This window comes from Ruditapes philippinarum, unplaced genomic scaffold, assembly GCF_026571515.1.
Source record: "Ruditapes philippinarum isolate M1 unplaced genomic scaffold, ASM2657151v2 ctg4145_1_1_1_1, whole genome shotgun sequence".
NCBI classification, from domain to species: domain Eukaryota; kingdom Metazoa; phylum Mollusca; class Bivalvia; order Venerida; family Veneridae; genus Ruditapes; species Ruditapes philippinarum.
The window spans coordinates 1-71,391 of record NW_026866344.1 but is presented as its reverse complement, the minus strand read 5'-3'; the positions used below and the strand labels follow the sequence as shown (position 1 = coordinate 71,391).

The 71,391-nt window shown below is 30.5% G+C and overlaps 3 protein-coding genes across 5 annotated transcripts; 1 reads left to right on the top strand and 2 right to left on the bottom strand.

Annotated features, from left to right (window-relative positions):
- Window positions 1-1,657: 1,657 nt before the first annotated feature.
- On the bottom strand, window positions 1,658-15,897 carry LOC132732217 (myophilin-like). Of its 2 annotated transcripts, none has more exons than XM_060718607.1 (5): window positions 15,785-15,897; window positions 11,128-11,355; window positions 3,333-3,448; window positions 2,880-3,084; window positions 1,658-2,562 (listed from the first exon to the last, which is right to left on the bottom strand). In XM_060718607.1, the coding sequence occupies exons 2-5, from the start codon at window positions 11,146-11,148 to the stop codon at window positions 2,374-2,376; spliced, it is 531 nt and encodes a 176-aa protein (XP_060574590.1). In that variant the 5' UTR covers window positions 11,149-11,355; window positions 15,785-15,897; the 3' UTR covers window positions 1,658-2,373. The 2 variants fall into 2 exon arrangements, with proteins under 2 accessions (XP_060574590.1, XP_060574592.1); XM_060718609.1 differs by lacking the exon at window positions 15,785-15,897 and adding an exon at window positions 11,952-11,978.
- Window positions 15,898-21,278: 5,381 nt separating this feature from the next.
- LOC132732219 (uncharacterized) lies at window positions 21,279-49,902 on the bottom strand. Of its 2 annotated transcripts, none has more exons than XM_060718611.1 (8): window positions 49,305-49,902; window positions 30,384-30,413; window positions 29,237-29,418; window positions 28,367-28,544; window positions 27,841-27,876; window positions 26,613-26,741; window positions 24,666-24,866; window positions 21,279-23,314 (listed from the first exon to the last, which is right to left on the bottom strand). In XM_060718611.1, exons 1-8 carry the CDS (start codon window positions 49,369-49,371, stop codon window positions 23,304-23,306), a joined length of 834 nt encoding a protein of 277 aa, XP_060574594.1. In that variant the 5' UTR covers window positions 49,372-49,902; the 3' UTR covers window positions 21,279-23,303. The 2 variants fall into 2 exon arrangements, with proteins under 2 accessions (XP_060574594.1, XP_060574595.1); XM_060718612.1 differs by lacking the exon at window positions 49,305-49,902 and adding an exon at window positions 30,554-30,664.
- Window positions 49,903-54,557: 4,655 nt separating this feature from the next.
- Window positions 54,558-65,360, top strand: LOC132732218 (uncharacterized). Its single transcript, XM_060718610.1, has 4 exons — window positions 54,558-54,696; window positions 60,159-60,913; window positions 61,211-61,355; window positions 62,375-65,360. Exons 1-4 carry the CDS (start codon window positions 54,575-54,577, stop codon window positions 62,535-62,537), a joined length of 1,185 nt encoding a protein of 394 aa, XP_060574593.1. The 5' UTR covers window positions 54,558-54,574; the 3' UTR covers window positions 62,538-65,360.
- Window positions 65,361-71,391: the final 6,031 nt, after the last annotated feature.

The window sequence follows — 71,391 nt, the reverse complement described above, 5'->3', positions numbered from 1 at the left end:
TGCTTAGCCAGCTGAGTATAACAGCAGAGTATTTTTTACACTATATTTAGGAATGCCCCGCTAGATTGCCTAGCCAGCTGAGCATACCAGCAGATCATTTTGTACACTATATTTACGAATGCCCCGCTTGATTGCTTAGCCAGCTGAGCATACCAGGAGAGCACTTTTTGCACTATATTTTGGAATGCTCCGCTAGATTGCTTAGCCAGCTGAGCATACCAGCAGAGCATTTTTTTATGCTATATTTTGGAATGCCCCGCTAGATTGCCTAGCCAGCTGAGCATACCAGCAGAGCATTTTTACACTATATTTAGGAATGGCCTGCTAGATTGCTTAGCCAGCTGAGCATACCAGCAAAGCATTTCTACACTTTATTTTGGAATGCTTACCTAGCTGAGCATAACAGCAGATCATTGATTTCCCTATATAAATCGTAATGCCTTTTTGCTTAGCTCACTGTTAACTGCTAACTTCTCACATACGTCAATGCAACACAATCATAATTATGTACATAACTAGATATTCTGGAAGGTTGAAATCTGAAAGCTGATAGTTAAGTTAAATGTTTGTATCAAATAAGTAGTAAAATGTTAACATCTGATTGTTGTAACTTTGCAAACACTGTTTCTTTTAGCAGAAATTCAATTTGTTTTAAAATTGGAATAATTGAATCACGTAAGAACATAGTTCGTGTCTAGCCACTTAATGAAAAAAAAAATATTATTATTAATTATGAGAATTTTTGTATCACATGTGCAGATCCATATTATATGTGTAATTTATTGTATATTGCTGTATTTATATTCATGAAAGATTCTGTATTTATTTGACAAAGTTTTTGTTCCCGCGTTAACGTCACGTTCTGTTTAGCGTATAGTTAAACGGACGTTGCGTCATTTGTCATTTGTTATTTTATAAACGTCAATTTTTTCTGAAGAAGACTAAACGTCGAAAGCTTAAGAAAAGCGTTTGTTTTTATTGAACTGATTATATAGCCACTTAATGCACATACATCTCTTTTGTCTGTAACTTCTTTTTCAGCAACATTCCAAGTCAAAACTTCATACCTATTTTGAAGGTCTAAATACTTGTGTTGAATATTTGCCAAATTTTAATGCATACTTGTAACAGCTCCAGATTTTCAAATTTTTGCTGAGTCATTCGAATAAAAAACGCCATATTTTTTACCTTTCGAGAAGCAAATGAAATTTTACGTACAATTATGCGTTTAATACTGTGAATGTTTCAAGTTTTCATTTATTTTCTATTTAACTGATCAATGCAAAAGTGTATCAGTTTTCATCTGAATTATTAAGTATTGGTCAAATATTTTTACTTTGAATTTGTACATCGAATTTTAATTTGGAACAATAGTGACCATAACTAACTTTTTTAAGAAGCACCAAAAGAAATATTACACTATTTTTTATTCAAATTGGGACATGAATTAAATTCATGCCTTAAATATACTAAATATACTTCTTTAATTTTAGCATTGGATACATTAAACATGAAGATTCTTTAATTCATACTGTAAATTCATAATTTTAAAATGTATCTGTTTTCCTTTAGATGGTTAAAACATAATTTAAGATAATTCTCCACAAGCACTGATTGGTCAGTTGGTACAATCTTATACAAAACAAATCAAAAAAAGTATATTTTTTCACTTTATTGAATATAAATATGCATTATATGATTATGTATATAAGTAATATAAAATAAAACAAAAACAAAACAACTACATACATGTATATAATGTCAATGATTCGATAAACAGAAAACATCAATCACGTCCAATATGAACCTTATTATTGTCCATACTACAAAACTATAGTCGTATTTTAAAAGATATGTTTGCTTATAAGAGTGTTATTTCAAAAGACATAATTGTTAACGAAAACACTATAATAAATCGTCTTCTATGCAATCAATTTGGATGGTACGGCGTCTAAAATAGAATTAATTATAAAATATTCTTATAAAAAGTGTTAGGTTTTTACTAAATTGGTGTAAAAAATCTAATTATTTACCACATATTCACCCATGTTAGTCATGTATATCTTCTTTCAAATTAAACAATTCATATCAATGAGATAGGCAGTGATATAGTTGATACATAAAAAAGCAGCAATTTTATTAGGCCATTTTCCATTGAACACACTGTTTCTCTGTTGATAACAGATAACATAATGAGATTTTGAAATTTATCATTGTTTACTTATTTTGAATAACAAAAGAACTAAATAAAATCATAGAGATAAATGACATTTACAAACTTCTCTAAACAGCAATACAAATAATAATTGCAACTAACTGTTTAAGAAATAATGGTTGTTTATTTTAGAAATTTATATCCGAAAGCTCTTGCAACTAGTCGTTGATCCCTCTTTGTTTGCCCATGTTCATACCGGCCTGACTAGCACCTTGGTTTGAGCCATACTGCATCGTATTTACCATAAATTTAGCTTCTGCAAGTTGTTCTGGAGTGAAATCAAAGACTTGTGCATCTGACATCTTTGGGCCTAAGACTGGGCCGTCGTAATCGTCTTTCGTCTGGGTCTGAAAATACAATAATGTATATTATTTACCTTTGATTTCAAATACTTTGCAGTTTAAAGTTTCTAAGCAAAAGAAATTATTTGAAATAAAAACACGTTTGCAAAGTTAAATTTTCCTCATTTTCATTTTTTTCCAAAGGGAAATCTAAACATTTTGCTAAAAAACCTGATGTGTTACATCTTACACTGAAATGTGCTTAAATAAGGAACAAACTTTAGCATAGAATTCTCCAAGAATTGGATAGGTGCAGATTTGTTTGACCCCGGCCAATTAGCGATGATAATGTTTAAGCTATAAATGAAACATATATCACTTACAATTCGTCCAAGTGCATGAATACAAAGTGTTACAGCAGGAATGTTCTTTTTCTCCCATAAATCTACAGTTTGGAAACATTCTCTCACGGGAACACCGTAGTTCAGGATAGCTTTGTTAAACCGCTCAATGTTTTGCATCAAGGCAAATCCTCCACCTTTCTTGTCAATCTTCTTTATACATCCTGGATCAAGTTTATTCATCAAGCTGAAGAATAGCATATATAAATATAAATGAAATGAATATTCAGGACAAACTACTAGAGCCTAAATTTGAGTTGCCAGTAAAAAGAATGTTAAGCGTTCCATATATTGCACCAAAAATTGTTTGCTGCAAGAAAGCAAGATTATATTGTAATACACATTGCACTGTCGGTTTAGGAATATGCACTTTAATTCATCGCATTGGTACTAAGCACTGATTACACTAGTATTTATTGAAAATAGCAAACCTACTTGCAGAGGGTGATACCATCTTTAATTTGATCAGGGTACTCCTTAGATCTGTCTAATTTCTCTCCAGTAATCTTTTCAATCCATTCCATTGCTTGCTCTTCCATCTCAGGGTCACGCTAAAACAACATCAACAATTTGTAAATGTATGCAAACGTGTGCCGAATTTCTTTAATTTTCAAGAGTTAGCTGTTGAGTTTAATGCAAAAACATCATGGGTAAAAATGTTTGGTTTAAAAAATATCAAGTTTTAACAAGTGTTTAGATTAATAAATATATTCGAAATCTAATATTCCTTTGCACCATACCATAACATAACTACAACGTTGGTTTGAATGTCGGGGGCGAGAGTTTTATTTTCAAAAACTGCAGGTGCAAAGAGAAATTTGAGCTTGATTAAAATGAAATTTCATGGAGAAATTTTGAATATGATATAAACATTAAACATAATTTTTGATTTGTTTCTTCCACATAAAGTATAGATTTTGATAAGAACATTTCTTTTCATCTGAAAAACATGCAGGTTGGCTATACTTATTGGCAATAACCAACAGTTTCATTGTTCATATGCGTTGAATTAACATAGAACCATTTCTTATAGTGCAAAGGGCCTTATTATGTCGTCATTTCTATAAGAAACGCAATTAATAATTAATATAAGCATTGAAAATAGAATAAATATCTGCAATGAAAATATCTGATACAATTTCTCTATCAAATTAGACTGTACATATTAAAATATATCCTGTTGAACAAACTGAACAGACTGTAACTTAAACAAATGAATAATGAAAGAACTGTTACAGCATAAACAGTCGTAAGATCTTTGATAAGATAAGCCTGAAATTGAATTGGGAAACTATATCTTTTTATACATATTGTCGAGTTTTTTATGTATGTTTTATATGTATTTGTGCTTCGTTGTAGAAAAGATTTGGACGATTAACAAAACTGTTGTTCCAGCCTCTCTATCGGTGTGGTGCTGCCAAGTTTTTCTCATAAAATTCACGAAATTCATCTATTTTTAGAACTCTTAAATTCAAGACTGCATTTAATTATAAAGTGCTTTTTATATTACAAAATTAAAATGCTGATTATACAATGCATCCTCTTCGGCAGTAGCGCTAGTTGTTAGCTAATCTGTGTTCATTATTTTTTTAGCAGAACGAAGTTTGAACACTTGGAACTTATTGAATATAAGACAAATGAAGGTTTGCTAGTTCTTCCCCTCTTTTTTTTTTTGAAGAACAATACATCATTATTCTCTGCCACATGTTTTTATTTATAGATTTAATAAATGAAACAATTATTCGATTGAAATAGTTCATTATGTTATTTTTGTATTCTTTTTTGCTAAAACAGTAAATTCAGATTAAATATATTCTTTTATTATTAGAGAATGTTTGCAACAAATTTTACAAATGATTATCATTTATATGACTGAATGTTGGTATAACGAGTTACTTCAAATAATATTTTTAAATTTCAATCTTCACTATAAGCCAAAATGATATTTAAATGATTGTAATATGTACGTTTTACGTTAAATCATTACGAACCTATGAAGTACATTTAGAAATTTAATACTTTTTACGGCTTTTCTTGCAACTCGATACTGTGAATTGGATTATCAAAATAATATATCAGATGGTTTGTGAAACAGCTGCAATTGGAACAGAATACCGAATATAATGGTCGATTTATTTACCTAAAATTAATTGAAAATTCCACAATCAATTGCCAATTTGGAACAGATATACTCTTCCAAAATATGTAATGAGGGTTTCCAAAGCAATGACTAACAGATTCTTGTCAGAATGAGAGAGGCTACCTGCTAATCAGACCATAAAGTTAATGTTTCTTTGATCAAGTTGCATTAAATAATCTAGTACAAATAAAATTACAATTTAAAAATCATGAGAGAAATTCCTAGAAAGAATATAAATACAAAAAAACATGTAATAATTAAAAGACTCTCTGTCTTTACAGTTCATTGAAGACTCTAAGTCTATGCTAACTGCAAAATGTTTAGTCTAGACATTTATAATGTTTGCTTATGTCTCTGGTAATGTTTTCTAAAATATGATCCTGGAGCAAACTTAATGCGAGATAGAATGAATGGATAGTATATTTGTAACTATCATATTATGCCTGATATATAATCGAGAGAAAACACCTGTATGTACATCAACAGAACTTCTGCCAGATTACACACCTACTCTTTATATCCCATTAATTAGCAAAGGAAATCTTTATTTCTATCAGTTATCAATCATCGTTGCCAAATCTCATTACCTTTATTTGTTAAGGTTTATTTAATAATATGTAAAATGTATAATGCAAATTATGAGAAAATAATTCCTTTAACCACTATTTACTTAAATTAGTTTATATTTGAAAACATGTACCCGATCTATTATGTTTGATATAAATAGATTTTGGACAATGTATTTTCTAAAAAGTAACTTAGGAGCTATTTTGTGTAAAAGGATCAATACATAATTTATACTTGCACTAAACTAGCTAGATCGCAATCATATACTTGTTTTTGCCCTACATTATGACACATATGAAACACTGTATCATTTTGCAGGGTTTTGTACTCTATCCTAATAAATAATTCTGATAAAAACCGAAAGTTTATCATTCTGACTGACGAAAACAATATTAGCTAGCCCACATTAACTGATAAACGCAGAATATTTATTGCTACATACATATAACTATTTATCCCTCTAAATAAACATATACTTTTTTCTATGAATAATCATTATTATAAACTTTATCCTTGATATCGATATACATTTATTTTATTAATTACATAAATAAGATTTACTCACTTAGGTTGGATTGTATTGTAAATAATATTTCTTGACGAATTGTCTTTATTTCAATGAGGGGCATCGGGATAAAAAATGCACGAAAATTTTATTCATTTAGATAAATAGCAAAACACATGAAGCAATTATAGCCATTATGCCCAGCGATTATGTTTTGTTACATAAACAACACACCCAAAATTCCAGAAACAGTTTGTAAATGGCACTGCTGCCAAGCTCTCTTTGAAAACATATATGTTATATATCTTTGAATCACTAGCGTCGGTAATTACTTTATAATAATTAGAAAGTTATAATGCTTAGCCTTTCCAGCTTCTCCTTAGACAGGTTTTCCACATATGTAACGTTAAAGAATTTCTTCCTGTGAACTTGATATAAAGAAAACACAAGATTAGAACAAATTTTGTACCATTCTTTCCAGCTATTCATGAGCAACAGAAATTAATTTTGAAAAATAAAAATTGTTAAAATATACAGAATTTTAGAGTCATACCCACTTTTCCTCACTGTATTAGGTGATAATTTACGCCAAATGTTGTCACAATGCATTATTGATATTAACTGGAACAGTATTACTGTTACATTAGATAATTGATCCTTAATTGAACAATTGGAAAATAGAGAAAAAATCAATCCCTAAAGAAAGCTCATTAGATAATTGATCCTTAATTGAACAATTGGAAAATAGAGAAAAAATCAATCCCTAAAGAAAGCTCAAAACGGCAAAATTGAACATGTTACAGGCTCAGTTTGATTGGCAAATTTCCGTCCACGCCCCCTAGCACCGGCTTAAGCAGAATTCAACATTTAAACATGAACTCTGTTTTAGAATACAAAACAATTAACCAGCTGTATCACTAGCACTTTATTAGACTATTTCATAATCCAATATTTGCATACTGGTATCTAGAATCATTTTGATATATATGATATCAGCGTCTCAATTATTCATCATGGTCAATCACAATATTTGCTAACTATTTTAAATATATACTTAGGGGTAGGGGGTGTGAATGGTACCTTGCAGTATTTTCAATGTTTCTCTATGGTTAATATTACTAGCTATTTGAGTCTGAAATTCTCTTATGAACTTTAACAATATATGCATTGTATGTTTTTTTGTTTTATGTTTATTTTTCCATGGCAATTATTCTTTGGAACTCTCACGAAATTACATCAATTACCAGACTTGTAGAATAAACACAGGTCTGCACTTAAAATTTCTAAAATATTCACACGCCTTTTCCTTCAGGAATGTACAATGCCTCATCGTGAAAACTCAATGCATTTCGGTTAACATTTTTATAATTTGATACCAGTTCTGGTAAATTACCATGTTGCTATTATACTTATTGATTATATGTTAAAATCATATCTAAGTTTGGATATTTGTCATGTCATAAGTAGTTAAATCTATCATGCTAACTTATTAAAAGTGATATTAGGACGAATGTTTTAAAAGAAGAAACGAATTAAATTGTGTCCACTAATCAAAGTACTTTCAATATACCATTTCTTCGGTGGTTAGTATATGAAAGTAATCATGCAATTTTACTATTTTTACTGCAATGACTTTATCAGAAAGAAAACAATCATGCAATTTAATGTGTTCCTTACTGCAATGACAAATTTATCAGCTTTAGTTGATATAAAATTCAAAGGCAGATCATGAATATTTCTTGTAAAGTTATCCTTTTTAAAATATCATTCTTTAAATTCCTATCACTTGTCCTAAAAGAATCTTCATGCTTCCTCAATCTTTGTGAACATGCAGAAAATAATTTTCTCCGACTAAATTTAAATTTGAGTATCAGAGGGTGTACCGTTCAGTTGTTGCAATTGCCAAGGTCTTATTCCGTTATATCTTTGAAGCACATCTAAAATGATGGTTTCAAGTTTGCACTTAAGAGATACTGTTTTTTTTGTGATTTATTTTGTGTATGTATCTTACATCAATTGTAATGTTTCAAACTAAGAAATATTACAAGCTGTACATTTTATAGTTTGTTCCAAAAGAAATTCTGACAAAATTGTCATTTAGCACAATAATCTTTATTTTCATATAAGGTTTTTGTCAAATCGCGTTTATATCAAACATATTATTATAGCATATTAATTGGCGCTTTGACAACTTCTTGTCAGCATAACCAGGACATTAATACCTTTGCGTACTCATATAATTTTGTGTTATGATCTGTGAGTTGTCATCATATTATTCCATTACCTGTATCATCATAAAGATTAGTGATAATCTACTTTACAATCAGTTAAATTAATACAATGTTATCTAAGTTATTTATTTATCAAGTATCATACCATAACTATAATCTTATAATAATTAGAGTTGGCTCAGTCAATCGTAAGCTGTTTTCTCTATCTTCTACTAGTTTACCAACAAGCAGAAGAAAGAAATTTTATAATACTGCACGTTTGTAACGTCGCTTTTCATTGGATAATCGTGACGTTTATATAGTTTTATATACACGGCTTCTGTCGATTCATTAAGAAATTTTACTTTTTTCTCTAAAAAATGATGCGTGCTGTATTATAAATTCGTAATAAAGATTGTTGACAGGATATTTGACCGTATATAAACGGCTGTTTGCAATATAACCCTCGCCTTGCGGCTCGGGTTATATTTACAAACAGCCGTTTATATAGGGCCATATAACCTGTCAACGATCTTTATAACTAATAATATAAACTGCGATTTTCCATACCGTACAGAAAGACATTTTAATGTCTACGTGCAAAATTAGTCTTGCTTAGTAATGGTAGTATAAAGAAGCAAACGAATTGTGAAAGGGGTATTTTTCTAAACGCTTGTTTATACAAAAACCTGACATACAAATTTGTAAGCCGTTATTAGTCTATGATTGCTCTAATATTTGGTTTTTATATTAATATGATGAAGAATGTTATCTAAATGATCATGCTTGTTTGATCTATATGTTTCATAGGGTGCCTCTAGATAGCCGCTCATGTTAGCTGATGTTAACATAAATTCCCAACGCGTCTACACCTGACAAACCTTGTGCCAGCGTATGTTATGGAGATACTATCGCGTATTGCTTCTACCAATAGTGCAAAATCAAAAATATACTTCTTTCCGTTTCCCACTCAAGATCTCTGAACATGACAAATACACATCTTACTTGCCATAATTGAAGTGTTCAATGTAATTGGTTAAAATTAAATTCTTAAACCAAAATTTGAATAAGAATTTCAGGAAAAAAATCAATAAACCAATAGATCCAAGAGGATGTACATTTTTTTATTTAATAGATACTTTTGACCTATTTCTTTTATATGTTTACATATATATTTGATTTGCTCATGTTTTTGTATATTATACAAACTAAGTATTATTGTAAATAAAATTGAATTGAATTCTATATGCAAGGTAATTGTAATAAACAAACAGTTTGGCCACGAACTATTTTCAACTCCCAATTTCATTATTATGTTTCAAATCAAATTTACAGGTTTTTGTCTGGATATTTCTATATGATATTTTTTTCAGCATAAGAAATCAATGTTAATTATTCGGGAAGTTAATACTATCATATTTCCATGCACTAACCAGATTATCTATAGATAATTTATAGCAATCTGAGTACATTAACTTAATTAGTGGAATATATAGAAATGATAACTGTACTATAATCACAATATTTTAGATAATACTATCAAAGAGGTCATGTTTGCTCCACTGCCAACGAGATATTAGCAGCAACCAAGAATTTATTGCATTAATAGTATTTGATTATAATCTAATCTAATCATTTGAGTCAGTCTCACTGGGACTCCCCTGCATACGGTAAAAAATTGTTAATTTCATTAACACACCCCTCTCCAAAATTGCATACAAATGTTAAACCTTAATAAAATTTTAAGTTAAGTTTTAGTTTTGAAAGTTTTTCGTTTAGAGAGCACACTGCTTTTCTTGTATTTAAATTAGGATTTTTTTATTGAATCCTTTAATGTATTACACTGTTTGCGTACCTTCAGGGGTATTCGTGGGTTGACTAACGCGTTAAACCTAGAATTTTCTTTTTATTAAATAAAGCTTCTCACATTAAAATATGTATTTGGTTTCCAAAATGTTCAATAGAAGTACAGAAAACACATTAACTTCTCTGATAGATACGCTGGCTTATGTATCAGCGGGGTGTTTCTTTTCAGTTTTTATCGCATCAGCAGGGTAATTCGTGTTCATAGTCTGTTCTACTAGAGATATTCCATCTGTTCAAGTAATTTCAACTTTTCGCTGGAGAGAATATTCGATGCCAAGATAATGTTTTGGAGGGAAATAGATTCAGGAAACATATTTCATGGTTATCCCAGGTTATGAGTATTTAAAATAAATGAGAATAAAGGTCAACAAAGCAAAGCAACGTTCACAGACAGTAGCCTCCAACACAATCCAGTAGGGCACCAAGAAGGCACCGAACTAAACATTGGGAGAAGACAATATGGCGGTGAAAGGAGGGGGAAAGAAAGTGCATATTTACATTGAATACTTCAGGTGCAATTATCACAGAGGTCAGATCTCAAATTATATGAATGGTGAGTTAGTGGCAATACATACATGCGTTCTGTATCAATCTAACTTTTTCACTGTATTAAAACATTGACATATAGTCACACTATTTAACAAACAAATAATGAAAAAAAAATGAAATGGTTATTATATGATAACTGTACATTAAAACATTTATTATTTATTTAAATTAAATGAATAGATGATAAATTTCATAAACAGCCTTACAATAGTTCAATTTAGAGCAGCAACTAACTAAGCAGTACCACTTCAATGCAGACATTTCATGTGAATGTTATATTGTCTGTTGATAAAAAATAAAGTTACTTTGCATAAATAATAATAACACGTATGGTAAACGTCAAAATGAAATTAATTTTGTGACATATAAAAATAAATGCTCATAAATCGTTACCTTTGCAGCAGTAGGTGGCATCCTGATATGTTTTGATATTATAACACAAAATAAAGCACTCTAGTACAAACACTATCGTCTGCAAATTCTCAACTGAAATGCGCGAGCGCTTTGAACGCGGATTAATTTTCCCTTCCTGATAGTTCGGGGGTGTACAGGTATGTTGTTTTATAAATATCTGGAGGAGAATTTATGGCATTAGTGCGTCATAAGTAGGTAACAACTGTCCTGAAATAAATACAACTTCTCATTTATTTTGAAACGTCAGAAGTTCAGATGTATTCAAGAGCTCTAATATATAACATTAAACATTAGTCATGGCTGTGAAAGGTCAAGAGGAAATAAACATTTTTTTCTATATTTGTGTTTCTGTCTGTTATAATCTACAAACTATTAATGAATATTTTTTGTGTTTTGTGAAACTCTTGTCAGGTTACGTGTAGATGTTTTTCGTTAAAATAGTCAAGAATGCGCAGATCAGATTTCAACACTTTTCTTTATTCACAATCATGGAATAATATCAATGTTATACAACAATGCGATTCTCTGAAATTAACAAATAAAACAAACTAAAAACTTATTGCGACGCATTCAAAATAAAATACAATAAATTGTCTAAGATAATAATGTTAATACAAATCATAAATATACGATATTACCTTTACAATTATATACTTAATTCTATGCAAATAATAATGTTTTTTTATATTCCGCAAATAATTCCGTTTATGATTTAATTCACGGCGAATATTGCAAAGTTCATCACCATATAAAAAAAGATTGAATTTACTATTGAAATTCATACATAATAAATAACTACTTACCGATTATGATCTACTTTCAAAAGTAACGGTTAATGACGTCACCGTTAAACAATTTAATGACGTCTTTTTACGGGAAACAAAATCAGACGTTACGTTTGGCGGAAAAAGTGAAGCTATCTTAAACTGAAAGAGTCAAACAATATCTTTAATAGTAAATACTATCGGAAAAATCAAACCATGAAAATTCTGTGGTTATAAATAAAATAAATTTACAATTAAAGAAATATAATTCTTACAGAACGTATTGCATTTGTATATGTTCTTCTATGAAAATGTCTGTGTCCATTGATTATATTACAAAAGAATTGAATAAATAAAAACAGTAAACGATAGCATAAGTGTCAAAAAAAACTTTCTTTAATTTTTCTTCTCTCGACATGGATATGTTTCTTTCATAATTGATGTTACACGAATTCGTTGTTTTTCAAAATTAACATTTAACTTTATTTTACATGGTGGCATATTTCTGCCACCAGATAACCATATAACTAACTAGTTAATTAAGAGGTTAACTAGTTACGTAACTAGTTAACCTCTTAATTAACTAGTTAGGTATCAGGTTAACTAGTTACGTAACTAGTTAACCTCTTAATTAACTAGTTAGTTATATGGTTAACTAGTTACGTAACTAGTTAACCTCTTAATTAACTAGTTAGGTATCAGGTTATCTGGTGGCAGAAATATGCCACCATACACTAGATCTATAAATATTTTTATTGCTACATTTGGTAAAATGGTATTTTCATTTTTGTTACAAAATGACATAATTTATGAGCCACGTCATGACAAAACCAACATAATGGGTTTGCGACCAGCATGGATCCAGACCAGCCTGCGCATCCGCGCAGTCTAATCAGGTTCCATGCTGTTCGCTATCAGTTTCTCTACTTGTTACAGGGTCTGTAAGCGAACAGCATGGATCCTGATCAGACTGCGCGGATGCGCAGGCTGGTCTGGATCCATGCTGGTCGCAAACGCACTATGTTGGTTTTGTCGTGACACGGCTCATATAACTATTTCTGAAATGAAAATTCACTTAAACTATACTAGTTAGTATACTGGTATAACATTTTGTTGCCATGTGTTACATTTGGCGTCTGTGCAATATTTATTTCTTTTAACGTTTTAAGATATTTGCTAGAAGCAAAGGTTCTGACATTCATCTGGGAAATTTACCACAAGCAGGCAATAAAGGTGTTACAATAATTTATTATTGCTATTTTATTGCTCATACACCGACCTTTTCTACGTTCTGAAATTAATCAAAATACCTGATATAATTATCAGTCTAGAACGCCAATTTTTCTGTAGAAGAAGGAAAACAATTTATTCATATTCATAAACATAGTATAAAGATATTACCCTAAGTTTCATGGAAGACTTGTAATTTTGTTACGTAGGAAAAAATGTAAGCACGCATTTTTAACAATCTTTTTTTCTTTCTTTTCTTTTTTTTGATAGGATAACACAAAAAGGCAATGTAAATGTTAAAAATGTATTGTAGCGCTTTCAAAACCATTGTTTTTTTTGTTTTTTTTTTTTCTTTTTCTTGTTTCTTTTGTTATCCAATAAATTTTGAAACCTTGTTATCAATTATCAAATATGTACGATGATTGATATATTATTGTCGTCTATTGCTTTTAAGCTGATGAAAACTTGCGACTGTGTTTCTGGTATTGCTTTCCTTTATCATAACAATCTAGAATGTTATCAAAGCTAGCATTTATGTTTAGTCTATGTAACAATGGGTGCTTTTAGAAGGCAAGAACTGTCAGTATTGAGAAAAACAAAGACTTAACCCGTTACTTGTCTATGTACATACATATCAGAACATTTTACATTGCTCTTAATGTTTAGTCATATAAAACTCTAAATGAAGTGCGTGTGTACTTTGTACATTTTGAAAATGAGACTAGCTTTTTGTCAGATTTACTTCCGATTTTGTTAACAAAGGAATTAGTAATCCAAGAACTTGGCACTTTCATCTTGAAAATTGATTTAATTATATTCTTACTTTAAATTGTTTTTAATGATTATGACATTTTACATAATATGTAATTTAAATTAAAGAAAATTCTGACCTAATAATTTTATTAAAGGGTCCCTGCAAATTTCAATTCTGATATTTATTTTTTGATCAGACTTACACCAAATTTTTACCCGTCATCTCAAATAGGCACAGTGGATTCACTTTAAGGTACACACTTATGATGATATGATGCTAAAGTTATCAAGCCAATCTGTACAGATGAACAGTTTCTTTTGCATGCTATCAATATGATATATGTTTATTTATTTTGATATAGATCTGGTAGGTCTTATTAGATTAATACAAACGAATAACGTTTTTATAAGCTATATCAAGTTATATCATATGGTACCTGCAGGTAGATAAAGTTACTGAATCTAATTAATACTAAAATCTATCAGTCATCTGCCAAACTGTATATATTGACTATCAAATTATTGCTTGTAACTATATTAACTTTATTTGTATAGCATTAAACGATATTCTGGTAATTGACCTACATTATTGGCATAAAAACTTGTATGGAATTTCACGGGCATTTTGGGGTTCAATCAATATAAAAAATATCCTCATTTCTATTTCATAAATTTTCAAAATAAAGTGATATGTTTTGCTTCGTCTTCTTTGGCATTTCAGTAATATAGCTTGGCTACCTACCATTCAAGTACAGTCCAATTATGAAACAACGGGAGATGTGGGGCGACGGGTTGCAAACAAGATTTCAACCAACGGAAAAGCTGTGCACGTAGTCTACTTTACAGCTTCTTTTGTAAATTTTACAAGAAACTCTTTCATCAGTAATTCATGTATTATGTTTACTGTTTATGTAATCGTAGACCAAACTTTGCAAGATGTAGTAATTTCTTCGTCCAAAATCCAATCTGAATAAGAATATTTAGGCTTGAGAATAAAAATTAATTTGTATATTTCTTTATATATCTGGAAGATTTCTGATCACCTGATTAACGCCTTTTTACATTACGAGTGTGTATTTAAACTTGCCTGTGTAAGTAGGTAACAACTGTCCTGAAATAAATACAACTTCTCATTTATTTTGAAACGTCAGAAGTTCAGATGATTCAAGAGCTCTAATATATTAAATAAAGCCTTAGTGGTAAAGAGGAAATAAACATTTTTTTATATTTGTGTTTCTGTCTGTTATAAACTACAAACAATTAATGAAAATTTTTGTGTTTTGTGAAACTCTTGTCAGGGTACGTGTAGATGCTTTCCGTTAAAATAGTCAATAATATGCAGATTAGATTTCAACACTTTTCTTTATTCAAAATCATGGAATAATAATAATGTTATACAACAATGCGATTCTCTGAAATTAACAAATAAAACAAACTAAATACTTATTGCGACGCATTTAAAATAAAATACAATAAATTGTCTAAAATAATAATGTTAAAACAAATCATAAATAAACGATATTACCTTTACAATTATAGACTTTAATCTATGCAAATAATAATGTTATTTGAGCCGCGTCACGACAAAACCAACATCCGCGCAGTCTGATCAGGATCCATGCTGTTCGCTTACAAACCCTATAACAAGTAGAGAAACTGATAGCGAACAGCATGGATCCTAATCAGACTGTGCGGATGCGAAGTCTGGTCTGGATTCATGCTGGTCGCAAACGCACTATGTTGGTTTTGTCATGACGCGGCTCATTTTTATATTCCCGCAAATAATTCCGTTTATGATTTAATTCACGGCGAATATTGCAAAGTTCATCATCATTTAAAAAAGATTGAATTTACTACTGAAATTCATACATAATAAATAACTAGCTTACCGATTTTGATCTACTTTCAATTGGAAAACACCAATAAACAATATATAAACAATTTTAAGCACTTCCGCCGAAGGCATAACAACATATCAAAGATAATAACATATCAAAGTTACGGTTAATGACGTCACCGTAAAACAATTCAATGACGTCTTTTTACGTGAAACAAAATAAGACGTTACTTTTCGCGGAAAAAGTGAAGTTATCCTAAACTGAAAGAGACAAACAATGACTTTAATAGTAAATACTATCGAACAAATCAAACTATAAAAATTCTGTGATTATAAATAAAATAAATTTACAATTTAAGAACTATAATTCTCACAGTACGAATTGCATTTGTGTATGTTCTTCTATTAAAATGTCTGTGTCCATTGATTATATTACAAAAGAATTGAATAAATAAAAACAGTAAATGATCGCATAAGTGTAAAAAAAACTTTCTTTAATTTTTTTGTCTCGACATGGATATGTTTCTTTCAATATTTCGTTTCATAATTGATGTTACACGAATTCGTTGTTTTTCAAAATTAACATTTAACTTTATTTTACATGGTGGCATATTTCTGCCACCAGATAACCATATAACTAACTAGTTAATTAAGAGGTTAACTAGTTACGTAACTAGTTAACCTCTTAATTAACTAGTTAGGTATCAGGTTAACTAGTTACGTAACTAGTTAACCTCTTAATTAACTAGTTAGTTATATGGTTAACTAGTTACGTAACTAGTTAACCTCTTAATTAACTAGTTAGGTATCAGGTTATCTGGTGGCAGAAAAATGCCACCATACACTAGATCTATAAATATTTTTATTGCTACATTTGGTAAAATGGTATTTTCATTTTTGTTACAAAATGACATAATTTATGAGCCACGTCATGACAAAACCAACATAATGGGTTTGCGACCAGCATGGATCCAGACCAGCCTGCGCATCCGCGCAGTCTAATCAGGTTCCATGCTGTTCGCTATCAGTTTCTCTACTTGTTACAGGGTCTGTAAGCGAACAGCATGGATCCTGATCAGACTGCGCGGATGCGCAGGCTGGTCTGGATCCATGCTGGTCGCAAACGCACTATGTTGGTTTTGTCGTGACACGGCTCATATAACTATTTCTGAAATGAAAATTCACTTAAACTATACTAGTTAGTATACTGGTATAACATTTTGTTGCCATGTGTTACATTTGGCGTCTGTGCAATATTTATTTCTTTTAACGTTTTAAGATATTTGCTAGAAGCAAAGGTTCTGACATTCATCTGGGAAATTTACCACAAGCAGGCAATAAAGGTGTTACAATAATTTATTATTGCTATTTTATTGCTCATACACCGACCTTTTCTACGTTCTGAAATTAATCAAAATACCTGATATAATTATCAGTCTAGAACGCCAATTTTTCTGTAGAAGAAGGAAAACAATTTATTCATATTCATAAACATAGTATAAAGATATTACCCTAAGTTTCATGGAAGACTTGTAATTTTGTTACGTAGGAAAAAATGTAAGCACGCATTTTTAACAATCTTTTTTTCTTTTCTTTTCTTTTTTTTGATAGGATAACACAAAAAGGCAATGTAAATGTTAAAAATGTATTGTAGCGCTTTCAAAACCATTGTTTTTTTGTTTTTTTTTTCTTTTTCTTGTTTCTTTTGTTATCCAATAAATTTTGAAACCTTGTTATCAATTATCAAATATGTACGATGATTGATATATTATTGTCGTCTATTGCTTTTAAGCTGATGAAAACTTGCGACTGTGTTTCTGGTATTGCTTTCCTTTATCATAACAATCTAGAATGTTATCAAAGCTAGCATTTATGTTTAGTCTATGTAACAATGGGTGCTTTTAGAAGGCAAGAACTGTCAGTATTGAGAAAAACAAAGACTTAACCCGTTACTTGTCTATGTACATACATATCAGAACATTTTACATTGCTCTTAATGTTTAGTCATATAAGACTCTAAATGAAGTGCGTGTGTACTTTGTACATTTTGAAAAAGAGACTAGCTTTTTGTCAGATTTACTTCCGATTTTGTTAACAAAGGAATTAGTAATCCAAGAACTTGGCACCTTCATCTTGAAAATTGATTTAATTATATTCTTACTTTAAATTGTTTTTAATGATTATGACATTTTACATAATATGTAATTTAAATTAAAGAAAATTCTTACCTAATAATTTTATTAAAGGGTCCCTGCAAATTTCAATTCTGATATTTATTTTTTGATCAGACTTACACCAAATTTTTACCCGTCATCTCAAATGGGCACAGTGGATTCACTTTAAGGTACACACTTATGATGATATGATGCTAAAGTTATCAAGCCAATCTGTACAGATGAACAGTTTCTTTTGCATGCTATCAATATGATATATGTTTATTTATTTTGATATAGATCTGGTAGGTCTTATTAGATTAATACAAACGAATAACGTTTTTATAAGCTATATCAAGTTATATCATATGGTACCTGCAGGTAAATAAAGTTACTGAATCTAATTAATACTAAAATCTATCAGTCATCTGCCAAACTGTATATATTGACTATCAAATTATTGCTTGTAACTATATTAACTTTATTTGTATAGCATTAAACGATATTCTGGTAATTGACCTACATTATTGGCATAAAAACTTGTATGGAATTTCACGGGCATTTTGGGGTTCAATCAATATAAAAAATATCCTCATTTCTATTTCATAAATTTTCAAAATAAAGTGATATGTTTTGCTTCGTCTTCTTTGGCATTTCAGTAATATAGCTTGGCTACCTACCATTCAAGTACAGTCCAATTATGAAACAACGGGAGATGTGGGGCAAAGGGTTGCAAACAAGATTTCAACCAACGGAAAAGCTGTGCACGTAGTCTACTTCACGGCTTCTTTTGTAAATTTTACAAGAAATCCTTTCATCAAGACATTAATACATGTATTATGTTTACTGTTTATGTAATCGTAGACCAAACTTTGCAAGATGTAGTAATTTCTTCGTCCAAAATCCAATCTGAATAAGAATATCTTGGCTTGAGAATAAAAATTAATTTGTATATTTCTTTATATATCTGGAAGATTTCTGATCACCTGATGTTCGTCTTTTTACATTACGATTGTGTATTTAAACTTACCTAGGTTAAGAACTAGATTCTTGATAAACATGGCATGATTACTGTATATATTATGTACACAATATTTCATTCTCAAAATCATTGAATATTTTTCCACGTGTGTAATGTTTTCTACATTGCTATATTCTTATAACATATCTTAAGAGGATATGCAAGTTTGTGCTCCGACACTTAAGTGATTCTGATTTAATCATACGCTACTGGTTCTTTAATCTACACCTGATGGGGAAATGCATTTATGGTATAAGATTATAAATCCGAAATCAAACTGATATTTCATTTTAGTTTGTTTTGCAACAGTGTGTAAACAAACACATATCTTGATATTTTTTGGAAATACAGATGTAGCATTCTTCAAAATTAATAATATTTCTACGGCACTCACAGCTACGAACTGTCCATGAATTATGTCAGGTTATTGAGGTCTCTTTCAGATTAGATAAAAACTTACTGGCGTCCATAATAACGACTCCCTCCTAGTTTGTGTTAACTCTTAAGCTTAAGAATTTTGATATTTTAAGCTACATAACTGCAGGGGAAGATGATTCAGAAAGAAGTTTATCATAAAGTTTCAGGAGATGGAAATTTTCTCACGAACAATCAAACGCCATATAGAACCTATAAGCTCTACCATTGTAGAACGAAATTGATATTGTTTCTTTTAATAACATCAGGCGATTATCTTATTATCCCATACAAACTTTGTCTTGCCGTGTTCTTTATTTCTTAGATTCTGGCACGGTGCTTACAAAGAAAAAAAAAACATGAAACAGAAAGGAATATTTTACAAAACGCGCATTAAACAAGCTAACTGCAGTTTTCAATAAATTTTACTAAGTCTAGAATATTATTTATTTTCTCGTTAAAGTTTCACTATTATATTCTTACGGTGGTATAGAGGGGACATCAGAAATATTGTATCTATCACGAGCGCACGCGATAGCTACTACGTGCGCACGGGATAGTTACTACTGCGCACGCCATAGCCCATTACGTTGGTCAATCATTACGTGCGCACGTAATAGCGCACGTGGTAGATAAAATATTTCTGATGTTCCCTTTATGCCACCGTATATTCTAGTATAGTGCGGTATAATATAAGAACTAGCACACAGAACTTCGGATCCCATAGCATTATAGTGACCTTCCATGCACTTAACCCCAAACATTAAACAGACTCGGTCCGTTAAATGTTACATATAAAACTGATTGTAAAGGACAGTTAACTCATTAATTTTGTAAGAAAACTCATACCAACAGAAAAAAGAGCAGTCATTCACTCACCAACGGAAGAATGAAAACGGAAATGACGTCTGTGAGAAATAAAAAAGATATCAAACGGCACTTAGTAACATTATATGATGCAGTAAAGCAACAACGCAAGATCTAGTACCTGTTGTTACGTGCCAAGATGAATACCAAGATATTAGAATGCCACATTTATTGAAAAACACATTAGTCTTATGATCGTCGTGCAGAGGCTTTCTAGAAATCATTATATGTGTGATTTTAACTGTTGTGACATTCCGAATTTCTGCATTGTTTGTAAATAAGGGACTCATTAGACCAATTTTCATTCCGTTTATAAAGAATTCAAAGCTCTGGATTAAGATTGCATTCTTATATGGATGTTTAAATCAATGGGAATTGTACTCCTGTATGATGAAAAGATTAATAACCAGCTTTTCAGTACTACGTTTTTGTAAGATATGAAAATTATTGTCGGACAGTTTTAAATATTTAAAGATCGGGATGAGAGTCTAATATGAATTTTTAATTGGTGTGCAACTCCATATATCTCCCGTATTGTAGTTCAGTCCAATGTTAAGTTACCTAATTTTTCTCTATCAAAATTATACTATGGAAATACAAAATATGATCTGATAAGAAACATCATTTAATTAAAGACGCCTTAATTTTTGTCTGACGTCTTTCCACAGTTTGCCATTATCGGCTTTTGTCCTTGGCAATACATCAACTAGGTCAAGCGCACATACCTATCCAATATAGGATACATATATTGGATAGCTTTTCGTCCAACATGGAATTATATTGGACGGTCACGTGATACAATTCAAAAGTAGCAATTGGATGTAAATAATGAGTATAAAATTAGCTGCGTTTATGGTATGACTATGTTTAAGATACTGACTTTATCTGTGACATTCAGATTTTTATTCAGGATCGATCATTTATTGTTGATATTTGGAAAGGGTTTAAAAGTACTCCTTAAACAAGATTTGAGGTGATATTTATGGAGTCTTTAAGTTGCAAACAATCTTTTTAAAAATTGCATCAACATCAATGTCAGTCTCTGGGCATTGGTAAAGTAAAGAAACAGAAAGGAAAAATAAATCAAACACTTTATAGAAACAAAACTGATTTAATACATGTGCATGTAGAGATTGATTAGCACCAGTATTTACACGACTTTATAGCCAATCAAAATTCTCACATGCAATTTAAACAAGTTTTCGGCATAAAAATGCAATAACAATATATAAACATAAAGTAATACATATAACATTACATGAGAAAAATATTATGACCCTGACTTTAAAGGCCAATTATGCCCCAGAAATGCTTTTATTTTCAGTTTTCAAAATCTTTTCTATTTTTCATGTCCTGTCATAGTTTTCAAAAAGGTTACTAATTTGCCAAATACATAAACAATATTTTGCATCTGTTGCATTTCTGGCAATTAGTAAAAATACATTTTTTTGGTATTTTAAAATGGAAGTCAAAATACTAATTTGTTTTCATTTTGCTTCTTTTACATGTATGACAGAGAATTTAACATCCAGTGCTACTTTCTTCAGGAGAAAGGCATCTAAAATGTTCTAAAACCATTATTAAAAGTGTTAAAAATTCATGTTTTGCATTGTCAATAAAGGATAAAAAAAATCATTTCTGAGGCATAATGAGCCTTTAAAATAAATAATGGTTATCTCAAGGTACTAGTATATTGTCAATTAAGTTTGATATTTCTTGAATTTGACAAAGATTTGTCAAATGACTATAATTGAGAACTCGTTTGTCGAGTTTCCTTTTGATATATACTAAATCTGATATTGAATTGTCGGCTAAATTTCAATAAAATATTCATTTGAAAAGTGATATCACTGTTTTGTATACTTAAGAATGATACAAAAGACACATTTGTAACGTTTATGTATTCATATCTGCAAAAAAATACAATGTATTAATAACTTGATAATTAAGAAGAAATAAGTTTCATTTCCTCAGCAATTCACGTTTATTTACATATGGTAATTTTTTGCATAATTGACACAAAATGTGTTGTCGTGAAGTTTATATTGTCTTCAAACAATGCATGAAATTTATTATCTTTTTTTTCAATTCTATCAAAGAAATCTTTACAAAACATCACTGCGCCATTATCTTTAATGCTTCGAAAAAGTATCATAATGGTAACATTGTCAAAACTTCGAAATAAAATAAATAACATTGTCATGATGATGCCATATACCGATGATTTCCTTGAATGCCACGATTCTAAATCTTTTTGTTGGCGTTTAATTAAAATGGCAACTATAAGACACCAATAGCTTGAATTGATAGACTTACAATTAAAATGAACAATATACATGAATAGTGAACAAAGTAAAGAAAATGTGGCATTTTATACATAATTCAAAGAAATAAATCTAAAAAAATCATTTGTCTCTCTTTCATTCTAAACAGGTGTACACATATTCAGGAAAAACTGTTTCCCTGTTCATTTATTTTCCTTATTCATATTAAGAATACATGACAATACGTACAATGTAATTTTCTATCAAGAAACTAAAAAACTTAAAAAGATGGATGAGATCACAATTTGTCAAATAAATAAATCAATCACACAATCCGCTGGAATTTCTCTATCCTAAAGTAATCTTAAATTGCATCCATACAAAAAAATGTTGCGATCTAATTATAACAGTAATTCATAAATATGAGCCAAATTTTAATATTTTGTAACATTTTTTATCTAAATTTATGCAAATTATGTATGTTCCATCTACATTTCATAAAATGGTTCAATAAAACAAACAATGCACACGCGTCATGTTTCAATCAACAAATCTAAATAAATCAATCTTAATATACAATGCAATGCGGTTGATTAATAAACGCTCATAATCACTTTCTACGGACCCTGATTTACATAGAGGCAACTACAGTTTATTTTGACAACTACATTTTGACCGACCCTTGCTCCAATTTATTTTTGCGCTAATGTCATTTCCCTGCAGATTTTATGCAAAACGTGAAAACATAAAACACACACGATGAGATGGGGAAATGTTAGGTAGGGTGGAGTGTGTCGTTGTAACACGTGCAAGTTAGTGGCGTATCTTGTGCAGTTTCCATAACAGTGTCATCTACCGCCGACCTAGAAAATATCATAGACATGTTGTTAATACAATGTTATAAATGTGAGGTGTTGTCAAGTATGAGGTAGATATAATAAAAGCAATGCAGAATTAAGGATGTGTACAAAATGCATTGTGATAAACATTGCAAGATATTAATGAACTTAGTTTAGAAATTTCAATATAAAATATTCTTCTTAAAAAGATAGAATATAAAGCATTAAAAGATTTTTTTCAAGATATAGCTGGGATTACATAAATATGATTAAACTTCACACAATTTTGAATAATAAAAACGTTGCTTAATGAATCAAAATACAGTTGACTCTCAATAAGTCAAAATCGCCTAATTCAAACTTCCGCGTTAGTCGAAGAATTTCTACATTTTTTACGGTTAGAGACTGTCTCAAATTAATTAAGATAATGTTTGGAAAATCTGTAAGTAAAGGTCATCATGCCATTACTGAAGGTTTTACTGTGATTCTCATATGAAAGAAAGACTGTGTAAATTGTCGATGAACCATATCAACGCAATAAATATTAATGAAATAATACATGTGAGATTATGGGTGATAGTTATGTGATACAAGAATGAATGTGCCAGCACATATTAAAAACTATTAATGCAACTTTCTCGTGCATTTAGTATAGAGAACGGTGCCATACCCGTGCAATTTCACTATTGAGATTGCGCGAAATGTATGCTGATATTAAAAAGAGTTTTCATTATCCACGTGTTTTTATTCTTCCGATTGCATTTTAATGCATTCTTCTGCATTTTTGTAATACCTGATGAAAATTTCTTTTCTAAACAAAATGTTTACAAGTAAATAATTTTACAATTTCTTAAATCCTTTAAATAACTATCAATACATATCAATATCTCTATAAAATGTCACATGAATGACATATGAGAAATAAAATAAGTGGATTTGTCGATGATAATCAGAAGATCTCATCACTTATTGACTATAAAACCCTTATTTCCTGAAAGTCAAATGTATATGTAAAGCAATGATAGTGAATGGCAATTAATGTACTGTAGTAATAGACATAGATATAAATATAACAATGTTTTATATAATTATCATAATTAATGAACGATTGTATGAATGAGGTTTAACTGAGTTCCGTTCATGCACAATATATCGTACACATGTATTGATAGATTGATACTACATGTGTGCACACTGTTTTTAGTAAATGTAAATTTTTGATAACTCGGTCAACACGATCTATATGACAACGTTCAGGTGACATTTTGATATCGTAGCTTCTTATCGATATGATCTTAATGTATGGCCCTAAATTATTGTTATCTTGATATTTAAATGAAAATAATGGTTGTCTAAATATTCGAAACCCATCCACCTTTCTTCTCTTTTGCGGCTTTTTTGTACGCAGCTTTCCGTTTCTCTTCTGCCTTTTTCCTTTGCAACTCAGCTTGGGCTTCCGGGTCAGCCATTAGCGTTTTCCGGCGTAAATACGATTCGTACCAAAAGGCAAATATAAAGAAACTCATAAATAAGGCTAATCCCATGAGTCCACCTATGAGCATAATTTCATACTTTCCTGAAATGTAGAATTAAACAAATCTATTTAGTTGGGTTTGATTGTTAAACAATGTGTGTTGCCGCATAACATAAGATCCTGAATTATTTTTATATTTCTACCAAATAGAACAACATTGGTTCAGTCTGAAAGCCACTTTTTGTCGATGTTCAATGCGCTTTCGAACACTCGGACGAAAATAAACCAAAAGTCGAAGACCATTGTTGTGATTGATCTTCAACATTTGTCATTTCATTGTATTGCTCCTTTTTTGCTAGACTTCATTATTCTATCCAAAACTTCACTTATCAATGATATTTGCACGACACAAACTTCCCTCAACAATATATAAATGAAAGTATGGTGTACCTATTGATAACCCCTCATCAATATATAAATGAAAGTATGGTGTACCGATTGATAATCCCTCAACAATATATAAATGAAAGTATGGTGTACCTAGTGACAATCCCTCAACAATATATAAATGAAAGTATGGTGTACCTTGTGGCAATTCCTCAAAAATATATAAATGAAAGTATGATGTACCTAGTGACAATCCCTCAACAATATATAAATGAAAGTATGGTGTACCTAGTTGCAATCCCTCAACAATATATAAATGAAAGTATAATGTACCTAGTGACAATCCCTCAACAATATATAAATGAAAGTATAGTGTACCTAGTGACAATCCCTCAACAATATATAAATGAAAGTATAGTGTACCTAGTGACAATCCCTCAACAATATATAAATGAAAGTATGGTGTACCTAGTGGCAATCCTTAACAATATATAAATGAAAGTATGGTGTACCTAGTGGCAATCCCTCAACAATATATAAATGAAAGTATTGTGTACCTAGTGACAATCCCTCAACAATATATAAATGAAAGTATGGTGTACCTAGTGACAATCCCTCAACAATATATAAATGAAAGTATGGTGTACCTAGTGACAATCCCTCAACAATATATAAATGAAAGTATGGTGTACCTTGTGGCAATTCCTCAAAAACATATAAATGAAAGTATGGTGTACCTAGTGACAATCTCTCAACAATATATAAATGAAAGTATGGCGTACCTTGTGGCAATCCCTCAACAATATATAAATGAAAGTATGGTGTACCTATTGATAACCCCTCATCAATATACAATAGAAAGTATGGTGTACCTTGTGATAATCCCTCATCAATATATAAATGAAAGTATGGTGTACCTAGTGACAATCCCTCAACAATATATAAATGAAAGTATGGTGTACCTAGTGACAATCCCTCAACAATATATAAATGAAAGTATGGTGTACCTAGTGACAATCCCTCAACAATATATAAATGAAAGTATGGTGTACCTATTGATAATCCCTCAACAATATATAAATGAAAGTATGGTGTACCTTGTGACAATCCCTCATCAATATATAAATGAAAGTATGGTGTACCTAGTGATAATCCCTCAACAATATATAATTGAAAGTATGGTGTACCTAGTGACAATCCCTCAACAATATATAAATGAAAGTATGGTGTACCTAGTGACAATCCCTCAACAATATATAAATGAAAGTATGGTGTACCTAGTGACAATCCCTCAAACAATATATAAATGAAAAGTAATGGTGTACCTAGTGACAATCCCTCAACAAATATAAATGAAAGTATGGTTTGTACCTAGTGACAATCCCTCATCAATATATAAATGAAAGTATGGTGTACCTAGTGACAATCCCTCAACAATATATAAATGAAAGTATGGTGTACCTAGTGACAATCCCTCACACCCTGATTCGTCACAGTCTTTGTCACAGCCACAATCGTTAAAACCGTCACATCGATACGACAACGTCATGCATACTTTGTTGGAACATTCTAACTCGAAAGATTTACATGCTAAAAAAAACAAAGAACATGACGTCAAAGATAAAATAAAGTTTATTTCTTTATGGTTTCTTTATAGTCCGGCAAGATGCTAGTGAAAATACGGACAACATGATTCACTGCAGTGATTTGTTTTTACCTTGAAAGTACAACAGTTAATTTCATCAATATTTCTCAGTATTTCATTAATAAGTATAAAGATTATTTCTTTTTAATAAATAAAGTTTCTTTCTTTATGGATAATTTCGGAACATATTCGTAACATTGCACATATTCGTAACATTGAAGAAGAACTATAGCATATAATTAATACTATGGAGTAAAGAAAGAAATGAGGGTAATAACATAGCAAATGATCCAACATTTTACACTGAATTTCTCCTCCATAAATAGGAAATGAGTTATATAACAATTTAACAAATAAACATCTTTAAAAGCTGAAGAATTTTAGCGTATAGCGAACAGTTTTTTTTTAAAATAGATTCATTTTCTTTAAAACTGTACTAATTGCATGCAGAGCCATTGAAATAAGCATTCCGTGCTTAACAATTTCTTTAAAGAAATAACAATAATGTTTCTGTAAAAAGGAAAACAGACAAATTGCGAAAATGCAAGTAATTTAAATATACATTATAATAGCTAGTTTATTATACGATGACTTGTATTCTTATTAATGAAATACTGAGAAATATTGATGAAATTAACTGTTGTATTTTCAAGGTAAAAACAAATCACTGCAGTGAATCATGTTGTCCGTATTTTCACTGGTATCTTGCCGGACTATTTTCTTCTAAATTCATTCAGTACGAAAAATAAATGCGAAATCTTTCGAATTGTAAGATCAAAAAGAGAAAAAAATATAATAAACAGAAAATTCAAGTTTTTTTCCATACAAATTCAGGATTTATTTTATCTCATACGAAAATAATCATAGTTCGCCCGTGGCTTAAACGACTCGTAAATATTTATTTTTTAACCATTCGATGGAAATATATCCCTCATTTATAGAAAAAAATATCATGCTCTCAAATAAACAAACGGACTCTCACTAAACTTGAACAAATTCTTTGATGTGTTTTTTTCGATGCTGATTGAAACAGATAAAACTTACCTACAATTGGATTTGCTACATCTGTTATAGATGATCCTGAAATATAATCATAAACAGTGTTATACTATATCTACGAAGGGAAATAATGCGTCCGCGAAAATTTCACCATTTCTCCACACAGTCGTTCCCCTTCTTTCCATTTCGCCTAATAATTTAGCATGGTGTTCAAGACGAAAGATTCGACAGACAATGTAGTGATGTATGAATATTCCCAGCTTGCGATGTCGCTTCTGAACAAATATCATGAAAACATTCATTATAAGTGGAAATGCTGACGGGAAAGGAAAGAAATTTAAGGTACCTTGGACACATCACTCGAGATCTTTCTCATCCAATCTTTTGGACACCATAGAGACTTCCCCTGCCACCTAATGTCTTGTGTCATTTATTTTATATCAGACGAATAAAATCAACACGAGTTTCCTCCAGTATCGATGTCACGAACCTACCCTGTTAGCAACTAAAAGAAGTAAGTAATACCAGACGAGCATGATGATACAAACGACATCTTCTCTACATGACTTACCTACATAAGTTGATGAAATATGGCCAGTAAATCCGGAAGTGCTGGTTATACCATCACTATAAAATTGCACACGTAACCAGCTTGCTGACGCGGTAACTAAATGATTCGTTAATGACGTACAGTTGCCTGTCGAGTTTGACCGCGAGTCTAATATACCCTCTGTGTCACTGTTGCTAATCTGAAATTTTAGAATTTCGTAACCATTCATTATATTTATATCACAGTCTAAGTCACTGTTTGAAATTGAAAATCGCAGGAATTTAATTATAATCATGAGGAAGCTAGTATTATAGGTAAAATATCTAAATACATGAATGTCAACGCAGAAAAATGAATGCTGATAAATAGTAAGGTATTAAAACCATAAAGCTACTATGAATAAGTATTCACATATTCGGAGATGTGCTTCACATTTCAAGTAATTCTTAATTTTACAAACAAAAACTACATGTACCATTATTATGACTTATGATTATAATGTACAGTGTTATTCCTAACCATGTTGTTGTTGACATTTCTATCGTAAGGTTTTGTTGTTGTTGTTTTTTTTAATTAATAAACAATTTATTTTGAATACATTGCTTATTTTATTATACTTCGATAACAGTAAAATATGAGCCGTGTCACGACAAAACCAACATAATGGGTTTGCGACCAGCATGGATCCAGACCAGCCTGCGCATCCGCGCAGTCTGATCAGGATCCAAGCTGTTCGCTATCAGTTTCTTTACTTGTTATAGGGTCTGTAAGCGAACAGCATGGATCCTGATCAGACTGCGCGGATGCGCAGGCTGGTCTGGATCCATGCTGGTCGCATACCCATTATGTTGGTTTTGTCGTGACACGGCTCATTATTATCTCGATATTTACAATGATATAATCCCCACATCGTCCGTAATTATAGTCTCCCTCATATGACGTAATGTTCAGAGACAGTTGACTTCCGGTGTCAGTTTCTATCCACCACAAACAATGAAGGTATGTTCCATATGGGCTGCCGGATGATAAAGTTCTTGTATCGCCGCTACCTATCTTTATGTATGATCCGCAAGCTGTAGAATTAAATAGACAAATTTATTTGATGAAAATATGAAATATTGAGAAATATTGATGAAATAAAATGCGTATTTTCATTTTCTGTATTTTCACTGTAAAAAAAAATATTTTTCACTGAAATGGAACGTATTCTCCGTATTTTCATTGGTGTCTTGCATGGCTACTTTCTTCTTAATTAAGTCAATACAAAAAATTAAAGTAAAAGTCTTAAGAATTGTTAGTTCAAAGAAGAGTAAAAGTATATAATAAACAGAAAATTCAAGTTCTTTTCTATAAATACGGGATTTATTTTCATTTTTTGATCCGAAAGTATCTTATTTCACTCATGGCTCCCGCCACTCGTGAAATATTTATTTTCATACCACTCGATGAAAATCAATGTTGTATTTATAGGAAAAACTTAAATATCCTCTATGCATAATATTTTGACAGAGTGTAGGTATAGCTGACCCCAAAAGTAACAAAAGTAATCAAATGTGAATACTTTTCCGTAACTATGCTTTTATTTTATTTGTAGTTTGAGTAAAATGCACTTTACTATTTAATATGTAAAGTTACAGGGCAAGAACCCCCCCCCCCCCCCCCCCCCAATAGTATAAAGGAAGCGTTCCCATATTCACCATTGTTTATCTTCCAGGGTCCATTTAACTAGTTGGTTCCCGTTATTTATTTTCCATTGTTTTTATATATACAGTATTGTTCATTTTAAAAGATAGGATACTGCAGAAGAGATCTAGCTATGGATAATTTTGCAATATAACACAATTCTTAAATCTTCCTAAAACTGGCTTGCATTTCGTTCTGTATCCTGTTAGATCTAGTAATAAAAATTTTATGTCATGAAATCAAAGGTAAGATATTCATAATTGTTTTTTTTGTTAAAACGTGAAAATATGATGTACACAATCAACTTTGTAAGTAAAATATTATTATAGCAAATTTGAAAAGGAAAAATACTCACCCTCTGACGTTCTTATTATTGCCATTATAACTGAAAAAAATATAAAAGAGGATATTAATATCAAGATGTTCATGAAATATGAATCTATGTCTATGAGACTATGCTTTTTTATACTGATCAAAAAACCTAGGACAAGAAAAAATGATAACATAATCTTCGTTATTCCTCACCATGAATGATTAAAAGATAAACGTCCATATCACTGTTCCGGTGAATAAATGCGCATTTCGGAACACTGATGTCGGTAATACTGTAATTGAAAAAAATATTTTCTTTATTATGACGTCATAAACCTACGCGTGAAGTAGCGCGGGCAAAATCAATATTTTATTGTGGTTACGTTTAAATTGTCTTCGTCAACACAGTCAGCAGTATTTTTATTGCTTTAATGCGCAATGATGCCAAAATATTTTTAAATAAAACAAAACCTGTATAAATTACAACAACAACAACAACAACATTTCTAGGATTGTTAGGTGATAGTTGTATCCTTAAAATGAATGATAAAGACCTTTAAATTGCAGGGAGAGACTATAACGGTAAGCAACTTAAAAGCCTAAAAGATATGAAAAAAAAAAGATAATCAGAATATTTTTTTAGTTCTTTTTTTATTTTAGAATGTATTTTGATGATATTTTGTAATGAAATTGTCCATCATTTAACTATTCTAGCTTTATACGTTTGTCAAAGGTATGGCATTTTAATTACTTTGTCCTGAAACAGCTTATAGTAATTATATATTGGGTATCATAATACATATATCTGATTGTCTTAAAACCAGGTCAGGCTTCATGAATATTATACCTCATACAAATATCTAAGGGTAATCAGACCACTTTAATCTTGTTTAATCTTTAAACCTTTTATTTTTCAAACCTTGGCAATATCTGTATAAATAGAGACATACACTTTAAAGAGACTTGCATCTGAATGTGTTTTTAATAACCAACTGAAATATAAATTAATTTAAGTAATTTGTTGACAGGTTTTCCATTCAAATCAGTAATAAACATGTAAAGAAGAGATTAAGTTAAAAAAGCAAATAAAGCTAAAATAACAATAGAATTATCCTGTATTTAAAGCTTAAGAACTCTTCAGTTATTATTACGACCAATACATCTAGCTTTTCACCTTTAGCATTGTTTAAAATTTCTGTCTCAACTTTCTTTCTTTTTTTTAAATTTCTATGTTAATTTATCGTCATCATGAAAGAAAATGATATAAAAAATACATGTATTTGTGACATTAAATAAAATATGAATTCGCAACACATTGTTGAAAAAGGGAGGGAAAAATGCAAACACTTTACATTCTTTATCATTGTAATGAGGACAAAATATTGTTTAGCCAGGCTTTTACTGGAGATATAAAAAAAATATACAGGAATTATCTTGACCCAAAGAAATTCTCTTTTTTTACTGTGGAAAGATAACATTCTTGTCCTGTCACATCACGCACATGATTCTTGACTTATCAAAATATTTTATTTTAACTTACTGTATACTTTCACATTTTCTATTGATATTATTGTTTTCATTTTTACAATGAATACATTGTATATCTATTTGCGTTGTTCATAATGCACATTATAATGTACTACGTGAAAATCTTCAATTATATCTGCTCTACTCTGTTTTGAAAATGAATTTAGTTTTGTGAATACGTATTTTGAATGAGTGTGCAACTTTTTGTATTGTATATTATAACATGCGAATGCAGAATACAGAATAAAGAAAAGACGAAAAACATGTGTATATCTATCTTTTTATGACGTTAATGAATACAGATTGAATGCAAATTTGGCACCATTTTTCGGGTGCATGACATATCGATATGATTCATTATGCTACAACTTTGGCATCAAATACAAACGTCCATTATTGTGCAGGATGAAATGTACTGATTTAAAACAAAAGACTCACAGGTACATACGTTCGCGTGTATTATGTGTGCATGCCGTGGTTCGGTAAAACCTTTTTGTCTTTTTCGTTGACGTCCTTATAATTATTATTTAATTGTCATTTGCCCTAGAAAAACAGAGCTTTATGGCGACCGAATTAAATGATTATCCATTTAATGTCGTATGTAGTTCGTTATAGTTAAACTACCATTTAAATGGTAACTATATATCTATATATATTGAATGATATTAAATAAAGTTGATCACATTATGAAATAAGAAGAAAATGATATAGAAATGATGTACAATATATAGCATGTATATTATGACATCTCTAAATATACGGAAGGGTGAGTATTCAAATTATAACCAAATTGAATTACTAATTACCTTATTACCTTTCTCCGTAATTATACATACAACTTGCCTAGAAGCGAGTCTGTCCATGTTATGAAAAAGAATTTTTTGTTATTGTTGTTTTTTGTGGCTTTTTTTATTGTAGTTGTTGGTGTAAATTGGAAGAGAGGGGGACAAACATTGTATATCTTAAGTGTAAGCTTTAAGCTCTAAATTCAATTATCTTATGACATGCATATCTTTAAAAGCATATGGTTTGACATCTGTATATCTAAAAGCATATATAGAACTATGAGTAATACTGAATGAAAATAAAATTATATCTATGAATAAAAACGTAGAAATCTTTATAATTAAATTCATAGTTTTATATGGTCTGAATAATTTAATGTTTTGACAATATATTGAAATCAATAAGCTATTGAAGAATTGCCATAACAAAGAAAAACATTTCATTTGTAATTTTCATGGAACTTTTTTAAATAAGGTTGAAAATAATGTCAATGTGACAGGATAACAAACCTCTGCGTAAACTCTACTCATTGATAAAAATAACTTCATATTTATTTTCCATATATGATTATATTAAATTTATAATGTATGCTTGTTGATGTACATATTCTGAAGGTGTTCCTCCATGTACAATTATGAAATTTAACATTGTATGTTTAATCAAGCTTATAAAATAAAGAATCGATAGATGAAAGTATGTTTACAGTATAAAACCTTGTTCATGACAACTTGAAGGAAAGCATAATGGATTTTGGCTGATTAAAAAAGGAACACTGTCAATATAACATTGTTCTGAACATTTGCCAATAAAGTCTTAGAACATTTGTTTCAGTCTGATTAGGGTCATGCATAAATCATGTCATACACGACTGGGTACATCCTAGTATTGTGCGACATTCATTTTACATTCTCTTTATATATTTATACATTTACAAGGTTCAAAGATATGTCGATTGGTACATGTGATTTGATTATTGTCTTTACTAGGGAATAATGAATAATTCAGATCTAACTCTGTGAACGTTTTATTGCAAAATGACAGACTTTAATCAATATGCCAAGAGCGATGTCAAACTAGAAGTCTGAAAACATCCCATTGTGTAACAAGGTGACAACAATACAAATACAGTGAGATTGGTTTACACTTAAGATTGACAAGTTTTGTTACTTATTATACTGAATTATAGAGCAACTACTGCGAAACATACAATTAATAAATAATAGTGCCACTAACAAACTGTATACCCTAAAATGACTTCATATTGTCATGGAAAAACCATTGAAAATACCCCAAAGATTTCTGGAACGTGGAGATCCCTGCAGGGCAGTTAAAACAAATACAAAGAAATGTACTTGATTGAAAGTCTTGCACGCATGATAATAAAAATATATACCAAAAGTCAGAGGAATCATGAACATATTAGATTACGTTGTGGTCATAATTTTACACAAAACAACAACAAAAAACAAACAAACAAAAAAAAAACACACACAAAAACGTTTTTCATTTAATCCCTATAAGGGGTCTCCCTAAACAACAATGGAAGCAAAAGTAAAATATGCACTCGGATGTTCTAAATTCTTAATTTCACCATTTCATGTTAAAATGTTAGGCCGGTGAGAGGGAGCGTGAACAGAAGCCTCTACAATACAACACTGTGAGACAAGGACTTTGGTTGTTTCTGAGAGGCACCAATAATCTGAGAGGTATTGGTGCATGGAGGTTAAATTTATTGTGAAGTTTTACTTTTGGGGAAACTGTAGTTTTATATAGGTATGAAGTGTTTGCCATGCAAAGGTTGAAATGTAATTACTCCAGTATATCCGAATAGCCAAAATTGAATATTTAACTTCAAAGTAAAAATAACGTTAGATCTATAAGTAGTCTATTACATTGAAACGATTGCGTGACGTCATTATTCTCTAAAATCTATAAATTGCAATATTACATGGTAAGTTTTATTTGTACGTTAATTAAAAATAGAAATTAAACGATTGGTGCCCTGCTATTATTCAAATATTTGTTTGATTAAACCATTTGACAAGTTTATTCCTTGCATTTCCCCCAGTCACTCTGTACAACTATACTAAATAAAAATGTGCATGTTAACAAAACCAAACACAACTAGAGTGTGCAGATATCATTCTTCATATTTTTGCTTCACAGTAAGAGGGTTTTTCTAAGAATATGTCATATAAATGTAGTCTATTTCTTGAGTTTATGAACACTCTACATATACGTTGCAAAACGTTTCCACGGTTAATGTGACATTTTTAAATTCAAACATAAGAAAAAAATAATCCTTGATTAACAACATTTGGAAGGCAAACGTTGTTTTACCAAATGATGTAATTCATAACGTCCGGTATTGTTTAAACTAAATCATTAATAGAAAAACCTAAAATCTCTTTTTGCCAATGATTGCATAGGATTCGAAATATTTGCTTTGTCATGAGTGTAATTTAAACATAAATGTAGTTTTACTTCAAGATAATACAACCATCTTTGTGTTTCCTATCTTTTTTACCTATGAATATACTCAAAAATATTCCAAAATAATGCCTTATAGTAAATCTTGTTAAACCATTTGAAAATATATATTGACATTAAATTCAATTCAACTTATTTAATTGAAAATGTGCACCTACATACTGTCATGATGGGCATGTAGACATTCACTTGAACAAGGCGTTGGTCTGTGTTATTCAAATAGATAAGTAAATAATCTTTCACATATACCCTTTCATTTTAACTTGTAATAATTTAATGGTTATCTTACTTCAAATCTGATAAAAACCTGATGTATTGCGTCAAGTTTTCAACTTTATAATGTAATTTATGAATGCCATCAAAACATGCATTAAATATAGCTTTTATATAATGTATATATCGATAAAACATTATGCATATAAGACTTTCCATTCAGTAATGTTTGAATAAGTTGCAATCGAATAAGTTAGTTTGCTTAGTATAATTGTTTAATTGATTATTTTTCATTGAACTTCTTTTTTATTTAGAATAAAGAACATATTCACTTCTTTATACCTGAACCACGACGTCTAGCGCCAATTGTGACTCACTATTCTGTTAACAAACAATTAAACTTTCTTTTACCTTTATTGTTTAATTGTTTATCTGTCTATTTGCTTTCCAGTAATAGCTTTTCATTCTATCTAATTTACATTAAGGGTAATTTATTATATAATAATTGATTGAATTTACAGCCGTTTATTAAATTTCTTTCATGCAGTCTTCCATGGAAGCATGTGATAAATTAAAGGGAAACAAAATTAAGTTAGTTATTTGTATAGATTCGTTCTTTACCGCCTTCATAATGGATACAATTTGTTTACAAAGGGTGGTATTATCCAGTTTTGTAATCAATGTTTAACATTTTAACTTCGCTTTTAGTTACCAGCTTCAATAATATAAATATTATAACTCCCACATATACTAAAATCGTTTGGTTAAGATTATTGTAATCTAAGTTTCTTTTTGTATATTGGCATGTGTAATTCAGTAAGTACAACCAATGATCCCCGATGGAAATAAGCCTTTGGGCTTTCATAGGCAACCTTTGGGCTTTCATAGGCAACTTAAGATTTTACACACTATACAATAACATATGATGATGTTTTTTTTTCTTTCTCTTTTTACCCAATGTATTTGAAGTATTTACAATATTTATTTTCATTAGAGTCTCATCAATATACACAATTAAAATACATTAAAAGATACAGTATGAATGCACATTGGCAATTTATACGATTTACAAACGATTAAAAAGTTGAATTACTATTTACACATGAAAATCTAAAAAACAATAAATAGTGTTAATTAGAACCCGATTAACATTCCTAATGCTCTAACAGCAGACAGAGCAACAGTTGTGGCAGTAGTAGAATAATCAAGATGTTCGGTCAATACAAGACCAAGATATATTTATGCCGGCTCGCCACGGCGAGCCGGTATTACGTTAGGATTTTACTGAGAAACAACCTAAAACTCCGAATCCATCCGAAAATTTAATCGAAGCTTGGCTTCCAGCTTTCTATAAAAATTTATCTATCAGGGCTAGGATCCAAAATTATTTAGCCAATCAAATTTAATCTTACATAGCGTCAAAAAACCTTCAATTTTCACGCCATATTTAAAAAGCAGCAAGTATTGTTTTGAGCGCAAAGATATTATGATGATTAAAAATGTTTGTTTTCATGAATTCTTTTCAATAAATCATATCAACACTGACTTTTGATTTAGCGATTTCACCTGTTCCTCTGTAGTAAGTTTTCGTTTGGTTAATTAACATAAGTGTACACCTGGTTCTGTGCATTTTTTTCTTTTTCCCTTTTTCCGGTCATTTTACCCTTTCTGGTATTTAGTGTATGTATTTACTGGCCGGGATCCGGGACACCCGGACTGGCCGGGATCCGGGATCGTATAAGATATAGAGGAAAAACTTATAAACTATATTTGTGTTGATTATTGTCGTAATGAAAGTCCATTAAACGTTAAGTTTTTTTATTGTATGTAATGAACGTTAAATTAATTAAACTTTGGATATAAATATATTTAGAGCTATTTATCAACAAACTTAAAAATCACAATACTTATAATTATATGCCTAATTATTTGGAAAAATCAAAGACTACATTCTTGAATTGGTCAAATCCCGGGATCCCTATATGTTTTAATAGGATCCTGGCTTATCTGAAAAGCATCTAAGACTGGTTAGTTCCCGGGATCCCTATATTTTTAATAGGATCCCGGCTTTTCTGGATGAATTAATTGACAACTTGTGTTTACTTTAGGACTTAAATTGTGTCTGTCACTCATTCCAATACTAAATATCATATTACAACTTAACTTCGTATAAAGAGACATCTTTATGAATTCTACATATCTAACATTTATTTGGTCTGACAAGGTCAAAAGGCCATATAGTAAATGTGCATAGACATAGGGACTTCATTCTATCTGTTTACATGCATCTTCATATATACTCATATTCCTCTTTGTTAAACTGAGTGAAACTGGCTTCCATAACTTTATGTCACTTTTATTTTGATGTTCGCTGAAGTCACTTCAGCTAACAGAACTGTCATTTTTACATTTAAACGCACCCCTGGAAAAAAAATTACGAAGCGAGTCGATACTAGCTTTTTTAAAAGCTAACCTTGTACTGTCTAACATAGTTTAAAGTTGCATCTCCTGTATTATTACATATTCTGTACAAGTTAAAGATGCGGTACAATGTAGCTGTACACTTTTTTTCTATTATATTTCAAAGCAAGCTTTCACAAGTACGAAAATCTATGATAGTTAATCATTGTATAAGCAAATGTAAGTTACAGTTTTTTATATATTTATATGGAACCTTGGTTTGATCAACAGCAATTGAACTATCTTATTTTATTCTTTTCTATGTACTCCAAAACTTGTACCATTGTGTGTATGTGGAATAAAAATAAAATCGGCGACTGATTTCTAGATATCAGAAGGAATTTGTTTTCTTTTCTTTTTTAATTTCTCTGCTTAAATTGAAATTAAATTTCAAAATAATATCATTTTGGAAACAGTTAATAAATAATTATCTACTACACAAAGTTTTCAATCTCCATCGTTTCCAGGAGTTAAACCCCTCTCTATCAAGGAGTTTCAGTTTATTTTCATAAATCACATATTTATCTTCTTATCTTGCACTATGTAATAGCGACCTTTTTGTGCTAACTGTAAACTTTTGACAAGGTTGTTACACTAATCGCTACAATTTTATATGCTTTAAGTTGAATGTCTAATGTTTCATTACAAATCGTAGATTAGTAAATACATATATATTCATAATTTCAATTGATTGACAGTCAATCACTGTGTTTTTATACAACACAACTCTGTACTCCTATTGTATCTTAAGAAATAAAAGTATTTTCAATTTTCATTTACTTTTTATTTAAAGTTCAGTAAGCAAAAACAATCCTGACTATTGCTGATTGAAAAGTTTTTTCTTAAATCTTTAAAAGAAGTTAAAAAAATATCATGACCTTCTTTTTGTGCTGATTCAAAATATTCTAAAATTTTGTCTCGGTCAAAAATGTTATCACTTCAACAATATGCTCGTTAAAAACTTATCATATGTTATTGAAAAGATCAAAAGAGTACACAGATGACGCTTTTAAAAGTTGTCCGTTGGTGATGAGGCATTTTTGTTGTTTGATTTATATTTCTTTTTGTGTGAAAGAAGACCTTTATAATTTTCTTTGTCTATAATGGTTGCTACCATATTCAGACTGAAAACGTTTTATTTTGAGGTCTGTTAAATATGCAATAATCAAAGACCAACACGTAAATTGATGGCAATAAAAATCCTCGAACATTTACGAAATGCTATATATTTTCCTTTGTCGTTCCACAGTGCACACGTTAAGCTTTCATGAATAATATATACAAAGTTGGAATTTTCTACAAAGGGATCATTAAATAAACATTACAGCTAAATGTTAAGGATAATTTATTCTTCTACTATGTGAGTAGGTTCACGGTATTATTTTGATCATTTCCCTGGATAAGGATCATATTATGCGAAAAAATTAAATGGTGGGTGGGTTTCAACATAGCTTTGGTAAGCCTATTCGTATAACAATGATAAATATTATAATTGAATCATTGCGTTGTTACAAAATACGAGCAGTGTTCCCCTTTACATGATATATATACGTAATAGACATATTAATGCTCCAATACAACATTGTTATATAATAAGTTAACTACATGTATATTGTTGCTGTTTTTCTTTATAACATCATCACATACTAAAAATAATTGTCGCAAACATGATTGCATCTTACACATTTAAATATTATCAGTAAAAGACCTTACGTTGACAAAAAGGTCAATTGTTATACCTTTTAGTTAATGTCTTGTTATGGTAAATAAAATGATAGTTATCATTAACTTACATACTTAAGAATAATATCATAAGATAGTGTTCTCGTTGTGACACATTTTAATGAAATAGAGATAATGGAATCCCCTAAAATACGCACAAAAAGTCAAATTCAAACACAATCGGTTTGATTGAGCTAGTGCATGGACGGTACTGCTATTCACAAGCTACCAACCACGGTCCCTAGTGCCGGCCTATGCGAAACAATTAATCAGAAATGGTGAAATTTTGAATTAAAAAAAACCATCCGCAGATGTGTTAATTGGTGTAACATTCGCAGATGATATGTATGTATGTATATTACATACTGAGATATATTTAATAAAACTTGAAAAAAGAAAAGATTTGACCTTATAGGACTAAAGGATAAACACCCTAGGTAATAGTAGCAGTCTAATGCAAAACAAGTAAATAAATATTTAAAAACAGCAATAATGGATTTATTTATGTAATCCCCGACTTCATAGACTTACATAAAGATTAAGTTATGCGTTTTCAATGTGTCGAATTAACACGAAAGAGAGTGAATTTGTTATATAAGTTAATTATCATCTCTAAATGCTTTTATTTATAACTTTTTCAAATAAAGATTTCTTTTACATTATTTTTCATGACAATTTAGACTTAGGTAAATATAACAGTTTCTTTAAGTTTAATCCCGAATAAATCAAGTCAAGTCAGTTAATTTTGATCCTAAACTATCTTCATGAACATTGGACTAAACAACCTTACAGAATGTTAATTTTCAAATTTGCAAAAGTCTGTGAGAGTATGATTAAATCACTAGATTCGTCTAAAAGTGCAAATGACTTATGACTTTTTGCTTCCTAAAATAAATTTTCACAACAAGTGTTTTCTCCTGCCATAACTAGCTATCTAAACAACAATTCTTTATAATGAAATAAGCAATATCCTGTTGTATGCTTTACCTGAGAGAGTGTGATAGTTTAGTTTACAAATATTTGTTTTCAATTTCAACAGTATGATATCATAGCACGTCAGAGCATATTAAATATTTGGTTAGTTTCTTTGTAACATTCAATGTGTTCAATACAGACACTGTGTAACCTAACCAAACAATAATCTTTCTGTAAGAGGGACAGGGAGAGTGACGACATGATCATTTGCCAAAAAAACTGAAATTTTGGAAATTTGAATTTCTAACGGAAGCACTTTTCCAGAATATGAACACTCAGGTTTTTACAATTATCTGAAATTGTATCAGCACAAGAAAAACGTCAATGTCTCGTTTAACTTTTGAATAGTTATGACTATACTGTTTTGATTGTTAGTATTCAGCCATATGAAGGCCACGAGAGATCCTTTGAAATAATATTTATCCAAATATCAGGACTATTGAAATATAATTGGTCTTTGTTGGTCAGTTAAAAATATATGCAAATACGAAATTTCCAGACTGCCAGGAAGCATGTTCATTATAATATAACTAGTTATATAAATTATCAGTACAAAACACAAAACATTATAATATGCCCATCTATATCAATTATCAGTACAAAACACAACACATTATCATATGCCATCAATACAAAACGCATAACATGGAAAAGCGGGGGGACATATTATCATATGCATCCATTCTATATTTCCATTTCTTTGATTAGATAGGCAGAAATTTCCTAATCTGGTTATGATGAAATTAAAAGTATTTCAATCAAAGGACAATGTGACAATTATAATTCATGATGACCTATTTTATAACAATTGTTTAATGTGACATTTGTATTTTGTAAGTTGTGAGATCCTATGATTACTGATGTATAAAGAGTTCGGGAAAATATAAAATACTGTTAATCAAGTTTACAAGAAATCGGTAAAATTGAAATCCCATTTTTCAGTCAAGAACTTAAACTTGAAATAAATCTTTTCAAAACTAATTCTATCGATAAATCAACACTATTTGAATATGTATTTTTTTTTTTTTGAAAAATCAATGTACAGGTGTTGAGTTGAAGTATATTTTCCATTTATTGTACTATCAAATATGTTCAATAGATAAGCAATTCTATGTCTATGTCTTTGTTATTTGATGATAAAATATTTAATTTGATGAAACAACCATTGATTTTATATTTGTTTAAATGAATTGAATTTATATTAAGTAATGACTACATTTTCTGAAGGACACTCACACTTTTTACAACATAATGAAAAGGGTTCTTAAATGTAGAATAAATGTTTAATCAATACAAATGCGCTTTAAAAGTAATAGATATGTAATATTGTAAAATTTAAAGTGAAGTGACACAGGGATAAAAATAGATAAAAAGCGTTATTGGGAAAGGAAAAGATAAGAATACAATGAATAAGATTGTATTTATATGTAAAATATCAGAGTCTTGTTAAGAGCTTTAACAAATGGATGTAAAAAAGTGGAGTCAAAAACTAAAATGTTCATGTTCATCAGATTCTAAACTATATTTTAAAATAAATGTTCTAATATTGTCATTTTTACACTTTTGGTAATAAAAGTTTTGTAAATTGTATACGTATCGTAAATAAGTTTTATCCACCACGGGAACATGGCAATTAAAATGTCTTTTGTTTTTGACTTGCCGGCTGTTCTTTTACAGAAAACAATTCGAGACATTTGAATAAAAGACTGTTTCGGTCAATATAGATATAATTAAAGCGCGTCATAATTATAAGATCTTGGCTCTAATATCATGCAATTATTTTGCTAACTTTAACGAGTTTTTGATAAGACTGACCAAATACGTTACCTAACCCTTTTCAGAATTATGACGTAAAAGTAATCTGATTGTATTTCTTTTTTCTATTTATTACATACTTAGTTTATCTATTCAAGTTTATTTGAAAAATAGATTATTGTCAAAATGTAATCCAAAGATTCAATGCAAATACCCCATATTCAATATTTAACATAACTACGGGCAATATGTCAGGTTTGTAGACTATACAATAAAATGTGATGTTAATATTGCATTTATAATACAATTAAAAAATAATATCATCAATATGGTGTGATATAATCAGCCAAAAGTTCCTATACTAAACAACAGGCAAGAACTACATCGTTTTGACACATTGTTGTATAACATAAGACTGGTATGGGCAGTATATTTGTTGTCAAATATTTGATTTTCAAAGGAAAAATCATAAGATAAAGACTCGTCTACAATGTTTTGTCTTAAGTGCATAGAACAAATAGAATAGTTGCAAAATATATGGCCACAGTTTTTTGCAATAATTATTGATTTATTCATAATATATAAAAATAACGTTCATATGTATTGTAAATTAAAGAAACATGTGAAATTTGGATATGATTTTTTTAATAATTTGAACTAAGACTTGTTTATAGATACTAACTCAAAATTAAGATCAATTGCCAGGAATGGAATGCATAATATGTAAGCCAACCTATTGATATATATAAATATTATTCAAAACAGAGTAAATTTATGAAAAAACATTTATACTGTCTTAAATTGAAAATTTATTAGTAAACATGAATAAATGTATAGATTGAAAAAACAATGTAATATCAATTTTCATTTAAAATATGAATTTGTATGGATTAAGACTTTTAAATAATACTTACATAAAAGTATTGTCGAAACTAGCTGAATTATGTAATGTTATGTAAAGTATCAAAAATGCATTACATGTTGAAGCAGATATCTTATTTTTAACTTATTTTCAATAGAAACGAAAAATTTAGCAAAAAATAAATATTTGTAATTGCCTAAGTATAAATTAAATTTTGATGTCAGTTATGATTCTAGCTAAACACCATATTAAGAAATCACAATGAGAAGATTGTTAACAATTCTATTGTATGAACTAGTTTTGAGACTAAAAAATGATATCAAGTTTTAATAAATATGTTTTATTGGATTGTTCGAACCTTAAAACTCTTATGTAAATTTCAAACAAAATAATATAATACACACATTAAATTAATCAAGATTTTGTTCATTTCTGCATCATGATTTACTTTAACTGTATTTTGATTATGAATTCAAATGTAAAATATGTTTGATCTATTTTGTATGTTTGTATATTTGGAAGTTTGTATATTTGAATAAATTTGAACTTGAAACTTTGAATCAAAAATCTATTTAAAATGTACTAATTGTATCCCAAATATTGTATTCAAATAAAAAAAATGCTCAATATATTAATGATCTAAACTTAGAATTGTTTCAATTAATGTGGTACATTTATGAATCTGGTACTTAGATAGTATTACATGCAAATAAAATATCATTGACTATGATTTTACGAAATGTTTTATCAATCATTGTATGTACAAACTTAACTTACATGATGATAGAATTAAAATATAGTAGTAATTCATAACCAGTATTACGTTTGAACAAAATATTTATGACATTTCAATTCAATTGTATAAAATGTACACTATTTGAATTAACGGTGAGTTATGTTAGATAGACCATTTTGTTCTGGTGCAAAAAGTTCATTCAATGTAATATCGATTATAGATTATGAACTTGTTAAAATAACAAAAAATGCAAATATAAGATGTTTATCAGATCAAAGCATAACAACGTGTTGAGACTCGTCTGTATGATTGAACTGTATTTTGATTAAAAATGAAAAACTTTGAAATTATTTTTCATAGATGTGCCTCGAAGAGATATAGATTGATATAAAATCATTTGATTCATTGATGTGTTTTAATTTGAGCTTAATATGATCTATACAGAAAATCATACGCTCACGACAACACAAATGTTGCACAGCAATCACCCTGCCATCGCCATCTGACAGGATCCAGCTGTTCGCTTACAATCTATAACAATAATGTATGATACAACACATGTCTGATAATGCGTCGTAGGCTGGTCTGGATCCATGCTTGTCGCAAACCCATTATGTTGGTTTTGTCGTGACGCGGCTCAAATAAAGTTGTTATATAATGTGTAATTGTATACATGACTCTATAAATTAAGTTGTTGCAAGATTTTTGTAAAGAGTTTAGTTTCTGCTAAGTTTTGTTTGAACCAACCAAACTTTTAGCATACATATTATCAATTGACAGGATCATAAGTTTGGTATATTTCTGGTCTTTTTGGGATCATGATTTACTTAAGTTTCGTGTTGAAGATCGTATACGGTTTAAGTCGGTATTTGGTAACACCAGGGATGTTGCACTTTAAATATCTGCATTGAACCAATTTAATCAACCAAAATCTCCAATTTTCTCCAATTTAATTTACGTTTTCATTGATTAGGAGGGCTTTCTCCTTTTCCCAAATTCTCAAAATGATTTTCACACTATTTATTTACCAGATGTATACATTAAGTAGTGGTTTCACTTGTAACACTACAAAAGTATGTTAGAGGAAATGATTACTTTTACCTGCCTTTTGAAAATGAATTGGTATAGTAATGTTTACATTTTTACTTAACTTGGTAAAATAACACTTCTTTTGAATCGTACAATGTTTAATATGGCAATATTGTAAGTGGAATTATAACAAGGTATAAACTTGAAATTAGAAGTCTATCCTAAAATGTTTTTCAATTTCAATACGGTCAAAGAATATATATTTTTCCAAAACTGAGTCACGTATTTTAGAAATAATAATAATCGTCTACTAAACTACATATTATTAGAGTGGTTTAAATAAATCGCAGGTATAATATATAGCGTACAAGAAGAGGTTAAATAGTAAGGTTTATCTTTTGTTTTTTGAAACGAAGCGTATATCAATAATATTCAAATTACACATTCAAAAGTATCATATTAAGTAATTGTCTGATCTTGATACATGTTTATGTGGTTACACGAATACCTTAATTGTCTCCGTTAATCAATAAGATAATATAACAACATTGTTAATTTAATGGGAAACAGTAAACAATATATATTCAATTCAATTTATAACAAGACAATGTGTCTGCTCGACATACAATTAAGTTACTTATTTATGGGTTAAAGGGTTATCTAATCATTGAATACTGCCAGCTGTTCTTTTGCAGAAAACAATTCGAGACGTTTGAATAAAAGACTGTTTCGATCAATATAGATATAATTTAAGCGCGTCATTATTATAAGCTCTTAGTACGTATATCAGCATGAACCTTATTTATTATTGAAACATTTTAAACTTAAATTTTGAGTTGGCATTCAATTAGAGATAATTAAGTCGTCATAAAACTACATTTTGTTGCTAATGCCTCGGAAATGGCATAAACTTGTTTTTGTTTGTTTGCCTACCCGCACATTCTTAAGTAATGGATATGTTCACCAAATAATAGAAAGTTAATGACATTATTTCGTTCATTTCTATTTTAAACATTTTCTAAGTTGAACATAAAAAGGCTTTATTCGAGTCCGCCCTGGAACTAACCAGTACTGGTGTAATATAAGGACACATGGCCGTAGCCCGATTAGGTCTGGAACCCAAAATCCCTTGGATTAGGCACGTTGACCACGATTACTCAAACCAAAATAAAATAGATTGAGTTTTGTGGAATATATCAACGAATATCGAACATATACATATATTCCTCAAAGTTTATATATTTCTATCAGGTTTTTTTTTGGAAAAAGGTAATAACAATGAATTCTTTTTCTGTGTTTTTGTACATCTATGAAAATAATTTCCTGACATTTTAACACTTTGTTTTAATATATTGATACATGTAGCATTGAAAGCTTTTATTAGAATTCTATTGATCAAAATTATCTTTACCAAATCATATTTATTCCCTTAAACAACAAACTGTCAACTTATATCTTCTTTTTGTAAGTCTTTTGTTTAAAAGTTATAGCATTAATATGTTTCATTAGACTTATCAACGACTTTTTTGAAATGGTTTAAGTTAAATGACAATAATTCGAACGTTAAATATGTTTTGAAATATGTTTACAAAGTCATTATTACTGTAAAAGCCAACCTTTGGTCAAACCAATGAATTATACATTTTTGATACTAAGTTTTGAAATGAAATAAGCTTAATGATTTATAGAATTGTAAGTAACTAAAATCGGAAATGTGTCAAGCCAAGGTAAAGGAAAAGTGTGATATTACACATGTTTATAATTTCAAACCATTAAACTGATCAGGTGTATACACTGTTAAGCAACTTGAAAAATGTGAAGGTCAATAAAAATCCATTTAAATAGCAAATAAAAACACACACTTAAAACCAATTTAATGTACATTTATATATATAGTAGATTTCACTGATACCGTGAAGTTTTAAAGTACACCTTTTTATTACAATAGCGTAAAGGTTAGGGAATAAAATGGCCAATATGGTGTATTATATATTTAGAGTATCATCACTATTAAGATTATTTTTATATGTATATAATACAGATTCACTTGTTCGGTGTCGATGCATAGTAAATTAAGTATACAGAACATGACATAAGAAATGTTTCATTTTCAATATGCATGTATATAGAGTTTATAAATGAATTCTGATAGTATAGTCAATCTAATAAGAGTGAAATTTTTAATATTTTTCTAATCATTTATATATGTTAATATCCATTTGTGTTCGGATATGTTATATAAACACAATGGGAATGATATATCTCTGATATCAACTCTCGTTATAATTTTCTTATATCTATAAATAATAGAATGAAAATACATCACATATGTATACAAACATGCATGTATTGTCTTAACATAACATGTATTTATTTCAATATTAATATTTTGAGCTATTATTTGATATCATTTGACTGTACTTTATTTTGTTTTATGTAGAATAATACTTATATTCGTTTAGTTATCTTTCACTTGTATACATTTTTCTTTAATACTTTAATTGCTTATCACATCTTAGATGACTTTCTGAAACTCTTATACAAGATTTATAATTATGATACATGTACGTATTTTGGTGTAGACAGCGGTTTGTAAATGTATAAGGAGACAAGTTACATTCACTTATTTAAGTTGATATATACTAATACCTTTTTCGTGCTCGATAAACAATAAAATGGCACTGCATTATTCTAAATATATAAAATCAATAATGAGGGATTAAGATTTAAATTTAAAAAGTCCCACTCCCCAATTAAACTCGAACTTAATAAGTTCAACAAGTAATTTAATTTCACCACTAATGTACCCACTTTAGAACATGTTCCTCGACAGCTATTTAAATAGTATTGTTATGTATCCCTATATCTTTGCTGAAAATGATAGTCATAAAAAGTATATAATTTTATTGACAGGTTGACAATGCGCGCAATATGAATAGAATAGATATACGATATAATTGTTTAACTTTTTGTATATCAAATTTCATTAAAGTACAAAGGTATTAAAGATCATTTAATATGATACCAAGTGGGTTTCTATTCTATCATAGAATTGTGTTATCTAACCTGTAAAAGGAAAAAAATAGAATGTTTGGTCAGGCGGGCCGTTAAAATTTTAAGTTTACTTTAATCTCTATAAAATTATGACATTGTAAATACGTATTTTATTAACAATAACTTACGTGACATAAAAGTATTAATTAACTGCTTAGACACACAAAACTGCAAATGTGTTTTTGACAAGTTTGTTTTTGTCAAAATCAAATCATTCGGTGTAAGATTACGTCGATCCCTTGCTTATTATTGAAAAAAAGATTTAACAGCAATTACATTATTGTTGTAACTATCACTTATTATTATGTAATGTTTATCATACTATTTATTTATTTAAGTCTCATTCATGTACATACAAATTCTAAAATGCATAAGCATACATAATAACACAAATAGTACAACACCATTCAGACATTGATTTATAAGACACTTATAATACATTGTAATATCAGAGCACAAAATATTATACTTATTATAACACATATCCTGTTATAAATAATAGCTATCTACACAGTTAATACATCATAAATAAATGAAAAGAAATATAGCTATTTTCATGGTAAAATCCAGGTTTCGGTCGCAATTTTTTAAATTCTTAATTGACTTTAAAAAAAACCCAAAAAACAAAAACACGTAGATCAGGTTAATTGGCATGTAGGTTACAGAGGAACGCGTTCCTCAACCCTATGGTCCATAGACGGTGAAGCGAAGAATTTTTTTCGAGCATTGTAACATTTTTCAATATATATGAATTAATTTGGGAATGAGATACGCATTATTATATCAATTATACCTGTATGTAGTTTGATTTCATGAATGATATATATGCCGCGCCACGACAAAACCAACATAATGGGTTTGCGACCAATGTTCGCTTAAAAACCCTATAACAAGTAGAGAAACTGATAGCGAACAGCATGGATCCTGATCAGACTGCGCGGATGCGCAGGATGGTCTGGATCCATGCTGGTCGCAAACCCATTATGTTGGTTTTGTCGTGGCACGGCTCAATAATATTATTACATTATTATTATATTATTACATTTTTTGTTTCCGACAATAAATTATTTTGTTCATTTATTTATCTATTTATCTTTTTAATTTCTTTCTTTGTTTTGTTGTTTATAAATTTTAGTAATGACAATGATAACAACGTTTGATTATTTTTGTATACCACGTTTCAAGTTTCGTTTACAAGGTATGATTATGACAGTAATCCATCTTTTTACTTAAGTACTATTGTACCTTACTTATACAACACATGTTGTATATGTAAAGTGATGTTTGTTGTTGTTGTTGTTTGATATATTTTGATAAAAAAAACTATAAATGGAAATAAATATCCAGTAACTTACCTGTGTACAGGAAAATGTTTTTGAGAATGAAACATTTACAATGGAGAGACTGTTGAATATTCCACATATTATTTTCACCGAAATAATATCTCAATTAGGAATAAAACATCACACAATGTCGTCATATTTACCACACAATTTTTATACCATTTTACATGGTTTTACTTCTGTTTCAAAGAGCTCGTTTAATTCATAATTAATTAGGTAACTATAAAAGATATATCGCGAAATCTAATTATTTGTACTTCTAATTCCTTCTTTATCTGAGTCGATCACAGCAAAATTTAACACTTGTTTATCTCAACATGTTATATCAAATACAAAAATAAGCTTTCATCCATGCTGTAAATGCCGAATTTTCTATGCGAATCCTTCAAAGTAAATAATTTTACAATGAAATAAATCAATCAATAGGCGGTATTATATTTCGAATACTAAACTTCGTCTTCCAATGTTTAGGTCATTGAAGCACGGCGTGTGTTTTAATGTAACTATTGGCGTTAAATAGTATTGTTACAGTGTAATAGGAAATCTTTTGAAATTTAGATAAGCTTCAACGTTTATGTTAAGATATATCCACATTTAAACCTATCCAAAATATGTATTACATTAAGGTCAATAGATCGGACAATTATATGTTTAATAAATGGACAATCAGACTTTATACATGCAATCTGATAAGCGTTTTAAGCAATCCAAAGCATGTTTTCGTGTTAACAAAAGGACAGTGATATATTCAAACCGGATCTTTGTAAAATATCTAACCGGAACAAATCCAAGTCAAACTTCAAAATTATTTATTACCATATCATTTAAATCTTATATATAAATATTCCATAAACAATTATCAAAATGCTATCTAATATTTCATTACAGGCTTCCAGATTGTAGCAGGTATCTTAATATGGAATCCATAGAGAAAAAACACTCTTAATATTCACAAGGACACGAGCTCAAAAAAACGTCACTAATTATAACAAATTACAAAAAAAACAGTGATCCATTGATTCCATTATAATAAATACAATTATCAGAGAGAAACACTTTTGGTATCAATATACATTTTGTTTCTAGCAATATTTCATTGAATATTATCCCATTCAATGACATGCTGTTTAACTATTCAGAAGCTTTCATATTTCACTTGGGTACAAATCACCTGAGAGGAAATCTATTGATTTGAATTCTGGCAGGATATTGGATTTTATGGATTCTGAAAGACACAGGTTATGCTATATGAAATACCATTTCTGATAATAGAATCACAATAATAAGTCCAATAGTATCCGAACATAAACCAATATATCTTAATTGAATTATTAGACCGCCCGAGGTTACAATGAAAAATAGAAAATTATTGTGTTAGGAGCTAATGGTAGACTTTTAACAAGACTCTTTTTCCGCCATTTATACACTTAATTCAATTAGATTTTTATTTCTTATGACTGTAATATATTTTCCTTTTTAGAAATTGCAATACATTCATTTTAGTTCATCCCACCAAGGGTGTATAAAACGTCAATTAATTGCATTCATAAATGAATAAATGGAAAAAAAAATCATTTGCTTATATTGTGTCACAAATTCTATATATCAAAAATATAATATTATGAGACTTCATTTCTCTAAAGAAAAACAATTATATAATATAGGTATCTACTTGTTCTTCCATAAACTCCAACTAAACATCTTGCAAAACATAGGAAATGAAACGATCGGTGTGTGTGCCGGGGGGGGGGGGCAGACTGGGGATGGGGGTAGCGTAAAAATCCATTGGCAGGAAACGTGGTTGAACTCAGATTTCTGTCTCGATTTCTGTCGGAGTCACTCCTTATTTCCTAAAGCGAGATAATGTCGGATGGGGCCTGTCGGGTACTGGAATGCAATTATTTTTAAAGGCATATTACTTTACTATTTGAATTTATGGAAGATCAAAGTGAGCTATATATATACAGTCAGGTAATTCTCCGTTCATGACATAAATAAAGTAATATCCGGATTATAATGCTCAATCCTGCCTACCTGTTTACCTGGAGGATGTTCCCCGACTTACAAAGGATACATTGATTTTAGTTTGATTGTGTACAGTGTCTCTTTTGTCATATCGATAAGTGTGTGTTGAGTGTAGTACAATGTAGACAACTTCATAATAATTGATGTATTATTATTATTATTATTATCATTTATAATTTAGTGTAGTAATATTACAGTAATTGGACCCCATTAGAAATAAGCTTTTAGCTTAATGGGCATTCCTATTGTAACATAAAACTTACAACTTAATTTTATACTTATTTTTGTTGCATTGTTCCATGTTTTATATGCATGTTGATATGCATGACAATATAGTATGTGTTTGTGTATATTTCCCTGAATAAGTCGATAGATCAGTTTAGGAAGTGTCTAACGATATAAAGCTCTATAAATCTATGTATTCCATACAGTAGGCTAGTGTTTTTCATTTTACAGTGAAATCGTTATGATGTTTCAAAATGATGATTCTCAAAAGAAAAAACAAGAGTATTGGTTTGCCACTTGAAATTGTTTAAAAATGAAATAAAAGAAGACGCATACAAAATATTATATTTACATTCAGAAACAAACACACACAAAAACAGTGGAATGGGTTTGTAAAAAGCGAAAGCAATCAGGCGTGCATGTACATGTATGTTCGGATAATGCGACACTATCAGGGGGTAGGCTGTTCAAAGGGAAAACTGTTCTTGGGCAGAAGGGGAATTTGTAGTTAGCTGATCTTGATATAGCCTATAGCTGAGTGCATGGGCGTGTCGGTGGGTCTAAATCCTTCCTAATGAGGTAAGCTAAACTTAATTCTGTAGGGATAGCAACCATATCATTGGTGTCTTTATACATCATGGAGAAGCCTACAGTTAACACGACGAAGGTCTAGTCGGCGCTATTCAAGTGACTGTAGTATTTGTAACTAGTGCGTCCAAAGTCAGATACATTGTAAGCCCAACGCGCAGACCTTCTTTGCAAAGGATCTATCTGACCAATTTGGGTATGACTATTGAGGGATACATTTTAGTTGTGGTACTGATCATGTGCTCGTCCCTCGAAAGATTATTTGGTTGGTGTTAACGCCTCCAGTGATATTCCATGAAGAGAATAATTAGTTGGTATATGATATTTTCTCCTTGTGACATGGATAACTTAACATCTGGATTGGTCGACCTTAATTCATGTCCTAATTCAACTCACACTCTTCAAAGGTATTTATTTTTTTAAGGGTTTTCGGCTCCTGGCAAATTTGCGAATTTTTTACCCTGTCACAGTGTGTGGGAGACAATTTGTGTATGTAGTTTAACTTAGGCCTCGACATTAGCGGTGGTCCGTTGGTCCGAGACCACCTGATTTTGTCAAGGACCACCTAATTTTAAAAGCCACTAGTCCGTCGGACCACTTGAATTTTCTGGTTGGTGCAAGGCTCATTTGGGAAAATGGCGATTTGGTCAAAAACATGTTATATACATTTTGTTTAAAATTATTTGTCCGATGTACATGTATATGGTTCATAAAATATACAAACTACATTAATCTCTGATTAGTTAAAGAAGTTCTTAAGTCATTAATAACTTTCATTTTCAGTCGCCAATATTTTGTTTACTCAAGTTAAACAAGTAAATGAAGTTAAGAATTTGTGATATTAATTTTGGTACAAAAGTTATTCAAATGATGCCAGTAATTATGCATCATCGGATACCCACGGCGGAACCATTTACATTTATGTTATGTTACATTTGAATCAACCGTGGGTATCTGGCGATGGTAATTATGATTTTGTATGGTGTATCGGATAAACTTAAAAATTTCATACTTGAAATACTTCACTTGAATAATGGCAGCAACGAAAGGAACTGTAAAAATACATCTTGTAATTCTTTGCTACTTTTCTTTATTTTAACTGTTTAACGATAAGAGATCCATTTCTTCCAGAGTTAAAATTACTTTAAAAGGTTAAAAATATTCAATGTCAAAAATAAATATCAACCAACGAGCAACAGGGAGGTAAATATTCTGTATTCATAATGAATTAGTGAGAAAAATAAGCTTAACTAGAGATATATATATAACATTGTTATTATTTTTTATCCTTTAGATATTTCCTTGTTTTCAAAGACAAGAATAAGATAATTTATTAATTTTATTAAAAATGTTAATCTATAAAAGATGCATGCAATTATCATGATTATAAGACGTACCACGTATCAGCAATGTATATTTGAATAACAGTCAGAAAATAACAGACACAAATGGTTTTACTATTCCCTTGAGTTGAGGGAGAAGTCATTTCAATATTAAAGTTAACATAAATAAGCGTCCTGTTGTTTATTTTTTAATGAGATAAAGAAACAAACAAATAACTTCACGATAGAATACCTACTAACTTGCTCTCCTTAATTTCCGATTAGATAAAAATAAACATCTTAAATATCTGTTTTATTGAAGGTTAATACATCTTTGTCATCAATTTAAGCATATATTTTCTAAATTTGCAGTAAATTATATAATGATAAAAATTGACCACCTGACTTCTGGAAGGACCACCTTAATTTCAAATCTAGTGGTCCGGCTTACCACCTGCTAAAAAGTTAGTGTCGATGCCTGTAAGTTTAGTTTAATAATATTTTATTGTATAAATATACACACAATATACAATTAAATAATTTTACAGACATAATCAAGTGTACATACAAAAGGGTTGGGCCAAAAGTTCTAACAACATTATCGTGGGCCCTTCCGTGTATGTACGAAAGAGTACCGGTCCCTTGAGGGACTCTAGAAGAACATGTAACCAGGATGACTACAAAATACTACAGATTGGTGTCTATTGTCATCTATTTATTTAAACGTTTTTGAGAATGCTTATTATATATAGGAGTCGCGAATGTGCTCTAGAGGTTTACGGAGTGCACATTTACTGAATAAAATTTCAGTCTGTCATTCATGTCTATCACCACCTGACAACTCGCAAGAATATCCAAACCTTTCAATAAGTGCAAATGGCACAAAGGGTGACTGACCAGTGTATTATTTCCAGAAAATGACAGGCCAATTTCTCTGACATGTGCACTCCGTAAACCCCTAGAGCACATTTACGAGTCCCAAGCTTTCTCAAAAACTTTTTAGCAGCTTTTAGACCACTATAACATCAAAAATTTAAAAAAAAATAAAAAAATAAAATAAAGACATTTCAGAGGCATGGAGGAAAATAATAGTGTTATGCGGCCTAGCATCCACCATTGCGCATGCGTCGTATCCAGAGTGGCACTTCCGTAAACAAAATGTCGTCAACAATGTTTTTAAATAGAACAATACCTAAAAATCCAGACGACGATTTTGTATTGCATGGAAGATCAACAGCTTACTGGTAATTTAAACATCATTCACTTCAACAAAAATAAAATCCAGCATGTTTATGCATCGTATATATTAAAACATTCATTTGTTATGGGATTTCGCGACAGTTTAAAATTTTGGGTTGGATCTATCCATCTATCTTCCGTTTATGTCAAACCCCTCGCGGGACATAGACATGTCTACGTGTCAAAAATCGCAAGAAAGTTAAAAAGAGTTGTTTAAAAGAGGATAAAAGAATTTTAAAAATGTTCATTTGGAGGGTGACTGCATGATGTCAGAGCAAAGTATTTTGCAGTATCATCTGCAAACAAGCGGATCTGGGAATAGGGAAAACTCTGTTTTACCCATTTCTAGCTTAAAGTCTTCAGCGTACCCGTTTATATACTATGACATGACATGAACACTGAAGACAGACCCATAGGGAAAGTCCACCAATAATCTAGTCCTTCATTGAAAGACATCGCATTTTCTTTTTTTTACAGTTTGACAGTCTTTCCATAACTGGCTAATTTCCCATAGCACAAATCGACACGCTTCTCGAGTCGATTTGAATTTACCGGTAAATCACAACTTAAATGCTATTTATCACAAAAAGCAATTGATTGCATGAAAGACGGAAGCATATTTTCCTAAAAACTGTAAAAATATGCAAAAATTACTCACGATAAGTAGTTTATTTAGCCATATATTTAAGAAGACACATTAAAGATCAGGGCTCGAATTTAACTTTTTTGGCCACTAGCAATTTTTTGCTAGTGGACAAATTTTTAACTAGCAAAAACTGAATTCAACTAGCACTTTTTACGACAATGATTTTTTAATTCCAAAATTGTTTAAAATTGTAATTTATTTGGACGAGTTCGAACTGCCCGGGGTACGAATCAGCAACGTAACTTTCTACTCAAAAACTTGATTTAGGGGACAGGGATTCTTATCAAATGTCAATCTACATGTAAAAAAATAATAATGCAATATTGTCGCCATACCGACGATGTCTGGTCTGGATTATGCGCACAACAATCGGCGCAAAATATTTTGGCAACATTTCCATCGTCATCGTGTTCGTACGTAAGACTGACGTGCAGTTCTTTCTCCCAATTTTTAACCATTTTAACTGAAGGTCTCATTGACTTTCTTTTGATAGACTGTGAATCATCTTCTGTACTCAGAGTATTGTTATCGGAAGACACATTTGCTTCATTAAGTGGGAAGAAGTTCGTTATTTTTCGTTTAGACATTTTATTCCGATCACGCTTGATTTACACGGACAAAATGACATTTGGACTGGTTTAAATTTGTGTACTTTTTTAAGCGAGGTTAAGGTATAGAAAATGTAAACCAGACAGCAAGTGCGCGCATAGTTTATAACTCGGCTTCCTGCGAATATTACGCCCCATTTATATTTCGGATTTTCCTGACAAGCGTATTCCATTTTTTCTTCAACTCGCAAAAAATTGCGAGTAGTCATGAATCTAACTCGCAAAATCATTTTTCAACTAGCATTTTGCGAGTTTGCGAGTGTTAAATTCGAGCCCTGAAAGATATTTTGTGTTGACCCCCATATTGGAAATTCCTGGTCATGCTGTGACGTCACTCAATAGTATGAAATTAGTCTGAACGAAAACTTTTTCTGTTGTGATTTAAGACGCTGACAGGTGCACGCAGTAAAAATTTCGTCTAAAAAATTTGGTTCCAGTAATCACCGCATTGCGTAAGTACACACAATATGGAGGCTGTTTACACAATTTTTACACGGGATTTGTTTTTAATTGTTTAAAATTTGAATAAGTTGATTTTGATAAGGAAAATACATAGTTGTGGTAGGATTATGATTATTTGTAACATTTTGCATCGGAAGTTTGAATGATTGTGCATGTTTATTGTTTTTTATTTTGCTATGGATTTTTAAATAGATATCTTTAGACGTTAAAGCGGATTTGACCCATGTAAAAAATAGCTTCAAATCCGCTGTTACGTCTAAATATTTGGACTACCAATAATCATGCCAGAAATCTGACATGCTCGTATTCATTCATCGAACATGCCATGAAGTAAAGTGAAGCATGAAACTATATATAATCTGTTGATAAGCCAAGGACGGACATATAAAAAACTTATTACAAACATAATCTACCTAATAGTTTCTGACAGGTAAAAAAACCGGCAATATCCGGTTATCTGCCCCCCTGGGGCAGAAAAATTGTTATCTGTATTTTTATGACCGTCTTGTGGTCAGCCCTACTGATCTGGATCATTCAGGCGCTTAGAACATATCACACCCGCATGCGCAAAAAATAAAATATTTACGTTCCAATATGCGTGCGTAGTGAGCTGTGAAAGAACAATCTTCTAGCAATGTGTTCATACAGGATTTAACATAATAAATATCCTCTATGGAATGAACTCCTACATTTAGACAGCTAAAATCACTTCAGTATATCGTTCATTCCGTAAAAAATAACTGACGGAATGAAGTTATACATTGATACTGCTTATATCATTTCATTATATCGTTCATTCCGTATTAACATAGCCGACAAAATGAATTTATACACTGATACTGCTTCTATCATTTCATGATATCGTTCATTCCGTATTAAAATAGCCAACAGAATTAACTTATACATTGATACTGCTCATATAATTTCATCATACCGTTTTAAAATAGCAGACGGAATGAACTTGTACATATATACTAATAACATCGTTTCAGTTTATCGTTCATTCAGTATTATATAGCCTAATGCATATAATTATATCGCCGATATATATACTCCGGTTATCAGTCCCGGGGCAGATACGTACTAGGCATTCATAATGTTACTTTAATGTCAGTAAAAAAATCATTCCTTTTATGCTTATTAAGACAGTACCCTCAAAACATTGCCAAGCCCCATTTTTTAAAGCATGATGGCCCCCGAAGAAAACCCTCTTCCCGGGGATTACTTCCCCTTAAGTAGCATTTAATTATTGTTAGTAAATTATTTCGTCGCTATATAATATACTCCCGTTATCAGTCCTGGGGCAGATATGTACTAGGTATTACTTGTATGAAAGCCTTGGCAATGTTTTTGGGGGGTACTGTGTGAATAACTTCATACGGATTGAACGTTATTAACTCGTTTTATCACTACAAATACTTAGTACGCATCTGCCCCGGGAAGGAAAACCGGATTATATATAACTACATGTGTGTGATTAAATGATATTACCCTTTTGGTAGCCCTTACATACCTAACTGTCTATACTGCTGTATAGTCACGTAACAATGAATTTAACAGTAATTTAAGTTACACGGATGACAAAACGTTCAATAACATTTTCATGAATTTTTCCAGTTTAAAATAAAGCCAAAGAAAGTTATAATAAATATTAAACATTTTGCAAGTGATAATGAAAACATTACTGAATTGATTTTATTTTATAGTGAATGAATCTTTCAAGATATGTAATGTACACATGTACTGACATGCTTAAATGAGAAATTAATCTTGCAGAAAAGCGCCAAATTTTTAGTGCTTCCTTCGGAGTAACCTCAACCAATGAAATTCAAGGAAAAACAAGCGTCCACGAGATCATGTTTTTTGGATGAACTAATCTGCCCCAGGGGGCAGATAACCGGATATTGCCAAAAAAACCAAGCACTTGGCCGCCATATTGCCAAAATGTTTGACCATGTGACCTTTATGGGTTAATTTGTTCGGACGGTTAAGAAAACATAACCCATCATGTGTTTCTAACCATTTTATAAATTGCTTTTTTTGAAGATATTGAAACAGATGATTTACTGGCTTTTGTATTAAATATAATTTTATTTAATTATTGGAAAATTAAAGAAAATGGATGAATTATAAGTATTGAAATCACGCCAACAAAGATGTTATTAATATTGTACATGACTCTACTCTAATTGGTTCCCGCGAGTCCGGTCATAGGAGGTCTGGTGTAGCTCTTAAATGTCATGGCCGATTGTAATCGGTGTAATTGATGTTTCACCAAGATATAATGGGGACAAACAAATTTTGATATTTTTATTTGATCCTTTACCTCTGGTGACCTTGACTTTCATTTTGCGCAAGACAACTCGACTGACCATGGAGTACATTTGTATAGAAGTTATATTCACCAATGAATGTTTTAATTTGTTATTTGACATTTGACCCTGAAATAAAACCTTGACCTTTGCCACGGACACCTGAAATTTTTGCGCAACACTGCCTCACTATGGAGAACATTTGTACCAAGTTATATTAAATTTTATTATCCCGCCATGCATGTACAAGTTACGCTCCGGACACAGCTTTTGTGCTGACCCCCCAAGTGTGACCTTGACCTTTGAGCAGTGAACTTTAGTTTTGCGTGTGACACACCACCTCATTATGATGAACATTTGTATCAAACTATTAAGTAATCCTTCAACGAATTAGCAAGATACTGGACAAATCTAGACCGACGCACATACATGAAACTGCCAAAAGTGTAAAATGGCAACTAAGTCAAACTCAACACAAGTGGGCTCAACAATTTTTAAATCCTCTGACCACTAAGCAAAATTTCTTCAAAGCATCAGCAAAAACAGAGCCAACAAACAAATTTTGATATTTATATTTAACCTTTGGCATCTTGTGACCTTGACCTTTATTTTGCGCAAGACAACTCAACTCAACATGGGGAACATTTGTGCTAAGTTAAATTAAAATCCATGTATATAGAAGTTCTTCTCGCAAATGTATGTTTTATTTTGTTATTTGACCCCAGCTTTTGCTACAGACACCTGAATTTTTCGCGTGACACTACACCTAACTATGGAGAATATTTATTCCAAGTTATACTGTAATCCCTCCTTGCACGTAAAAGTTATGCTCCTTTCATGGGTTTTGTGCGGACTCCCAAGTGTGATCTTGACCTTTGAGCAGAGGACCTGGATTTTTGGGTGCGACACACCACTTCATCATGGTGAACATTTGTATCAAATTAATTTGTAATCCACGATATAGACCGGACAAATCCAGACAGATGGACGCACATACACTAAACTATATGCCAAAAGTGACGACTCAGTCAAGCTTATTGCAAGCGGGCTCTTCAAAAATGGGGTTATTAATAGTTGGGGCAAATCATTATAATCATTACAGGTGTAGGTCCCCAAATTGTGGTTTGACATTCATGGGAAACAATTGAAAGTATCTTTTCTGTCTTAATTTTTTTCATATTATTTATTGAAATACACACATGTACCAGGTTTAAATAAATAGAATTTAACTTTGACATATTTTTGTTACACTCTGACTGTGACAATCAAGAAGTCCATTGATTTTTAGTTTTCAATTAAATATTTTTGATTTGCTTTGTATAAAGTTACATTTCTTTGAATGTCTCAAGATTTTCACTTTGCTAGTACTGTTTCTTTGGTTTAATAATTCTCACCTATTTCAAGCTAATATAATACATATCAATATTTTTATATTTCAGGGAAAGAGAAGAATGTCCCACAAATTCACAATTAACTCTCACCACTGCAAGATTAAGCCAAAATGACATTTACAACCCTGATAATTATAGAGTGAGGAAACGTGAAAAGAAATATGCCACAACCCTCTCAGATCTTGCCAATAATTTGGAATACCTAAGTGACAGAGTGGACACCACTCTTAGTAAAGGTGTCACATTTAAGAATGATGATAGAGAAATTGAAGAAGAAATACGGCGAGAACTAAGACAGAGAGTGGATGCATCATCTTTTACAAAACCAGTTAAATTGACTGAGAGCCTTAGGAGAGATCTAGATGAAGATGATTTGTTAGAATTATATGAGAAACATGTAGGTGAGATTGATGATTTTTCGGGAAAACCAACATCACCTAGGGATGCACAATGGTATGTTAATCCAAACCATTTGGACACAACCAGTGAGGCCCCAACTATGCAGAGTATAGGTAAAACATACAGATATGGAGATAGATGCAAGAGTGAATATGCTGACAAAGACAAAGTAGCATTAGACAATTTCCCGGTAACTCTAGGTTCATCTTATGAGTTATGTGCCCTTGACTTCCCAGCATCTGACCCATTAAATCAAACAGCACCACCATCTCTGAGAACTGGAAGATCTAAGTCAGCTTCTAGAATTGGCAGATCGCACACATTTAGGACTGTAGACAAGTCATTCAACCCAGAACAGAATTTAGACAAATTGTATCTTATGACAAAAGAAGCCCCAACTATAGGTAAATATAATTTAGTATAGGTGAGCAACAACTAGGGATAAAAAATTGATCATACTGTCTGAAATAAATGTCATTTAATTGCTACTGACTTGGGTTCAAGAGGTCTTGAATAACATGCACTTAAAATATCGATAATTAAAAATATAATTAAAAAATGTATTGAAAACAAGACTTTAGATCTAGCCAATATATGCGTGTATATATGTGTATATCCAGAACTTTTGCAGTCTTGAATATATTCCTTTATGTTTACATTATGTAACAACCATTGTATCCACAAGTCATTTGTTGTTTCAGGAAGTTCAACTGTACAATTTGCAACTCCACATGAGCTGATCCTGGGAAAACTTAGAATGGAAAGATTAAAACTTGAAGAGGCTAAACTGCTTGAATTGAAACGATTAGAAGAACTAGAAAGAACAAGGGGACCAAAGCCTAAATGGTAATTATTATTAGACATTGTGGTTCAGTCAATAAATTCTTAGAACAGAAGTTTTTAGCTCGACTATTCCCAGACTACTCAAGCTAATGCAGTCACCCTGACTCACCTATTTATTGGCGTCCCTGTTAAAATGCCCTTTTTTTCGACTTAAAAATTCTTGGTTTAGTTTTTGTGTGTAAGCTGGTATCTCCATAACTAATGAAGGCAACGGATTGAAACTCCACATGCTTGTTTTCTGTGATTATCTAACATGATTGGCACACATTTTTTTAACTCTGATTTGCTTTTTTGCATAATTATGCCCCTTTTTCAACTAAGAAATTTGTGGTAAAGTGTTTGCGTGTAAGCTGGTATCTACATAACTTCTGAAGGGAATTGATTGAAACTTCACACACTAGTTTTCTGTGATTATCTTACAAGATTGGTACAAGTACCATAACTCTGATTTGCTTTTTTTGCATAATTAAGCCCCTTTTTCAACTTAAATTCCTGGTCAAGTTTTTGCATGTAAGCTGGTACCTCCATAACTACTGAAGGGTTTGTGCCTTTTTTGTGACAATTTTATGCATTCATAATAAGCAGGGATTAACTCGATAAAATATCTTAATAATAAGCCTTTATATCTTTTTGGGACAATTTTATGTATTCATATAGGTAATCATTATGTTACTCAATGAAACACCCTCGTGACAACTTTAGAATTGACAAGCGTAGCTGTCCTCTGACAGATCTTGTTGTATTCACAATAGATGCTTTTTGATTTGTTAGACATTTAACGGTAATTTTGAACCATGCAGGAAACCTTGTTGTGTTGTTGCTTACTTTTTCTTTGGGTGGCAAATATGGTATACTCATTTTGCAATTTGATATATTTTTATTTGCAGTTTACTGTGTCAGATGTTTTATGTGTTTCTTGCTCTTTTGAAGTACATGTTCTTCTGTGGAAAAATTATAGATTTACTGTGACACTGCTAAAAGTTTGTTAAATTTTTATTCTCCATCTCCTTTTGTTTTTACAGGTATGAATCCAAAGGTCCAGAATTCCACTACGAATCACACAAGAATACGCAGCTAATACGGTCTGTGTCCGACTACCAGGATATGTTAGATTACAGGGAGGACCTTCTCAGATCATCGTATGACAACTTGAAGAAATATAATAGATCTCTACTTCTTGCATAATGAAGAATTTACTTGACAAAATTTTTTTTCCTCCCCACTGATGGCATTTTAATTTGGTTTTAACTGTGATTTAAAATATTTTATACAATGTTTGACTCATTTTAATCAGTATTTATTTTTCTTTTTGCTTTTTTGTTTTCTGTATTTTGGGATTTTTCATTACCTAGTGAAGTCTTTTTTTGCTTTATTTAGACTTTCGAAAATATAGAAGATCAATAAAAAAGAAAACACCTTTATATTTACAATAAATGTTGTTGTTTTTTCCCATACTTACAAATATTTTATGTTTTTTTTTTCCCGAAACTTGAAAAATCATTGTGATATTTCATTTCAAAAATGATGTCTTTATTTATCCTAAATTACTCATTAATTTTGGTTTAGAAAATCTCTTTGGTATATAATTAAATATTTATATGTTTATTTTCCAAAATGTGGTTAAAAAAATCATCATATTTAGTATGTGATTTAAAAAAAAATCAGGATATTTAGATAATGCTTTCATTATGAGTAAACTTCTGTGAACTGATCGGTAGACTCTGTATGTTATTGTTTTATATTGGCCATGCTTCTAGATCTGTATTTTGCTATTTACAGGCATAATATTATATACTTTTATCAAATTTACATCAGCTTATACCTTTCATTTAATTTACACATATATTTGTTTTTGTTTTTTAGTACATGTATCCATTATGGAAAAGAACAAAGTAGTATATTGTATAATCTAGTCTGTAGGAGTTTTATTTAACCCACCAGTATTCTATGTTAAATGTGTTGTTATTGTTTTAACTTTACATATGCTCAATACGTGATATATTTTTATGTTTCTGTTATTAATTGGTAGCTCGATATTCCTTTCTATTATTTCATCAGATTTGAAGGATATAACTCTTTTCCTGAATTGGTTCTATTTGGGACAAAAAATAATTTAAATTATAATTATTTTAAGTCCCAGGTCCTATACTGAAATTCCTTCAAACCAGGAATGTTTTTTATAAACATTAACGTTTCTGTTCATACAAAAAGAATGTTTCTTTACCAGAATTTAATGTATATTCATTTATTTAGTTTTATTTTCAAAGACCATACTTCGTCATATGTCAAATTAAAGGGATGTAACTTAACCTGAATTGAAAGATATTTTTCAGTAGTGCTTGTCTCCCATTAGTTAGAGCCATATTTACTGCCTCTTGCACCATGTATACAATGTTGTTTGAGAATTCTTAAGAAATTTGTTTTTTAACAAGTCAATGTTCATTGGTTTTGGATTAAGAATATATATGAGCCGTGTCACGACAAAACCAACATAGTGGGTTTGCGACCAGCATGGATCCAGACCAGCCTGCGCAGTCTGATCAGGATCCATGCTGTTCGCTTACAAACCCTATTACAAGTAGAGATACTGATAGCGAACAGCATGGATCCTGATCAGTCTGCACAAATGCCCAGGCTGGTCTGGATCCATGCTGGTCGCAAACCCATTATGTTGGTTTTTTCGTGACGCGGCTCATATTTTTATTAAGTCTAAGAGTGCATAGTGCATTGGTATACAACTGAACTAAACTGATCGTGCTGAACAAAAATTCTATTTTGAGTAATAATTATAATAATAGGTTCAGCAGATATAACCTGGTCCAATGTTCACTTCAGTTGAAGGATCAGAATCCAGATCAGGATCAAATTTAAAAACTCAAATATTCTATTGTTTATTTTCATGGATTTAATGTTTAATTAACTTGATAAAATATTGGACTAAAAATAGAATGTTTATGAAATTTTAGAATATGGGCATTTCACAGTTGATCCAAATATTGATCCTGATCCTTAACTTGATCTTTATTTTGATTTCATTATTTTTGTATTTGTTTTGTTATTGGACAATGTTATCCAGAAATAGGGTTGTAACTTTGTAAATCCGCAATTTTTTGCAATCTGCATATGTACCATTCAAATTCTAACAAAATACGATCAATTTTATTTTAATAAAAATATAATCAGGATAATTTGATCCTGATCCTAATATTTTCTTTGTGAACACGTGACCTGATGACATGTAAATTACATGGTTAATCACTGCTAATCTGTAAGTACTAGGTGTGCCTTTATTCTTATCCATTTTTGTTTTGAAAATAAAGTGAAAATGCCTGTATAAACATTTAACATTATTGCAGAAGATAAATACTTGTTACTTTTTAAAATCTATACATAGATATCTTTAATGTCAGGTGTATAAATTTGTACCAAATACTCACAGACAATACAACATAGTATATGGCTTTTGTACACAGAAACTTCATCTAAATAAATGGTGGCTCTAGTTCATGGATAGCCTGAAAACTTATCACACGGTTTCCAACTGTTATCATCCTTTTTACCAAAAAAAAAAAAAAAAAACACAACTATTCTACATGTACTCGTATATGCATTTACTTACAAGGAAAATATAATTATATGGAAGTGATATAAGCTTTATTTTTTCACTATATATTGCAGATTATGAAAAACCCTTATTGGACATACAATGTATATTTGGCTTTATCATAAGTACCAAAGTACATGTGCACTTATCTGTACATGTATACAATAATATGTGTTTAAATTTGCCACAGAATAGTTTAGAAGTGCTATATAGTAATATTTTTGCACACAGATATTTCTTTAGTAAAATGTTTCAACACTCACTGAAAAAAACGTTTTTTTAGACATGTAGTTTATATAAAGATGTTCACCTGAAGTAAACATGTGCATGTTAATTGTATGTTAATTATGTTATAAATTAGAAATAATATTTTAAAAGAGAAAATAAAGTATAAAAGAAATTTATTCAAGGTGCATTTTTTTTGTAAGACCACCATTGGGACTGGACCAAAGTGGTCTTAATTGCAGGGTGGTCTCAGTTGTGAATATTCTTATCATTGCTCTCATACTTTATGACCATGGTCTAACTCTATCTCAGTCATTTTGTATGAACAAACAATATGTATCTTAACCTAAAAATACAATATAAAACTATGTTATAATATTTGATTTGATGAGAGGAAAACATATTTCTGAAGAAATTTAATATTAAATTATCTTTGGTTTGCTTTCAATATTAATTATTATTATTATGTACATAATTCACCTATCAAAATAAGCAATTAATTCTTTACAAAAAATGTGATGAAAGCAACATTAAACCACTCTAACATTTACTGTCTCACCTAATTTCATACAAGAACTCAATAATAACAGTTTTTGACACTATGAAATCAAGTGTCATGCTTTAAAGAGCATTCAATCAGATAATAACAACAAATTTAAGGTCTAGTCTCACTAAAAAATAAGACGAAGACTTGGGACTGAATCTGGTGGTCTTAAAGTGGTTAAGACGGATTGTCATGATTAAGGATCATGCAACCTTTGATAGTTCCGTTCTTTTAAGAGAAAAAAAGTTTTAATAGTCCGGTGGTCTTAATTCCGGGATGGTCTTAAGCAGGGATTCTACTATTCCCCATTTGTGTATAAGCAACGTTCAAATAGTTCACTTTATTTCAATGAAACATTTGGAATATTTCTGTATTTTTGCAGCAGATATATGCGTAACCTCTAAAATTAGAATTTCCCTTCGATTTTACTATCTATAAAATGTGTTGAAATGACAAAGAACCATTATACATGCATTTTTTGTTATTAGACAAAAAAAATCCGGATGTGAAACGGAAACGCTGCAGACGAGTTCAAAGGAGAAGTCCTGTACATTTACGACATGTAAAAATATCAGTCTTTATTAAATCATATGTTGAAACTTGTTAAATGGTGGTTAGTAAGCAGTCATGATTTGAGTTCTGTAATTAAATATTGTACTCGAACATATACATAGTCGGACATTTTTCTGTGTCTGCGTATATTTTTCATGTATATTTTTCATCCGTCTCAAAGCTTCATATCTTAACACCTTGTTTTCAGAACAGTTGTGCCAAAAACTGTGCTATTTCTCTGATGAAATTATTATTAAGTGTATGTAGATTGGAATCGTCCATTGTTCTCCTATATATGCAAAATAAATAATATTTATGGTCATATATGGAATTCATACAGAACAGTTAGTAATGTCTATGTTGTATTCACAATAACACTATTACAAAGTTTTAGTAAGGGCTAGGTTCATATATTTTCTCATAATTCCTATAATACATTTGCCTTGCTGGGAAAATATGATTATAAACAAAACCACCAGACTACTGAATACAAATATATGTATTTCAAATTTCTATCTTGTCATTGTCAAACAAATTTCGTTATGTGATTTCGTCATGTACACGGATAGGGTAATGGTAATTTTTTTTTCAACATGATTTACGTGATTATGCTCTTCCTTGCTGTTGTTATCAATGTGTTTTTTTCTCTTCTTAAAAAAAGCAAATTAAAGCAACTTGTTATTTAAATAGATACAATAGTTACTGTAATATACTGCCTGTACTGAAGTAGCATATACAGATATGTCCGAATAATACTAAATGCACGAAAAGAAATTCCTTGGTAGAAAATTTCACAAATTTAATGATTGTTTTTTATCTCTTCTTTTAAAGTAAAAACAAGACCGGGAAATCACAAGACAATACACATAGTTTGTAACTGTCAAGAAACCGTGAAAAACGTTCCACAAAAAGGACGAATTTCTGAGCATCCACGTGCTGATTACACGACATTTGTAAAGACCTTTAATACTTAACGAGATGTCTCATTATTTTCCCATTCGTCTTTTTAGACACTAATTTTTAAGCTATATTGGCGATTTACAGACATTTCCACTTATTTGGTGCGATCTCAATAAAGTAAGAGAATGAATGAAATTAGCTTTCTGCACTGCACTTCTCATAACAGACCATCGTATGATATATTGTCTTAACCAGTCGCAACATTGCAGAATTAACTTTTTTACTTTTTTTGTGCCTTTGCCCATTATATATTCTTTAAAACATAATATTATAGAAGCGATAGATTATTGTACAGCATGTAATGAAATAGAAGTTGAATAATTGTGTTATGTGTAAAGCAAATTATTTAAAAAAAAAATGATGTATCGGGTATGACCAGAATTATTCTCAAATTATTCTTTTACAGGTATTTTTCTTATGAAATACTTAGCAGATGAAAGGAACATTACATGTACGATAGGTGGCATAGAACGTATGTGTATACCTATATATTTAATTAATATATTTAATTTTTATTAAGCTAATTAATACATTGATAAATAGTCTTTCACTTTATGTGTGCCTTGTCAATCGAACAAAAACCAGCCTATTTTAAGGGACCAAAAGTTTCTTTACAGAATATTATTATAATAGAAATTCAAGTTGGTATATCGTGTATTAATGAGACTTAGTATTAATAGACTCCAAACAAGTTTTCATATATATTGGCTTTATCCTTTTAATTACTCGCGGAACGCCGTGCTACATTGGCCCTTACCACAATGAACTTTTTCATCTTTCAATGTAGACAAAACCAAACATCATTTTAGGGTTAATTACAAAATATGAACTGACGAAATAGCGAACAGCGCAGGTTATAATCAGCCGGTACTGGTCGCAAAAGTAGATCCAGCTAGGAATGTGGTTAGTTCATGTAATTTACGATAATTTATATAGAGGATATTGAATGATAAATTTATTGAACGAGTTGAATAGAATCACATTATGCGAGCCTCTGGCGAGCATAATATTGTTTTATTCAACGAGTTGAATAAATTTAGTATTAAATCTACACGAATATAATATTCTTTTTATCACATATATAAAATATGAACTGTAAACTGTTAAAAAGAGTCATTTTTCATTGACGTGCCTATAGTGTAAACGCTAACATTAGCGCGCTTTAACATAGCGCAAATGACGTCACGTCAAAGTGTTATTACACTATTTTTTATAGTGTAATATCGTTTCTATTAAATGGCTTTATCACACACCCGTGCCGATTTTGCGACTCCGTAAATATGGTATTGCACGGCCGTGCATATATTTTGACGTGACGTCATTAGCGTTATACAAACATAGTGTAAAGACGCGCTAAATGTTAGCGTTATACTATAGGCGCGTCAATGAAAAATGACTCTTATTTCACTTAAAACGGTCTTTATTTTGGGTATGTGATAAATAGAATATTAAATTCGTGTAAGTTCATTACTGAATTTATTGCACGAGTTGAATAAAATTATATTATGCGAGCCTCTGGCGAGCATAATATTATTTTATTCAACGAGTGCAATAAATTCAGTATTGAACTTACACTCATTCAATATCCTCTATTTATTACACTCCTGCGCGGCGGTTTATGTGATAAATAGAATATATGACACATGTAAATAGTGTTTTTGCACTTAAATTACATGTAGTTCATGTATGTATATTGCACTTTTACTCTTCTTAGGCAGTTCTAAAAGGTTTCTTGCAAACATTCTACAGTGATATGCACTTTATACCAATTTAAATTTAGATACATTACGATACTTGAAAGTGAGGAAACCTTTAAGTTTGGTGACTTAAAGACTGTTTATTACCTCGAAGGCTTTTAAAGCCTATTGGAATAAAATAAAATGTCTTCTGCATGTGTATGCATACGCGGGAAGATCCCCATTTCTTGTAATTTGTACATTTTTTATTACTATAATCTATACAAACATTCGCATTTCTATATTTTATTCCGTATTTCAATAATTAAAGGTTGTAAAAGTAATAAAACGAAGAAAGTAGAACGAAAAAGATGAGCATTTTATTTAACTCAAGATAAATGCAAGAGATCAATTAAAGGGAGACTACCGCCATAAAAATACAAATCAGTCACAATTCTGTGCAAAAATATATTTGATTCCCTCCCTTATTTTCTTGGGAGATTATCGTCTGCTTGTGTCACGTGAGACTTGGTGATGCGCTAACCACTGCTTGTAAGCTCAGTTTGAATCTGTGTACAATGGCGACTAAACGAAGGACAAAATGAATCCAACATTGTGTGGAAAACTATTTTTGACAATTTTATCTGTGATATTAAATTTACTTCTTGTTAATGGATTTATACGTTTGGATAGTATTGACAGGTTATGTAAACTTAACTGTGACCATTTATTGGTACGTATAATATATAAATTCTTGAACAAATAAATAACTTTTGACATATACTGTACATGTATATATTTTTGATCTCAAATGTATTCTAAATTTTCAAACTAAAAATAAGAAGAAAAAACAACAACAAAATAAATGTGAGGATTTTAAGAATCAACAAACAGATATAAATTAACAAGAAAAAAATAATGTTACATTTCATATTATGTTAATGCGTCTTGAAGTATTGTTGTTAATACTTATCTGTTCTCATCCTTGCCACATATTACAAGAAACTTGCCAAATGAGAACGGGAGTAGTGTTGTTATAGTAAATTATATGTTTTTGTTTTCCTTTTTTCGTTTCTATTTTTTTCTACGTTGCCTTTTTTGTTGTTGTTTATGTATTTCTCAACGGTTTGATTTATATGATGAACATTTATGATTTAAATAGCGTGATCAAATTTATAATGTTAAACTTAATTTTTATATTGAATTGATATTTTTTTTGTTCAATTAGATATTTACCTTTTGAGATTAGTAAATATTTGTAATGCGTAAAACAATGATGTTGTTAAAAGGAGTGCTGTTTACACTAAAAGTAAAATTATAATTTTTGCAAAATGTTTATATTACAATATTTATTTTACTAGTATTTTGTATTAAAGTGTAATTTATTTCCTACCACATTTGATACATTTGTTCCCAGAGATATCCTAAAATGTGGTGGTAATAACTTGGACTAATTTCTAATTAACCTTTTCCTTTATGTTCAATTAAAGTTGATGTACGTAATCGGTGGAGATATTAATCTATTACATGTAGAGTGTCAAGCTGTGAATGGAGTAGAAGTTTATCTTCGAATCAGGTTTAATTCCCGACCCACGGCTCCACTCAGAATTAACAGAACTAGCTTGATTCGGCATATTACAGAACCCTCATTCAAGATGGGCTGAATTACATAAAAACTACGTTTTTACACACACGCACACGTGTATAACTTGTGTGTGTTACAATAAGCCCGTGTGGCTTTCTTTAGCTCAGGCAAAAAAGCGCGGTAATAGTAAATGCGTCTTAATTCCCAAGGATATAGGATTACATGGCACCAGTTATAGCTGCCGTCCGTCGTAGAGAACGCATCTTGTATACTGTAATATAATGGCTTGGGAAATGTACACTGATAAGTAAACGAACCTTTTAATTCGTTGAAACGATAAACGAAAAAAAAGAAGAGAAAAATAGAAACGGAGACAAACTGGTTTTTATATGCAATCCTGACATATCCAAGTGGCTTTACATGACTCGAATTTGAGAAAATGTTGATACCTTTTCTCAATGGAAACATATTTTTTTACTTTCTAAACTTTATTTTTTGTCTCGTAAATGAGAATATATCATGTGTTTTGGGTGTAGTTTTATTGACATGAAATATTTGAGAACATATATCACGGTATTGCACTAAACAATTTCCTTGAAAAAAGGAAAATACATGTAGATTGATATTGTCAAAAATTAATATTTTATACTTTTTACTGTGCAGTTTTGACTTTATAAAAGGTATATGTTATTGAATTGAGCATTTTTAGCCATTGAATATAAATAATAATTTTATGATTAAAACTAAACACTTTTCTTTCCTTAAGGGATCCGAGAGATAAATAAAAAATGTTAAAAGAAAAAGAAGGAAAATAAAAGGTGGCCCTTCGGGGGTTTGAACCCACGACCCTCAGTTGAGAAAACTAATATACTTGAATATTCGTCAAAAAGGAG

Coding starts and splice junctions, on each gene's coding strand:
- LOC132732217 (XM_060718607.1), bottom strand. CDS start 11,148: ATGCCACCTACTGCTGCAAAG. Junction 3,449..11,127: donor TGCCACCTACTGCTGCAAAG/GTAACGATTTAT, acceptor ATGTTGTTTTAG/CGTGACCCTGAGATGGAAGA. Junction 2,563..2,879: donor TTCATGCACTTGGACGAATT/GTAAGTGATATA, acceptor TTGTATTTTCAG/ACCCAGACGAAAGACGATTA.
- LOC132732219 (XM_060718611.1), bottom strand. CDS start 49,371: ATGTGGAATATTCAACAGTCTCTCCATTGTAAATGTTTCATTCTCAAA. Junction 29,419..30,383: donor AATAATAAGAACGTCAGAGG/GTGAGTATTTTT, acceptor TTAATTCTACAG/CTTGCGGATCATACATAAAG. Junction 24,867..26,612: donor GTGTGAGGGATTGTCACTAG/GTACACCATACT, acceptor TCTACATTTCAG/GAAAGTATGAAATTATGCTC.
- LOC132732218 (XM_060718610.1), top strand. CDS start 54,575: ATGCGTCGTATCCAGAGTGGCACTTCCGTAAACAAAATGTCGTCAACA. Junction 54,697..60,158: donor GGAAGATCAACAGCTTACTG/GTAATTTAAACA, acceptor TTTATATTTCAG/GGAAAGAGAAGAATGTCCCA. Junction 61,356..62,374: donor AGGGGACCAAAGCCTAAATG/GTAATTATTATT, acceptor TTGTTTTTACAG/GTATGAATCCAAAGGTCCAG.